This window comes from Lissotriton vulgaris, chromosome 6, assembly GCF_964263255.1.
Source record: "Lissotriton vulgaris chromosome 6, aLisVul1.2, whole genome shotgun sequence".
Taxonomy (NCBI): domain Eukaryota; kingdom Metazoa; phylum Chordata; class Amphibia; order Caudata; family Salamandridae; genus Lissotriton; species Lissotriton vulgaris.
Window position 1 is genome coordinate 1,067,357,223 of NC_141694.1, and position 72,089 is coordinate 1,067,429,311.

Below are 72,089 nucleotides of genomic sequence, written 5' to 3' on the forward strand. Positions count from 1 at the left end.
AACATGTGCAAGCAAAGAGAGGTGATGCTGCACATACGCCGATCCATGGCACTCCAAGGTGATTAAATCATGCTATGCAAGACAGAGACCTGAGATATAATTATAAATGAATTGTGAGCACACCACTGAAAAACGAAGTAAAAAATAATGTGATGTTGTTTTTTGAAAAAAAAACATAATCATAGGGTATAAATTGAAATAGTGGCATTGAATTTCCCATTTATAAAGATGAAAGGCTTCACATATGTGTTGTATAACTGAAAAACTACCAAGATGGTGATGGGTTGAATGTAATGTTTTTTGGTCCCTCGTTTGTTTCAATAACACTTTGGTTATGATGCCTCTTTAAAATGGCCGCTTCCGATGTGATTTAGTAACACGGGAGAAGGCAGAGCGCCGAAACGCGTTTGTTGCTGGTTTGAAAATAAACAATGTATTCAAACGCCCCTGCGACTGCGAAGTTTCTTTGGGACGGGAGTGACTAGAGCTACTATGTATATCAATATATATATATATATCAACCAAGATACACGCGCAGCTACCAGCAACGTGAGACCAGCCACACCATCGCACTTTTCAAAGGCTTTATCTTTGGCAAAAACAGCATGACGCGTTTCGAGGTACAGATCCTCTTAATCATATGCTTTAAGTCAATGGTGGGTTCGTTAGCTTATTTTGAACGTAGCTTGGGCATTGAAGAAGGACTAAGGTCCATTATTTTTAAAGAGGCAGTCCATTATTCGGTATATTTTGGCAAGTATATTCGTTTGGTTAAGGTTTGTAAGTACTTTCATAATTCTTTTAACTCGTTAAGTACACAGGTTTCAATAATGTCAAATTGTTCACTTTATTTTTTGCCGTTCCGTAATTTCATTTCATCGTTGGACTGCAAGTCCCACAGTGCCTCTTGTCGGTACTCCAACTTCTAATTTTAATCCAATGCAGCTCTTGGCAAACTTCCCAAATGTTACCCCAACACTGATGTCACTGACCATGTCATGAATGATGTAATAAGTGACATCATCAGCAGTGGATTGCGGGCGCGCGAGTTATAGTGAGTCCAAGTAACTATAACGTGGGATTTTCAATGGTTTTGTATGAGTAAAATGTTCAGCTAACTATAACTGGTGTGAAACCTAAGTTTTTTTCAGTGAATTTCAACTGTTTTTTTAATGCTAATTCCTAACTATAACGATTGTGAAACCTATGGTTTTTTCAGTGAATTTCAAAGGTTTTTTAAAAGCTAATTCCCTACTATATCGAGTTTGTAACCTACGATTTTTAAAGTGAATTTTTTTTTTTGAGTAGCTGTTTTTTATAACTCATTTTGTCTCGGAGCGCTCAGGGTGCGCGCACCGGTGAGCTTACCCGAGAGCGCAGCGAGGGCGCTATTCCCGCGTGCGAGAAAAAAAAAGTTTGTATGTAAAGTAAAAAATAATGCAAGACATTTAGTGGCATACTTATAAAAGTAGTATTTTTGATTTTAAATACCCGTGTTTTAACTTTAAATGTATTTCTGAAAAGCTAGCAAAACGTCTTTTAGGCGCGCCACGTAAGCGCTTCCGGAAGCGCCTACGGTCGTGCCGCGTAAGCGCCCCCGGAAGCGCCTACGTTCGTGCCGCATAAGCGCCCCCGGAAAAGACATAACATTCATTTCTCATTACATGTAACATCCTGGTCATGTGCATAAGATCACACTGAGTCAAGCCTGATTCACCCATCAGTGTGATCTTAGGAACATAACCAGGATGTTACATGTAATTTACCATGTCTTTAAAAAACATGTACTTCCATATTTTTAAAGACATCAACTAAGCATAGTATTTACCCAGATCCATTTAAAATCAAGCTTGACTCACAGTGTGATCTTAGGCACAGGACTAGGATGTTACATGCAATACACCATGTCTGTCTCTGCAAGCAGTATGTGTGTCTCTGCTCATATTATTTCACTGTCTCTACTGGCAAAAAACAGGCCACCTATATATAAGCAAGACATAACATTCCTTTTTCATTTCAACAGCACACCCTGGATCTTGATTGCACAGCTCAGACCCTATTTGTGAAGTAAGACGCCTAACAGACATACTGCCTTACATTCCCTACTAGTACATATGCTAAAACCTAACTGAATTTAAGAAAACATGTATTTCCATATTTTAAAAAAATACAAAGTAAGCAAATTATTCACCCAGATCCATTTAAAATCAAGCTTGACTCACAGTGTGATCTTAGGCACATAACCAGGATGTTACATATAATCTACCATGTCTGTCTCTGCAAACAGTATGTGCGTCTCTGCTCATATTATTTCTCTGTCTCTACTGGCAAAAAACAGGCCACCTATATATAAGCAAGACATAACATTCATTTCTCATTACATGTAACATCCTGGTCACGTGCCTAAGATCACACTGTGAGTGAAGCTTGATTCAGCCATCAGTGTGATCTTAGGCACATAAACAGGATGTAACATGTAATCTACTGATGTGTTTTATCTAGGACCCGATCAATATTGTGACCTCATGCCCCTATACGGCTATAATCAATACATATCCCTATAATGGCATAACAATCAGAGCCATATTTCAGTAACTCGCCTCTGCAGTCCATGACAGTCCATGACACAGCAGAAGCCACTTCCTTAGATTCCTAGATAGCACACCGAGTTCTTTCGACATACCAAACCCCCAGCAACCTGGGAAAGCCCCGCTTGCTTTCTTATGATTAGTAATAGAACTCCTGCAAGCACTGTAAGAACGACCAGTTCTTAGTGACATCTTTATTGACGTCTTATGTCCAAAAACTTACGTCAACTCAGCACCTTTCAGGTATAAATATACAAACGTTGCCTTAAGCAAACACACAGTGGTGGTGAATACTGGAGCAGAACAGCTGTCCCCTTGCAGAGAGCCCAGCAGATGCGAGAAGCCCACGGACGCTGCCCCTCCTCCTTGACGCGCTGAGAAAGACACTGTCTTTTCTCCTGCCGAGAAAATCCTACTCCAGCGTTTCCAGCCTACCCTTGCGGGTGACTGGGATATCGGGTCCTAAGAAGGAGATACCAGACCTCCTACATTCTATTTCAGGAGTACGGTGCTGACTAAACCCTTAGAGAGAATTCTTGAAACAAACTCTTGGCAAAACCAACTTAACTTAAATTGCTACCTACTTAATCCCTCCCATGTATTAGGCTTAGGTCAGGTACACCGGGGTAGGCGTAGTTAGAAGCACTAGTTGAGGTTGTTAGCCAATGTATATATGAATATATATATTTTACTCTTTTTAACTATTTTATGGCTAAGAAACCATATCAATGCTTTTACAGTATTATTTCGTAATACTCCTTTTACTGTACGCACTTGTCATAATAACTAGTCTTGCTATTGTGGCAATTCATTTCTCTTGCATGAGAAAGAAGACTGCTCAATAAATAATATCTTTTATTGAAAACGCCCGTCTCTCTATTCTCTGCACCCTGGTGAAAGTAAATCTGCACAACTGACTGAGTGAAATAGCTGTCTATTGTTTCACACGACTCTAGAGATTGACTCTTATTCTGAGGAGCAAAGTTGTCATGTTTATGCGGTTGTCGGAAGCTGAATCCCTTCTTGTATGAGCCAGAGAAGCTCATCACTTCCTATTCAGTCAAGAAAGTTTCCAGTGACCTCTGAGCTAGCTGGGGCAAACCTAAATTAAGTCTAACATAGTCAGTAGAGACCTAGAAGACCGCAGTCCTACGTCTACACTGCTGTTTATGTTATTCCAATGTGCAGGGCCTATAGGGAAAATAGGAACTACACTACATGGCGCCGAACTTTTGGTAAGGCGATAAAACTAACGCAAGACGTTAGAGTAACTCAGTCGTGATTTTTCACACAGACCCTTTCTCCCGTAAATACTCCAATAGACGTCTGGAGTGGGTGAAAGGTTAAAATCCGCCGGAACTTAGTAGGAAAAAAATCCTATGTAGAGTTTCTGGTTTAGTCAACGTTGAAGGATACAATGTTTCAAAATATTGCGCACCTAATCTTTGTTTCCTTGGAAACCTGCTCTGCAAACCTTCATTAATACAATGTATCGGTAGACAGAGGTATTCTATTCTTGGATAAACTTTCCCGCGGCAAACGCTACAACACACGAGTTCCACTATTACAAAATAGAGGAACCACCGGATGAATACGCTCCTTTCGAGGAGATTGAAATCCCATTAAAATACCAAGAGCACCTGCTCGGGTTTAAAGGCGCCCTAAAACATAATGATCACATCACCAGGCTCGGTCCACTAGGTAGACCAGGAGCAACGTGGCCGGTTCTAGCCAGCTACACACCACATCCAGACATTGAAAAAATGTCAAAAGAAGAACTTTTAGCACAGCTAAAATTATTAATTAAAATACACAGACAGTTAGTCCAATATGTAATGCGGACTGCAACAGTCCAAACAGCTGTTAATATTCCACAGCTGACCCCTCATCAGGGGAACACAAATAAAATTATACCACAAAACATACAATCATGTCTGGGAAAAACTCCCGCAAAACGGGAACAAATTCCTTTCTGGTTAGCACAAAAAATTACTCAAATAGAGGCAGTATTCCCGAATACTACCCCTATTGAGAAACACAGAATTCTGACTATCTGCCTTCCAATGGGGGTCGCACCACATGTGGAGGACTGTGACACTTGGGGTACAGTCTTTGCTTCCATTTACACAAAAACACATGGTGTTCCGTCCATGGCGGCAATTCCAGATGTGTTAAAACAAATTCAGAATGAATACGGTCCAGAACCTGCTTTAACTCTTGGTATGAAATTACTGAAAGACTTCAAGCAGGTCTCGGCTATATTACTAGCCAACATAAAAGGAGAAGCAGCATCTGTGGCGATCCGCCAGAAATTGAAAGAAACAGATATAACAGATCAACCAATTGAGCTTGCCAGAATCATAGAAAAATGCTATGAAGAATTAGGTAGAGATAGTTTGGGTGGGAAACCAGTAAAACCCCAACTACTTGAAAACACTGAAAAATGATTTATTATAAATAATCTAAATACTCCTAAAAAGAGCTGGGATGGAAATAAACAATCCACTCCCAAAGAAAAAGTTTTCCAGTCCAGACGAAGGTCTCCTCGGCGGAGGGAAAGAACTCCGACTCGAGAACACCTGTCTCCCCAGAGGGAGCACTCTGAGAAAAGATATAACCTTAGAAATAGGGATAACTTGAAAAAGTCCGATAGATATTAAAGTATTGATACACGTCCCTCTCGATCTTTTTCGCAGAAATCGGAAAGAAGAGGACGGTCAGACCCAAGGGAAGAGCACACCAAGTCCAAAGACAAGGAACCTGCTCAAAGTAAAAAATTACAATTCCCAAGGAAGAAGGTAGCCAGTATTAGAGTAATCGAACATGCCGAGAATACTGAGGACACAGCTGAAAAACGGAGAATGGGCACAGACAATGCTAGACAGTGCAGCAGAAATCAGCATAGCTCGCAAGATCCTGATGAGTCATCTGGAGACAGTGGACACGAATGAATACATTCAAGTAGAAACTGCAGACACCAGAGTTAGCGAACCTCATAAGATATACGAAATAACACTGCGTATAGAGGGAGATAAGACTAGAAAATAAGGGGTCTATTTTGGGATAACCTCTCAAAAGGCTATGACATCCTGTTAGCCGAAAAAGATTGGCCCCCAGAGTTTGTCAGGGAGTGCCCTCATGGCGAAGAAATGATTATGCCTGCCTTCTCGAATCACATTCCAATTCACACTAAATATATATATGCAAGGAAATGGGCAGTAGCCCAGGCACCAGCATTATATAAAAACCATGTAGGATGGGATGAGGACTCTCCTCCTCACAAAATCCAGTTAAAATGTCAACCAACTGCACAAAGGCAGTACCCAATTAAGCAAGAAGCAAAACGACAAGTCAGGGAGATTTTAGATCAACTTGAATACCAAGGGGTAATTGAAACATGCACCTCTCAAATGAACAATCCTTTGTTTCCTGTCTCCAAACCGGACGATTCGTGCCGTCTAGTCTTGGACTACAGACACCTTAACTCATGTTGCAAAACATTTGCAGTACAAAATTTGCATAGTGCTGCACTAATGAATAACATAGTTCGCAAAAAGTACAAAACGACATTAGACATATCTAATGGGTTCTTTTGCCAAAATATTGCACCAGAAAGCAGGTACTTGACCGCTTTCTCAATAATGGGGTCACAGAAAAATTTCTGTAGGCTCCCAAAGGGATTCAAGAACAGCCCAGGACTATTCTCAGCCAGAGTAACATAGTTACTACAAATGTATGATGATGAGGCATTATCTTATGTCGATGACATCTATCTCACAGATGACGACTTGGATACTCACTTGAAAAGAGTGAACACCATAATACTTGGGTTCGCAGCAGAGGGTTACAAATTCAACTTTAAAAAGTCAAGAATTGCCCATCTAACAGTCTTATTCTTAGGATACGAATTATCAAGTGAAGGAAAATGCCTAGCGGACAACTTCTTAGAGAAGTGCGCTGTACTCCAAGCACCTAAAACACTGAAGAACTTACAATCGATTCTAGGCTTCCTGAATTTCGGAAGAACTTACATTCTAAACTACGCAGAGAGGATTAAACGTCTCTACGAATTAATAAAACCTGATTTTAAACCAATCAACTGGACTCAAAAACACACAGAAATTTTGAGATCACTGCAAACAGACATGTTAGGTAAAACAAAATTAGAAACACGTGACAATACACGCAACCTTGTAATCCGGGTCATCCCTGGAAGATGCGGATTCACGTACCTAACCTCTAATGAGGGAGAAACGGTACCAATAGCTTACAAATCACATTTGTACACAAAAGCTGAAATAAAATTCAGTTCAACTGAAAAAATTCTAACTGTGGTTCAGACTGCTGTAGCAAAAGAAAGGGCCCTAGCACAAGGTAAACGAATAATAATCGTTACACCTATAGAAGCGGTAACTAAAGCGAGCATTCCAAATGCTAAAGCTCTGCATCCAAGATGGATCCAATGGGTTAATTCTCTTTCTGCATCAGACGTAGTGTATGAATTTGATCCTAACCTAAAGACACAGGAATTTTTACAATATGAATATGAATGTCCTCTGCCAATTGAAATCCTGCCTCTAGAACAATACGGAAGCATCATATATACAGACGGATCAGCACAACCCGCAGTTGGGGGTAAACAAGCTTACAGTGCTGCGTGCGCGATTGTTAAAGGTCGTTGGCACAAAGGAAAATTTAGACCACTGGTCACCAAGACGCAATCTCTAGGAGATTGTACAGCTCAGCGAGCTGAACTACTAGCATTTAAGATGGCGCTTGAAAATACCGATCGCGAATTCCCCACACTCATATTATTGCGTTCAATCTTATAATGAATACTTGCAGAATTGGGTTGAAAACGGGTTCAAAGATGCAAAAGGTGGCCTAATCAAGCATAAAATGCTTTGGGAACAAGTAGTTCTTTTACAGAAGGAACTACAAATTTAGTTATGACTCTGACTTTGCACATTGTAATACGCTATCACTATATAAACCATTTACAGCAATTATTGAATATAAAAAGGAACCAGTATACGTAGGTCTTACATTAACTCATGGGGCAAGACGGGCAATAATGATGCTTCGCCTGGGCATCCTGCCTTTACAGACTTTTACCTACAAATGGACTCCAGGAGGCACAACGACGTGCTCTTTGTGTCTGGGGGGAGATCAGACAATTGAACATTTATTGTTTGTATGTCCCAACTCAATAGTAGTATCGGCAAGATCCAGATACCTAAGACCGATTTACTGCAAATGTAGAATAGTTACTGTAAAAGAACTGCTCGTATTATGTAAGCATTCACCTAACGAATTTGTATGCTATAATCTTTTTAAATTTCTCAAAGTAACCTTGAACATGTTCTAACTTTATGAATTTTTAAATCAGATCGCTGAAGTGTATTTAACTTTTGTAAAATTATTTTAAAAATTTGTGGTCCTCGGTTGAGTACCAAAACAAATAAACATACTTTTGACTTTTGACTTTTTGACTTTTGGCATTGACAATGCTTGTTGTGGAATGTCTTCATTTGGTCTGTTTCCTTACAAAACTTTCTGACTCACGTGATACACACTCTGAGTCATCAACGTGATGGCGTTCACGTTGCAGGGAATTCATTGGCTGATGAAGCCGCGAAGGCAGCTGTGCAAACGGCTTCGGTAGCTGCTATCACCCGGTCAAAAACAAAAATAGACAGCGATATACTACAAGCTGTCGGTAAAAGATGATAGAAAAACACTCCCAAAAGGCTTTCCAGAAAAGTACTTATATTTAACAGATATGAATAATGTTCCTTTTGCTCGAATCCCTGGAGTAGGGTATAGAGTAATTCCAAACATGGAACACAGGTTAGGACTAATTACAACGGCACACGAAGGGCTTGCTTCTGCACACGCTGGCGTTTCCGCAACAATATCATTATTAAAACAGAGATATTGGTGGCCCCGCATGAGAATACAAACTAAGAAATATGTACTAGAATGCGAAATATGCCAAAAAATGAAAGTATCAACAGTGAAACGACCAGCGCAGACACCCCTTCTCATCTCAGATAAACCATTAGCATGTGTTTACCTGGACCACTGTGGTCTCCTACAAAGGGATGGCAACTATAAATATATCATGGTCGCAGTGGATTCCTGTACGAGATTCATATGGATGTGGCCCCAGCGCTCGGCTGACGCCAGAACTGTTATAAAAGATTTGCGAGTCTTTATCGGCACATACGCAATTGCCATGCTTCATTCTGACCAGGGTCCTGCTTTTAGCTCTCGAGATTATAAGGAGGCCATGACCAGCATGGGCATTGGATTGCGATTCTCTTGTCCCTTCCATCCTGAGGGAAATGGGGTAGTGGAAAGAAAAAACCGAGACATAAAGCAATCTATAACGGCAAAGGTATTAGGTTCGGGTGATGGGTGGGTCCAGCATTTAACAAGTGTCCAACGTAGTCTTAACAACTTGCCAAGAAATTCTCTAAAAGGTTTCAGCCCGTACGAACTATTGTTCGGAACTAGAATGTATGTTCAGGACTTAGATAGTCTTGCTTCAGTGGTAGAAGATAAGAAAAAAGACTTTGACATCAAAGATCGTTTGGCTGTTTTACAGGACTTAAATGAAACAAGAAAAGCCCTGAGCAACATAAAGTTAAAACAACAGCCAACCACCACTGAAGACACACCACCTGTCCCAGCAAGACCTGTCTGGATTTCAAAGATTGGGGATCTGGTCAGAGAGAAAATAGCGGTGAAGAAGGAATTTGGGCCTTCTTACAGAAAAGCAGTACCTGTCTTAGCAATCAACGGAACAAGATCAGTGGTACTACAGCCCCTTGCTGGTAAAAAGGAGAACAGAGTTGTATCCATCGACCTGGTAAAACCACAATCATGTGGCCTATAATCAATAGCAGGCCCAGTGGACTCCCAAGAAGTAACAGAATACCCAAATGTGCCAGTATCCAAGAGGTTCAAAGTGAAAGACTAATCACATTTGATAAACCTGCAGTGAATAAAAAAGGACTATGTAGAAATGCCATGGAACTTGTGCCTCTTGAAACACAAATTGAAACAGTTCGTCGTGAAACACCAGTCTACAATGATGTGGCATCAGAATGTGCTAATGAAAGCCAAATGGGAAAAACAATTCCAACAATCGACAGAACTGCATCTGGCTACTTCATCAATTTCGACAACTTTTCTGAAGATCAAAGCGACCCTGAAGTGATGCCAGAAACAAAGACTTTTAAAGAAAAAGCAACAGAACTCTTTCATCAACTCAAAGAAACCTATCTTATTTCTCCATGGTTAGAATTTTGGATTGGGCTAGGTGTATTTTTCCTCCTGCTTTGGCTCATCATGGTACTTTGTTTGGGAAAATTCATTGAGGGAAAATACAGTTCAATGGACACAGCAAGTCAGAACATCAACTTAGTTCTGAAGCCTCACAAATCATCTCACATCGAGAAAAGAGAACTATCATCAGTAAATGTCACAGCCATTCCAATACCCGGCGGGGTAGTTTGGGACAAGACAGACTATGAAATATATGGCCCGGTCGAGCTCTTGAAATATCCTCACCAATTTAAGGTTTCATTAAGTGACTTTGTAAAACCAAGTACATTCTCTGATGATTGGGATTTTGAAAGTATAAACAATATGATGTCGGATTTAGTGTTGTCAGCAAAATTTACAGAACATGATTATTTACAAGGTTCATCTAATTATGAACAGATGTACCGTTTTACACATTACGCAGACCACTATTTACATAAATCTGCTCAACCTAGAAATGTTTTTAAATATAACCAATGGGAACATTGTGCTACTCCACCTAAAAGCAGTTCAAAAACATTCTATGAGAAATTCCAATACTTCTCAGGGGTTAACACAAGTAATGCAGAAACATTTTATTACAAACTGATGGATAAAACAGGGACAAAAACCATGCTGACAAATACTAAATTGATATATTCAGAAGCATTTTATGAAAAAATGATTACATTTGGTTTTGATTTCTGGAAAAATAACATTGAAACAAAAACCATCTGGGGTACAAAAGATTGGCAGGTACAAGGCCTAGAAGCATTATTTCGAGCCTGCATGATCCCAGAACAAATAATGTTCTTGAATGACACAATTCAACAAACAACATGTCTTGGTCTAGCCAAGATTAAAGACCTTAACAAACAGTCTATTCCAAAGCCAATACCTGATAATGCAACCACAGATATTGAAGTAGACGTATCCAAAATTTTAAACGAAAACAGAACACATCCTGAATGGAAAAAGTGGTCAATCTGGCCTACAGACACGAATAACTGTCAAAATAGATTCCTTAACAAATTACAGGGGTTAAAAATTACCAGACCAGACCCTAGATACTCCCAGAGACAACATCCAGGGATAGTAACAACATACAGTGTAGGGAAACTATGCCTTGAATGGCTACAAACATCCACACTGGCACAAATTAAGCAACACTTGTCTTTACTTAAAGATGGTGCTGACTTGCGCGATTTCATTATGGGACCACGCAAACAGCGTCAAAAATGTTTCATAGCGGCCAGCATATATGCTGCATACAACGAGGCATGGAAAGAAACTCAAATTGAAACAGCCGAGAAAATACGAGAAATTGATTGTATTAATTTGGAAAAATCACTTTCTGTTGTGGACAATGGGTTAATGACTCTGTACTCCAGAATATATTCACTGGACAGTATTGTATCATCTGCAATTGATATTATAGAGCAGGACTTGCTAATGTTACAACATGGCCAGTCCCAATTACGTTCTATAGTACAGCTAGGCTGGACGTTGCAAAATCTCAGTTCGGGCTATGTGCCATGGCGTTTAATCAACACAACGTCATTATTTTCTATCTTTAACCTTACTGATAAACAAATCAGTTTGGTACAGAAAGGAGCAGACTATACAATCCTGAGCATTGAAAAACTTGAGAGATTACCATTGACAATGTCAGAAAGATCTGTCATTGAATGGATAATACACGGGATTATCACAATTCCGATAACAACTTTCCAGTTTAAAAATTGCCTTGAGTATATACCAGCAGGCCAGTATGAAAAGTTGGGTAAAGGATACATTAAGTCATCATGGAAATTACCTTATACACATACATGTTATAGTGACAACAACAGAAATGTATTTCTTAGTGGTGATAAGTGTAATCAATCACTAAGCGGTATACTTTTGTGCGAAGATATTAACTTGCATGGGGCCTGTGAGGGTACTTCAAATAACCTTTCATGCCACCAGCATGGCACACCTGCAACACAGATCGAGCCATTCTTTAGGCAACTTTCTAACAGGAGTTACGTTCTAATACCGGATCACAGCTGTTGTGGCTTGGTGCCAGGGAAAGCATATCTCTTAAGCGTTAGCTCCATGGTCACTTGCTGTATGCAAGCATTGTATCCAAATGGCCCTGGAGACTCAGTGGCTCCGATTTGGCCTCCTTTAAATATCTCTTCTATACGAATTGATACTTTAAGCAGAATGAAGTCTGTGCTTTTGCAGACAGCAGTGCCCATCACGTCATCAAAAGAGACGTATGATCTCCAAGTTGCAAGGACGACTGCAGAGATACATACACTTTTATCAACAAATTGCCCGGTGCATTTCACAGAAATGCTCAGCCAAATCCTAAAAATGTCAAATGCCAGTGGTATCTCAAATGTATTTAAGACAATTTTTTCGGGACTGTTAACACCATTTGAAGCAGTCCTGGGCATCTTTCCCAATTTTGTCCATTCGATCTTTGGCGGCCTACCACTACTTTTGGGACTCGTAGCAGGTATTTTATTTTTGACCCTCCTGCTCCGATATGGCAAACCAAAACGCAGACATGACTCCGGCAAGGATGGAAGAAACGATCCTAGCAATACGCTACCGGGACCGCATAACTAAAGTCCTTGGGATAGCCCGGCTACGAGATCTGAATATGACCTGGTTTCTTTCATTCAGACCTATATGGCAGACGTGCATCTTACCTGTGCTTCGATGTATGCTATGCGGAGAGGAATGCGTGTTAGACACCTGTCTTGCACTACCATCAGCAATACCAATGGACGTCGATACTTTGCTAAGTCCAGTAATGGCTCAAGCATCGTGTTGTCCCCAGCGGTTACCAATCCAGTTCGTTGAGACTCCTGCGCTACGACTAGGTGGTGGCAGTGAAGCTAGAAATGAAAGCAACATCACCCAGGTACGACCGTCTGTGAGCATTGCTGATCCTGAGATCGATGATAGAAATCATTCTCACAACTGCCAAGTTACAGCATTATCGAACTTGGTTGAACTGTCACCTGAATATGTAGACCAATTCTTTGCGAGCCTGTCTGAAATGATGTTCTCCCCTGAACAGAAACAATAACCTTTGGAAAACAATCCGGCACACAGCATTCCCATGAACTCTGAATTCGGCCTTCAGCTTTGATAAACAAAAGCTACTGAAAAGCGTTTTGAACTATTTTTCTTTCCCCCGCTCACCATGAAATTATTTTTCCAAAATGTCCAAAATATTTACCTTTTTTCTGGCACACGTACTTTGCTTAAAGTAGAACTATTCATAAAGAACAGAGCTTCTATTTTTAGTAGATCTAGAGACGTAATAATACCTCAGCCTCTAGCATATTTTACAGCAATTGTATTTATATGTGATGAAATAGTCTCGCCCTTCTTTTCTGTATTTAGAGACATTTCATGTGTAATTCTTGCAAAATCGTTCAACTGAATACATATGCAATATTTTTTGAATGATTACTATGCTTGATAACATACAGTACCTATTCAGTTTCATGTATTTCATATACACCATTTCAAATGCAAAGTGTATTTTGGGGTGGGTTGGAATACACGTGCTTCTTATTGCTTTAGTTTTTCGTAATTTGATGGACATAAATTCGTGGAGTGGGTGATGTGTTTTATCTAGGACCCCGATCAATATTGTGACCTCATGCCCCTATACGGCTATAATCAATACATATCCCTATAATAGCATAACAATCAGAGCAATATTTCAGTAACTCACCTCTAAAGTCCATGACACAGTAGAAGCCACTTCCTTAGATTCCTAGATAGCACACCGAGTTCTTTCGACATACCAAACCCCCAGCAACCTGGGAAAGCCCCGCTTGCTTTGTTATGATTAGTAATAGAACTCCTGCGAGCACTGTAAGAACGACCAGTTCTTAGTGACATCTTTATTGACGTCTTATGTCCAAAAACTTACGTCAAACTCGGCACCCTTCAGGTATAAATATACCCACGTTGCCTTAAGCAAACACACGGTGGTGGTGAATACTGGAGCAGAACAGCTGTCCCCTTGCAGAGAGCCCAGCAGATGCGAGAAGCCCACAGACGCTGCCCCTCCTCCTTGACGCGCTGAGAAAGACACTGTCTTTTCTCCTGCCGAGAAAATCCAGCTCCGGCGTTTCCAGCCTACCCTTGCGGGTGACTGGGATATCGGGTCTTAAGAAGGAGATACCAGACCTCCTACATTCTATACCAGAGGTACGGTGCTGACTAAACCCTTAGAGAGAATTCTTGAAACAAACTCTTGGCAAAACCAACTTAACCTAAATTGCTACCTACTTACTCCCTCCCATGTATTAGGCTTAGGTCAGGTACACCGGGGTAGGCGTAGTTAGAAGCACCAGTTGAGGTCGTTAGCCAATGTATATATGAATGTATATATTTTACTCATTTTAACTATCTTATGGCTAAGAAACCATATCAATGCTTTTACAGTATTATTTTGTAATACTCCTTTTACTGTACGCACTTTTCATAATAACAAGTCTTGCTATTGTGGCAATTCATTTCTCTTGCATGAGAAAGAAGACTGCTCAATAAATAATATCTTTTATTGAAAACGCCCGTCTCTCTATTCTCTGCACCCTGGTGAAAGTAAATCTGCACAACTGACTGAGTGAAATAGCTGTCTATTGTTTCACACGACTCTAGAGATTGACTCTTATTCTGAGGAGCAAAGTTGTCATGTTTATGCGGTTGTCGGAAGCTGAATCCCTTCTTGTCTGAGCCAGGGAAGCTGATCACTTCCTATTCAGTCAAGAAAGTTTCCAGTGACCTCTGAGCTAGCTGGCGCAAACCTAAATTAAGTCTAACATAGTCAGTAGAGACCTAGAAGACCGCAGTCCTACGTCTACACTGCTGTTTATGTTATTCCAATGCGCAGGACCTATAGGGAAAATAGGAACTACACTACACTACCATGTCTTTAAAAAACATGTACTTCCATATTTTTAAAGACATCAACTAAGCATATTATTCACCCAGATCCATTTAAAATCAAACTTGACTCACAGTGTGATCTTAGGCACATGACCAGGATGATACATATAATCTACCATGTGTGTCTCTGCTCATATTATTTCACTGTCTTTAGTGGCAAAAACAGGCCACCTATATATAAACAAGACATAACATTAATTTCTCATTACATGTAACATTCTGGTCATGTGCCCAAGATCACACTGTGAGTGAAGCTTGATTCACCCATCAGTGTGATCTTAAGCACATGACCAGGATGTTACATGTAATCTACCATGTGTTTAAAAAACATCTACTTCCATATTTTTAAAGACATCAACTAAGCATATTTATTCACCCAGATCCATTTAAAATCAAGCTTGACTCACAGTGTGATCTTAGGCACATGACCAGGATGTTACATATAATCTACCATGTCTGTCTCTGCGAGCAGTATGTGTGTCAAGTTCAAGTTCAAGTTTTAATTTTTATGATTTGGAACTCGTGAGAGGTCCACATAAAAAGTACAGCTACAAAACAGTACAAGTATTTAAAATCATGCAGTAGTGACAAGGTAAAAAAGTAACAGACCAGAAATTAATATAAGTTCAAAAAACATTTTAAAAAGTTAAATATACTAGAACAAAACATTTCATTAGGGGGGCTTAGAATCGCTTCAGTAAATGCATGAACAGATAAGATACCTAGTTTCAAACAAATTGGTCTTATCCACTTACGCCGCAAATGTAACAGAGCTGGGCAAATAAACAGAACATGAGAGAGGTCTTGAATCGAATGGTTACACAAGGTACATATGTTGGAAGAACCATACCATTTGGATAGAAGATCATTCAAGGGTAACATATCTTGTCTTAACAAGTACCAAAAGCGCCTAATGCCGTGTGGAAGATTCCAAGATGCATAACATTGCATGGTTTTAAAAACATAGGAATTAATCACCGGCATACTACTTTTCCTTGATACAGTAGAGTCTCTATCCAGCATAAAACTTAACCTCCATGATGCTGTTTTTAATAATGCCTTTAATTGACATGAAGAGAGTGAAAACAAAGAAGATTCTTCCAGTCGCAACAAAGAGACCGCCTTTCTAAAGTTTTTTACGATTGGAGAAAGTTCTTTTAAAGGGCCCAATAATTCTTTTTGAATGAAATGTCTTAGCGTGGAGGGTTCGCATTTAGGTAAGTAGAAGACCCATCTGACTATCCCAGCTAGTCCTTGGACCCAGCTACTTCTTAAGCCGAACTCAAGCCTAAGAGAGGCCACAGAACAAGTGGAATTAGCGGAGGATAATTGTCGCAAGAGTCTACCTTCAATAATATGGAGAAAACCCCAGTTACTCACATCAATGAGTTCAGTTCCGTACAGTAATGAGGCGGGGATTTTTGCTCGGAAAGCTTCTAACAGGAAGGGAAAATGACGTTTTCCTGTGGCTTTATAAAGAGCGTTTAGACCCTTGCCCTGTATCAGAGCTTTACGCTTATTTTTCTCAATATGGGCCTTATCACTCATATTACCGCAAATTATTTTCCCCAAAAATAGGTAAGAATTTACGATTTCCAGCTTTTGGCCACCTAATGTCCATATGAAACTCCCATGAGCAGGTTTTCTCCTCCCCGATATGCACATAACTTTACTTTTAGAGATGTTTATCTGAAGAAAGTGCGTCTCTGCGCAAGTATGTAATGCCTGTAGACGCTTGTTCAATACTTTGGGTGTCAAATCTAACAATAAAATGTCATCGGCATACATTAAACACACAATAGCATTATCCCCCAATACAGGAGCAATTCCGCCACTCGAAATTACAGCTTGAGGAAGATCATGCACATAAAGCGAGAACAATAATGGTGCCAGCAAACAGCCCTGTTTAAGTCCATTGGCCGAGGAAATAGGATCTGACAAACCTCTTTCTCCTCCCAACAATATTCTGCACCAGGTATCCGTATGGAGATCCCGAATTAAATCTAACAGTAAGGGGGGGATACCTAAAAATAATAGTTTCCTCCACAGCAGATGCCGGTCAACCTTATCAAAGGCCGTGGAAAAATCTATAAAGGCAGCATATACCTTTCCACCACGCACTCTGATGTATTTGTCCATAATCACTTGTAAAGCTGTTAGATTATCCATAGTTCCATGTCCTTTACGGAAACCCGTTTGCTCAAAGGGGAGAATATTGTTCTGGTCTACCCATTCAGATAATAATTTCAAAAGGCATTTGGCAAAGACCTTGCCGACGGCATCCAGGAGGGCAATCTGGCGGTAATTTTGAGGCAGAAGTCGATCACCCTTCTTGAAAAGGGGAACCAAAATACTCCCTTTCCAAGATGGGAGAACAGCCCTATTAAAAAAGCAACGAGCAAATACAGGGAATAAGATTTTACTCCACTTTGTACTACTCTGCTTTAAGACAGAAATAGGCAACTCACTGGGCCCATGGCCCCTGATGTACGCATTTCACGGATGGCCAACTCAATGGATTTTTCCGAGGGAGGTTCCACATGAGCTAAATGCACCACGTTGAAACTTCCCTGGAGTGGATAATCCCCATTGCCTGCGTACAGATTTTTAATATGCTCAACCCAGACTCGTTCCTCTATGGGAATTGGAGAGGGACTCAACCTCACCCCACAACCCTTACCAATTAAAGACCAAAATGTTCTTACTCGGCCATGAAAGGCTGCCTCTCTCAATTGCATCCAGATTTGGTCTTCCCTCTCCTTACACATTCTAAGCTTTAGCCTTTTCCTTCTCCTTTTTAATAGAGCTATTCTGCGAGATCTTTCGGGTATGTGTTTTAAATATTGCTCTCTTACCAATTTATTTATATCTTTATTTAATAAACGGATAGAACTGGGAAGGGGGGCTGGGAGCCTAGTTCTTTTAGGGTGACTTGCTGTAGAGGTCACATTCAGCAATAAATCTAAGAAGTGATCAATTTCAGAACCATCCCAATTTGGTAGATCAGCTATTGCCGCATCAAGGATACTATCCAGCCCCCTAAGGGACTTTTTATCCCAAAAACATCTCCCCGATGAACCACCAAAGCTTACCAAATCCCTGCTTAGTGACCATCGGTCAGACATAGGGGGGCAGATCTTTAATGCAATAGCCAGAAGAGAATGGTCACTTAATGGGGTTTTCGAGATCTCAAGGTCATTTAGTAACATAAAGGAGGAATTATCCACCAATACATAATCCAAAATAGATTCTCCCTGGTATGAGTCGTGTGTATATTTCGCCGGAGAATCGGAAGGAAGTCTTCCATTCGCCACGATTCCATCCATCTCAAATAACTCTTCCAGAAGTATTTTCCCTCTTTTGTTAGTTTTAATGTTGGCAGGAAACACGGCTTGGGGGATGTGCAGAGATTCTTCCCTATATTTATTCCTAAATAGGGATAAACTTAAGTTGGAGATTTTGCAATTAAAATCCCCTACCAAGATTATATTAGAGGACGGCATTTCCTCTCTGGCTTTTTTGGCATAGGAGAAAACTTTCTTTAGAATAGGATTAAAACATACATCAGGAGGGATATACACATTAATCAGAACAATCGGGCTGGGAAATTCAGTATTACCCAGGCTGAATAATGTTACAGCCTGAAATAAGTTGCTAGGATCCAGAAAATGAGAAAAGGACCATTTGATCCGATTTAAAAGACAGCAAGCAATACCCCCTCTTGCGTGTCCTCTAGGGGAGGGAGGGGCTTTCCCCTCCAAGATAATATAATCACTACCCACAACAAGATTCTCGGTGCTCCATGTCTCTTGTAGACAAATCACAGCAGCTTCAGAGGACAAGAGGAACGCGATTTTATCAGAATTATTCTTTAGTCCTGCAGCGTTCCAAGACAGAATTTTAAAATTACTGCTAAACGTCAGGTTGCATTTCCTGACTAACTGTGTGTTTCCTCGTGAGAACGCCTGGAAGCCAATTCCAACGGGAACACTCATCCTCATTCTTGCTGCGTATTGTAGAAGGAAGGGAAGTAATTTCGGATACGCAGCATATATTTTTTGAAAAGAATATTTTTAAGTCATTATAGGCCTCAAATCGTTCTTTCCTACCCAAGGCAGATGGAAAGAGCGGAGCAGAATAGCATGCTCCCTTAGGGGATTTAGAAGGTCTATCTGACAAAAAATTTCCCCAAAATGGTGTAACATCTATACCCCTACTCTGAAAAATCTCAGAATGCTGGAGGATTAAATTAACAATGAGTTTGGAATGGAACTTAGCCCTCGTTAAGAAACCTCCCTCTATTTCCAATATGAAGATTAGATCCATGTCTGATGATTGAATTAATTCCAATTTTCCGGATTCCTGAAAACATTTAAGAAGGGCGGTTCTATTCAAGATACAATCTGCTTCAAACAATGGAAGGAAATTGAGTATAAAAGTATTTACATTTTCCTCTTTTCTAGAATCAGAACAATTGTTTATAACCTCTACACCTACCGCCTTACCAGGAAAGGATTTGGCCAAAGGGTTGAGGACAGACACACTTGAGACCGGGAGGTTATTAGACAATACCCCCAGATGTCTCGACTTACATTCCCCCTTTTCAACTTGTAGTTCTCCCGTTATGCTGTTACAAACAACAGAGTCTAACTTAGATACAGGTAAAGAAGAGTCTAATATTGGAGGTATTGTCATTGGTACCAGAGGGGGGAGAAGGGAGGGAACATGATGGGCCTCTTCTGTGGGCGATATATCTTGTTGGGATTCAAAAAGGAATTTCCTCCGCCTATTTTTTTCAATCCTGCGGATTAACTTCCTTTTATTTCTTCCCTTCTTATTTAATTTCCCAACTTTTGATCTAGCATCTACTTCCAAGCCCGCCTTATCTTCCTTACCACTCTGGTGATTGAAGATTGCAAAACACTCTTTCACTGGTTTCACATTCCTATCAGGGGACAGTACAACAATGGGACTATCAGACTCCACCACATTCATGTCAGGGGACAGTACAACTATAGGACTATCAAGCATCACCGCACAATTGGAAGTAAAATTGGTTGTGCAGGAAGTTATCCTTTCCACCACTGTAGACATTGGCGGAACATCAGTAACAGCATCTGTACATTCGGATAGGATTTTATCATTTAGCCCTTCCCCCTCCATAGAGCTTGTAACTATATTAAGGGGAGAAACCTTCTCTGCGCAATTATCCAATAATACTTTTAGGATTTTTGTGACCGTTTCTAAGACACAATCCGACCCCCCAACAAACTTTTCAAGTAAAGACAATATAGAAGAGAGTAGGCGTTCCAATGAGATCAGGGAATCAGAAACTGGTTTAACAGAATTTGCAAGGTTCAACATATCTGGGTCTATTATGTTAAGATCAGGGCTCATTGATACACTATTGGAAATAGATTTATTGGAGGGCGTGCTGCTATACAATTGAAGTCCAGAGGGGACAAAAGCTGTCGGAGTTTTTACCAAATTAGAATTTCTACAGGACTCATCAGCAACATACCGCTCACAAAGCTCCATATCTATTTCAAAATATAATGATTTATTGCTGCACTCTCTTTCAGGAGTAGAATATCTTAAGGAGGATTTACGACAAGACCTTTTAGAGCAATCTTTGGAAGGATGCTCCTTAGAATTAGAGGGTAGATTATGGATTAACAAATTCTCACTTTTGAAATTGTTCTCACGGGTGTAAATGAGATTTGATGGACAGGAATCGCTCACTTGTGCGACCTTAGTCTGACCAGTAACCTCTTCTTTTTTGTTTTCCCCCAAGGTTTTTTCAGGAGAAACAAAGTCCTTTGGAGCAAGTAGGGCTGGCGTACCTTTACTAATGTCTACCTTATCTATGGATTTGGGTGACGCCATTGTAATTTTGTTCGAACCACGTTCCCAGAGGCTGAACAGTTGACAATTCCCCTTTAACTGTGTAGTAGGACCTACCTTATTTCTAAGTGGGTTGGATTTAGTTTTAGAGCATGCTCTACCCACCAGGACTCTCCCAGACCTTAACTTTTTAGCAGTCATCCTGGTACAATTATCGAAGTGCTATAGAATATAGTACAGACCAGATACAACTATTAACAAAACCTATATTATTATAGGAAGCTATAAGTCCTGTTAGTAAGTAAGCTCAGCTCCAGCCTTCTTCAGCCTTTGAGGGCCTCAGAGGGCCCGCCCTTTGCCCGGGCTTTGTCCCGCGCGCGTCCCGCTGCGCGTGACGGTGGCACTATTTTTATCCTCCCAGGCGGGGGGGCGTTGCCGCTGCGGGAAGAGGCTGCAGGTGTGTTGGTTCGCCTCGCAGTCCCGCAGCGGTGTGGGCGGTGTGGGCGGGGTCCGGGGTCAAGCAGCTGCCGTGGAGCGGGAGCCGCGACCGGGAGACAGCAAGGCAGAGTCCTTCCAAGTTCCACAGATCAGAGCGCCCAGTCAGGTCAGTAACACAAAGCCCCAGCGAAGAGAAGCACTAGCGCAGCGTGTGCTGCGAGATTAAATTCTGAAGCCAGGCGGGGGGGCGTTGCCGCTGCGGGAAGAGGCTGCAGGTGTGTTGGTTCGCCTCGCAGTCCCGCAGCGGTGTGGGCGGTGTGGGCGAGGTCCGGGTCAAGCAGCTGCCGTGGAGCGGGAGCCGTGACCGGGAGACAGCAAGGCAGAGTCCTTCCAAGTTCCGCAGATCAGAGCGCCCAGTCAGGTCAGTAACACAAAGCCCCAGCGAAGAGAAGCACTAGAGCAGCGTGTGCTGCGAGATTAAATTCTGAAGCCAGGCGGGGGCGTTGCCGCTGCGGGAAGAGGCTGCAGGTGTGTTGGTTCGCCTCGCAGTCCCGCAGCGGTTTGGGCGGTGTGGGCGGGGTCCGGGGTCAAGCAGCTGCCGTGGAGCGGGAGCCGCGACCGGGAGACAGCAAGGCAGAGTCCTTCCAAGTTCCGCAGATCAGAGCGCCCAGTCAGGTCAGTAACACAAAGCCCCAGCGAAGAGAAGCACTAGCGCAGCGTGTGCTGCGAGATTAAATTCTGAAGCCAGGCGGGGGGGCGTTGCCGCTGCGGGAAGAGGCTGCAGGTGTGTTGGTTCGCCTCGCAGTCCCGCAGCGGTGTGGGCGGTGTGGGCGGGGTCCGGGGTCAAGCAGCTGCCGTGGAGCGGGAGCCGCGACCGGGAGACAGCAAGGCAGAGTCCTTCCAAGTTCCGCAGATCAGAGCGCCCAGTCAGGTCAGTAACACAAAGCCCCAGCGAAGAGAAGTATGTGTGTCTCTGCTCATCTTATTTCACTGTCTCTAGTGGCAAAAAAAGGCCACCTATATTTAAGCAAGACATAACATTCCTTTTTCATTTCAACAGCACACCCTGGATCTTGATTGCACAGCTCAGACCCTATTTGTAAAGTAAGACCCCTAACAGACATGCTGCCTTACATTCCCTACAAGTACATATGCTAAAACCTAACTGAATTTAAGAAAACATGTATTTCCATATTTAAAAAAACAACAAAGTAAGCAAATTATTCACCCAGATTCATTTAAAATCAAGCTTGACTCACAGTGTGATCTTAGGCACATAACCAGGATGTTACATATAATCTACCATGTCTGTCTCTGCAAGCAGTATGTGTGTCTCTGCTCATATTATTTCACTGTCTCTACTGGCAAAAAACAGGCCACCTATATATAAGCTAGACATAACATTCATTTCTCATTACATGTAAAATCCTGGTCATGTGCCTAAGATCACACTGTGAGTGAAGCTTGATTCAGCCATCAGTGTGATCTTAGGCACATAACCAGGATGTAACATGTAATCTACCATGTCTTTGAAAAACATGTACTTAAATATTTTTAAAGACATCAACTAAGCATATTATTCACCCAGATCCATTTAAAATCAAGCTTGACTCACAGTGTGATCTTAGGCACATGACCAGGATGTTACATATATTCTACCATGTCTGTCTCTGCAAGCAGTATGTGTGTCTCTGCTCATATTATTTCACTGTCTTTAGTGGCAAAAAACAGGCCACCTATATATAAACAAGACATAACATGCATTTCTCATTACATGTAACATTCTGGTCATGTGCCTAAGATCACACTGTGAGTGAAGCTTGATTCACCCATCAGTGCGATCTTAAGCACATGACCAGGATGTTACATGTAATCTACCATGTGTTTAAAAAACATCTACTTCCATATTTTTAAAGACATCAACTAAGCATATTTATTCACCCAGATCCATTTAAAATCAAGCTTGACTCACAGTGTGATCTTAGGCACATGACCAGGATGTTACATGTAATCTACCAAGTCTGTCTTTACATGCAGTATGTGAGTCTCTGCTCATACTATTTCACTGTCTCTACTGACAAAAAACAGACCACATATATATAAGCAAGACATAACATTCCTTTCTCATTTCAACAGCACACCCTGGATCTTGATTGCACAGCTCAGACCCTATTTGAGAAGTAAGACCCCTAACAGACATGCTGCCTTACATTCCCTACTAGTACATATGCTAAAACCTAACTGAATTTAAGAAAATATGTATTTCCATATTTTAAAAAACACATCAACTAAGCAAATTATTCACCCAGATCCATTTAAAATCAAGCTTGACTCACAGTGTGATCTTAGGCACATGACTAGAATGTTACATATAATCTACCATGTCTGTCTCTACAAGCAGTATGTGTGTCTCTGCTCATATTATTTCACTGTCTCTACTGGCAAAAAACAAGCCACCTATATATAAGCAAGACATAACATTCATTTCTCATTACATGTAACATCCTGGTCATGTGCATAAGATCACACTGTGGGTCAAGCTTCATTCACCCATCAGTGTGATCTTAGGCACATAACCAGGATGTTACATGTAATCTACCATGTCTTTAAAAAACATGTACTTCCATATTTTTAAAGACATCAACTAAGCATATTATTCACCCAGATCCATTTAAAATCAAGCTTGACTCACAGTGTTTTCTTAGGCACAGGACTAGGATGTTACATGTAATACACCATGTCTGTCTCTGCAAGCAGTATGTGTGTCTCTGCTCATATTATTTCACTGTCTCTACTGGCAAAAAACAGGCCACCTATATATAAGCAAGACATAACGTTTCTTTTTCATTTCAACAGCACACCCTGGATCTTGATTGCACCGCTCAGACCCTATTTGTGAAGTAAGACGCCTAACAGACATACTGCCTTACATTCCCTACTAGTACATATGCTAAAACCTAACTGAATTTAAGAAAACATGTATTTCCATATTTAAAAAAAATACAAAGTAAGCAAATTATTCACCCAGATTCATTTAAAATCAAGCTTGACTCACAGTGTGATCTTAGGCACAGAACCAGGATGTTACATATAATCTACCATGTCTGTCTCTGCAAGCAGTATGTGTGTCTCTGCTCATATTTTTTCACTGTCTCTACTGGCACAAAACAGGCCACCTATATATAAGCAAGACATAACATTCATTTCTCATTACATGTAACATCCTGGTCATGTGCCTAAGATCACACTGTGAGTGAAGCTTGATTCAGCCATCAGTGTGATCTTAGGCACATAACCAGGATGTAACATGTAATCTACCATGTCTTTAAAAAACATGTACTTCCATATTTTCAAAGACATCAACTAAGCATATTATTCACCCAGATCCATTTAAAATCAAGCTTGACTCACAGTGTGATCTTAGGCACATGACCAGGATGTTACATATAATCTACCATGTCTGTCTCTGCAAGCAGTATGTGTGTCTCTGCTCATATTATTTCACTGTCTTTAGTGGCAAAAAACAGGCCACCTATATATAAACAAGACATAACATTCATTTCTCATTACATGTAACATTCTGGTCATGTGCCTAAGATCACACTGTGAGTGAAGCTTGATTCACCCATCAGTGTGATCTTAAGCACATGACCAGGATGTTACATGTAATCTACCATGTGTTTAAAAAACATCTACTTCCATATTTTTAAAGACATCAACTAAGCATATTTATTCACCCAGATCCATTTAAAATCAAGCTTGACTCACAGTGTGATCTTAGGCACATGACCAGGATGTTACATGTAATCTACCAAGTCTGTCTTTACATGTTGTATGTGAGTTTCTGCTCATACTATTACACTGTCTCTACTGACAAAAAACAGACCACATATATATAAGCAAGACATAACATTCCTTTTTCATTTCAACAGCACACCCTGGATCTTGATTGCACAGCTCAGACCCTATTTGAGAAGTAAGACGCCTAACAGACATGCTACTTTAGATTCCCTACTACTACATATGCTAAAGCCTAACTGAGTTTAAGAAAACATGTACTTCCATATTTTTAAACACATCAAATAAGCAAATTATTCACCCAGATCCATTTAAAATCAAGCTTGATTCACAGTGTGATCTTAGGCACATGACCAGGATGTTACATTTTGACCACATTTTAAAAGCCAGACATTTTACTAGAAAACATTTTCCATAGTAAATTATTTTTAACACAGAGCACAGCCCATTTGAATAACCTCTACAAAACAAGGCAGAAACCTAACTCATTTCCAAAATACATTTCAAATATGCCCTATTACATTTTTTAACTGCATTACAAAAAAACACGACACACAATGCAGGAATAAAGAAGCACAATATGCTTCTTAATCTTCCCCATACTACATACAGCAGTCTATCTTTATTAAAAGAATCATTACTCACCTTTAAAAATGCTTTGGAAGATGTAGAACAGTGGCAGTCACACACACCAGATTTTCTTGAGCAGAATCTCTGAATAACGCTTCTGTCATTGCAGCCTCAGAATAATGGCACAGATTACATCTGATTTCAAACCCATATTCTTGTACATAACCAATGAAAATTTTTCCAACACAAATTCAAAACCAAACTGCACATTTTAATTGGTTGTACATTTCAACACTTTGAAACTCACATAATATTCACCCATCTCCCCAATGCTCATTCACCCTATTACCATGGTAACTCCCACCTTACCCAGCACAGTTGAAAAGTTCAACATACTATGTTGCAAAAGAATCCAGCAAGGGTGTTTGACCTCTCAATGTACTAGCTAATCATGTGCAATGTTTCTTTCAATTACTTTTTCACAACCAATAAAATGATTTCTTTAAAAAAAACATGCACCCTAATTTTTAGTGGTGAATTTAAAGAAAGCACCAACTGTTTCTTGTTTTTCAAGTGCACTGAATCTCAACCACTTTTATTCATAATTCCTACTTTCAAACTGCCATTTCATTTCCACAACTCATCTGAATAGAAGCACATCTACCTTCAAGATGCCAAAAGTCTGGTTTGTGGGTCATAGTTTTGTCTACTGGAGTGAAAAATTTGCAAGTAACAGAGGTATTTACAACCTTGATTTACCAAATGTGGACATTGAGTGGATTGGACAGAGAGGATTAAGAAGTCACCAATTGATACCATTGATAAAATCCTTTATGCATCTACCACAGCCTGACCTCATATTGTGCACTGTGGTGGCAAGGACCTGGGCACTTTGACTGGGGTAGGTCTGGAAATGCTTTTAAAGGACATCTTTGGGCAATTGATGTCACTTTTTCCAAAAACTGCCTTGGTATTTTCTAATATATGCCAAAGGCAAAAATGGAACTGGTCCAACCAATTTTGTCCACAGATTGAGAAAGCAAGGAAACATGTGAATACATCTGTTTCTGCTTTCCTCAGAGACTATGGTATGGGTTCCATTTACCACAACAACTTGCGTTACAACATGCAAGGCATCTATAGGAGAGATGGTGTCCATTTTACAGATGAGGGGAATAGAGTCTTCCTTTTGAATTTGAGACTCTGCATTGGTACCTACTTGTAGGTACAAAAAACACCCACATAACACAACAGCTCTTTTCAGAGCTACCCTACCTCTAAGCACTCTAAATTATTTTTTAAGTATAATTTTTTACACTGTTTTCCCCGTGGTGCGCTAAGGGTGCGCGCACCGGAGAGCGCACATGGGAACGCACCCAGCGCTCACCCCGGGAAAATTAAAAAAAAATAGTTTTTTGGCACTTCAGGGTCCTTCTAGTCCCCCCTCTGAAAACCTAGGGGGTCAGGGGTGTGTACCCTGCCCCCTTTTAATCATTTCCCCCTTATAATTTTTATCTCTTGTGTCTCGATTCTACCGAGACACAAGATGGCAGACTCACCCGACTGTTTTGAATGTTGACAGACATCCGACAGCCAATCAGCTTTTCGCTCGCGCACTCCCGTAGCGCGCCGGGTGCGCTCCCCGGTACGCATACCGGAGAGCGTTTGGAGCGCGCCTATAGATATATATGTGTTTTTGAAGTTGCTTTTCATAAAAACCACTGGAGCAATTTTAAACAAATATGGAAAAGGCCCTACTACGTACCAGTCCCTACCATTTTGCCAAGTTTGGTGTAATTCCATTCAGCAGTACGGGCTGTAGCCGTGTCTAAATGTCCTATGGAAAACTGCATGGAGAAAACACATTTGAAACTATTGAAAATTAGAACCAATCAAAATATTACTTACGTTTTGAATTTGTATGTGATGAAGTATGATTGGTTATGTACATATCTTAAATGAGAGGAAAACACAGCCATTTTGTGATACTCCTGTCTGAGGTACTTTTGAGAAGAATTTTGGGTGCTCAATTTCTGGACTTGGAATTACACAGTTTTAACTCTTCTCCTACTTACAAAAAGGTGAGTTGTTAACATGTAAGAGGAACTGTGCTGTACACTTTAAGATAATTTGGAAAATGTTTTCTGTTAGCTATTTACAGTCATTCTGTTATAATTATAGATTAAGATAGACTTACAGCCTGATTCATCAAGCTGATTTGCGCTCGCAAAGGGCCAGATTCTGAGAATCTGGCCCTTTGCGAGTGCGATTTTTGCATTTGGGATTCATCATCCCAAATGCAAAAATCGGTAATAGCGATTTCGCTATTTAGCGATAAATTACATTTAAGGAATCTCTATTTGAGATTCCTTAAATTCAATTCATCATCCATTTTGAAATAGCGAATTCGCAATTTCGGTCCGCTATTTACCGCGAGGTCAAACCTCGTGGTAAATAGCGAAAACTTAGAAAAATGCTTTTAAATGCATTTTTCTGAGTTGCATGTTACACACACACATGTCCTTTGGACATGTGTGTGCGCAACACCTGTTGAAATGTGCATTTAAGGGGTGCTACAGGGTATCCTTTGGACATCCCTGGCACCCTTCAAATCGCTATCTTATTTGCGATTAGCAAATTGCTAATCGCAAATAAGGAATACTCCCCAATCATTCCTATGGGCCTTTTGGCCCATAGGAATGAATGGGGAGTTATTCCATATTTGCGATTAGCAATTTGCTAATCGCAAATAAGGAATCGGTAGGAATCGCATTTAATTTTGCGATTCCTACATGAATCCCGTTTTGCGAGTCTGTAATAGCGATTCCTTATGAATCGCTATTTCAGACTCGCAAAACGGGTCTTTCATGAATCTGGCCGCTAATCACATGCAGTGCTTTATATTTCTAGTTCCTGCCTCATACTATACACTACCAATTAATTTAAAAAAACGAAATACTTGATTAAGCTACTTTTATAATATGTATTTATAAAAACGATAAATGAAAGTGATTACTTTTTTCTGCAATTTACAGCAAGAAATTTGAAATTAAAATGGATCAGAATGAGGAGACCAAGGAAATTTCTTTTGAAATTACAACAACATATCTTGAAATTGAAAATGTCATGGATATTGAAAGCACCCTTTTATCACAAGGAGGAAATGACATAAATGATTTTTTGGATGAATCTCTAGACCAAGAATTAATTGAATGTTTGGATACAATAGAATTCCAACAAACATCAATGAACACGTTTCATGAGGAGATTAATTATATGATTGTAGAGGAAATTCCAGATGAGGACATGCTACAACTTCTATTAAATTATGAAAATTATTAACAATAAATTATTAATTACAAAATAAAAATTAGTTGACATATTATTCATTTTTATTTCTAATTCAGGAGGTAGAAGCGAAGTGATTGCAGTATAATGTGATATTTATAGTATAGAGTGCAACATTTTTATGTTACATAGTAACTTTACACATATTTACTTCCTTTCTCCCACTGTATTTTTACCAATGTATATTTGACATCTCTTCGTCATCTCCTGCCTCCTTTCTCTCACTGTCTGTCTCTGATACACCCTATCGCTGCCATTTTGTGTAGTTACAGAAGAGAGTGAAATATAATAGTTCAAAACGTGAAAAGGGAGCAGGGTAGAGTGCCCCTCACCCCCTACACCTTCTCAGGGGGTCCCAAAAGGATCTGTTTCTACTTTCCTGAGAGACTATGGTATGAGTTCCATATACCACAATAACTTGCATTACAACATGCAAGATATCTACAGAGGAGACGGTATACATTTCTCAGATGAGGAGAACAGAGTCTTTCTCTTAAATTTTAGACTCTGCATCGGTACCTACTTGTAGGTACTTAAATCACCCACATAACACAACAGCTCTTTTTCGAGCTACCCTACCTCTAAGCAATCCAAATTCTTATTTAAAACGATTTCTTTCACTGTTTTACCCTGTGGTGCGCTCAGGGTGCGCGTACCGGTGAGCGTACATGGGAATGCACCGAGCGCTTACCCCGCGAAAATTGCAAAAAAAAAAAGTTTTTTTGCCCTTCAGGGTCCTTATAGGCTCCCCTCAGAAAACCTAGGGGGTCAGGGGGTGTGTACCCTGCCCCCTTTTAATCATTTCCACCTTATAATTTTTACCTCATGTGTCTCGATTCTACCAAGACACAAGATGGCGGACTCTCCGGACTGTTTAGAATGTTGACAGACATCCGACAGCCAATCAGCTTTCCTTTTGGGCACTCCCGTGTCACGCCGGGTGCGCTCCCCGGTACGCATACCGGTGAGCGCTTGGAGCGCGCCTTTAGATATATATGTGTTTTTGAAGTTAATTTACAAAAAAACCACTGGAGCAAATTTCACCAAATATAGCAAAGGCACATCTGCGTACCAGTCCCTACAATTTTGCAAAGTTTGGCGTAATTCCATTCAGCGGTTCGAGCTGTAGCCGTGTCAGAACGTCCTATGGAAAATTGCATTGGGAAAACACGTTTTGGGACCCCCTTTTATCTCAGCCCCCACTTCACGAATCCCCCCGAAACTTTCAGGGAAGGAGCGGAGCGGAGCTTGCCAAAATGTTGGAAAATTACACGCAAATTCCTCAACCGGCGCCAAAGTTATTCCCAATAGAATGTTGCAGATTTCCTATGGTAGCTAGGTCCTAATTATACCTACCTACTGGCGACTGCCAGTAGGTAATATATATATATATATTCACTGAAAAAACCATAGGTTTCACACCAGTTATAGTTAGCTGGAAATTTTACTGACATAAAACCATTGAAATTCCACGTTATAGTTAGTTGGACTCACTATAACTTGCGCGTGTAATCCACTGCTGATGACGTCACATATTACATCACTCATGACATGGTCAGTGACATCACTCATGAGATCACTGATGACACCATCCAGTGAATGTGTGCCTTTCTGAAAAATAAATATGTTTTATATATGTATATGTAAAGGTCAATGGAAGAATAAATGTTTAAATAAGTGTCTTAATGGATGTTTTTTTTAAAAAAATTGATTGGTTAACTGGCTTATTAAGTGTATTTTAGTGAATACATATATTAGCGAATATTGTTTAAATATTTAAATGTTTGTATCAGTGTTTCACTTTGTGTATAAGTGGCTGCATGGGTTGGTGAGTACCTACATGTGTGTGTGTATGGGTTATTAGATGTTTTTTTAGTATCAGTATGAGTGTCTGTATGGTTTGGTGGGGGTATTACTTAGCACATAGATGCATCAATGACTGACTCACTGTTTATATGTGTTTGGAAGACGGCATATGTGCAGGACTGTATGGATGGATGAGTGTGTATATGTGTGTGTTAGTGAGTGAATGACTGTCTCACTAGTGTCTTTATCAGTAACTACATATGTTTTAATCTAGTATATGTGAGTTTTGATGTATATAAGTGAGTATATGTGAGAGTGAGAGATTGTAAGAGTTCCTGTTTAAATAAGTATGTGTTTCGATAAGTGATTGTTTAAGAGAGTATGTGTAAGTTTCCTTAGAAGTAAGGTGGTGGTGTGTGTATAGCTGTATATGCAAAGAAATGGATGTTCAATAGTTTATTTGCATGTGTGTGTGTGAGGACCTTGGGAAGACTGTCGATGTGTTACAGGATGTATAGGTGTATCACTACATATGATGAGTGAGTATATGTATGAGTGACTACATAGAACTGTTGGTGAATTAGTGGATGTGTATATAAATGGTGGAATTACTGAATTGGTTGTTGTAACTGGTATGGGTATCTCCTTTTTTTTGAAAATGTATGTTTCTATTTTTGAATATGTGTTTCAAGGGTTACAGTGAAAGGATGTCTGTCACTCTGTCACAAGGATGGTGTCATCAGTGATGTCATGAGTGATGTCACTGACCATGTCATGAGTGATGTAATATGTGACGTCATCAGCAGTGCCTTACACGCGCAAGTTATAGTGAGTCCAACTAACTATAACATGGAATTTCAATGGTTTTATGTCAGTAAAATTTCCAGCTAACTATAACTGGTGTGAAACCTATGGTTTTTTCAGTGAATTTAATAGGTTTTTTAAATGCTAATTCCTAACTATAACTGGTGTGAAACCTATGGTTTTTTCAGTGAATTTCATAGGTTTTTTAAATGCTAATTCCTAACTATAACGGATGTGAAACCTATGGTTTTTTTCAGTGAATTTCATAGGTTTTTTAAATGCTAATTCCTAACTATATATAAGGCCCCAAACCTATATTTTTTCTTTGAATTTCAAAATTTTGTTAATAGCAAATGTCTATAGCTATAAAATGTAATATTTTTGAAAAAGAATGAATCCTATATTTTATTTGTATTTAAAACAATTTTTTTAATGTATATTTATTTATTTATTTTTTTACCCTGGAGCGCTCCCGGGGCGCGCCCCGGTGCGCGCCCCGGAAAGCATAGTCTTTTGAAGCACCCCAGGGCGCGCTCCGGAGAGCGTCCCGTTAGCGCTATTGCCGCGAACGAAAACATCATCGTGACGTATCGCGTAGCCGCGTCCATGTGATACGCACGGCGTAAGGGCACCCGGAAGCAGTCGAGCGAATACGATCGCACAACGTAAACATGTGACGCGCTTACGCGACGCGCCCGGAGGCGCGCCGCGTAAGCGCGTAGGTCATGTGACCTGAAAATAACACTTTTTATTGGTGCAGAACAGTTCTGGTTTCATAATGATGAAATCCCTGGTCTTGTGACCTGAAAATAACACTTCTCATTGGTTCAGGCCTTTTTTTGTTTCCAAATGATGAAAGACCCCACCTTTTTTCCTTATTCTGACTTTGTCCTTTAACTTAGGCAGACCTGTTTTGCAATCTTTCAGGTATATTTTGTACTTTGAAATGGCTTCAATAGCAGCAGCAGCTGGAGCATCTGCACCACCACCACCACCACAACCACCAAGAGGACCACCACAAGATTACATTGGTGGTCAACAAGAGGAGGAGGAGGAGGAGGAGGAGGAGGAGGAGGAGGAGGAGGAGGAGGGGAGGAGAAGATGGCTGCAAGAACACAATACCCCATACCAGCTAAAACCACACATTGTATGGGAGTTTTTTTCGATCCCAGAGGGCAAGAAAAAAGTAAATGCGGCCAAGGTGACTGGCCGAATCTGTGGCGTGGAACTTTCCCCTTATTAGGAAACCCTAATAAGAAATACTCTTTCGGAAACAACACCATGATTCGCCACATGCAGCGCAGGCATCCAATCAACTATTCTACTGCAGAGATGAGGGAACTGGCCAGTAACCTTCCCCAATCTTCAAGCTCCACCTCCCAAAGAAATCAACCCACTCCAACGGGACCAGAGGCAAGGGAGACGATCCCTTGCATTCAGCCACGGTTTGGGGATTTTCGTATAACATGTATACATTGTGGTAAGACCATCTCCTATGGTGAACTGAGCATAAAGCTCATCGTCCTTGCTGGGGACAACCACAAATGCCCCAAAAAACCCAAATTTTTTCTTATTTTTTTTTCTGCTCCAGTTGAGCCATTTTCAATTCCCTGTTTTTTCATTCATCCCCATAAAAATACCAAAAAAATATAAAATAGTTCATAAAAGCCAAAAAAAGTAAAAAATGTTCCAAAAACACAGAAAAAATATAAAACAACAAAAAGAAGAAAAAACAGTTCTTTTTAGAACTACCTCCAATTTATAAAAAAAGGCTACATTTTTTAATACCTCTGTCATTCTTCTTTCCCCATGGGCCGCTCCTCGGTCCGCTCCCCGGTGCGCGTACCGGGCACTCCCCCCGCGCAAATCAAAAAAATATATATATATTTTGCACCGCGGGCCCTTTTATAGCCCCCACATCAAACCTAGGGGGTCAGGGGGGGTCTACCCTGCCCCCTTATGATCATTTCCCCCTTTTTTTTCCACCTCTTATGTCTCTATCCTACCGAGACACAAGATGGCGGCCGGTCCGGACTGTTTCGAATGTTTACAGACACCCGAGAGCCAATCAGCTTTCCGTGCGCACCTCGTGTGTCGCGCCCGCTGTGCTCCCCGGTGCGCGTACCGGGGCGCGGCCATAGATATATATATTTTTTTGAACCTAAATTACTCAAAATCCACTGGAGCACATATCTTGAGACATAGCAAAGGCACATCGGGCTACCAGTCCCTACAATTTTGCCAAGTTTGGTGGAAATCCATTTAGCCGTTCGGGCTAAATGTGAGTTCGACCGCCCTATGGAAATTAACATGGGGAAAACACGTTTTGGGACCCCCCTTTTGTCTCGGCTCCCGCTTGACGAATCCCCCCCAAACTTTCAAGGAAGGACCGGAGCTCCGCGAGGCAAATTTGAGGAAATTACAGGCAGATTCGTCAACCGGCGCCAAAGTTATTCCAAATAGAATTTTGGGATTTTGCATTGAAAAAAATCCTAAATTTAACTACCTACTGGCGACCGCCAGTAGGTAATATATGTATATATATATATATATATATATATATATATATATATATATATATATATATATATATATATATATATATTCACTGAAAAAACCATAGGTTTTAGGCCATATATAGTTAGGGGTTAGCATTTACAAAACCTTAATTTACTCGCACAAAAAACCATAGAAATTCGCATATATAGTTAGATGCAATAACTATATATCGCGCACCCGCAATCCACTGCTGATGATGTCACATATTACATCATTAATGACATGGTCAGTGACATCGGCCGTAACCGGTCGGTAAATGGCCTGAAACGACCACCTACATCTGGCCCTAAGTGTGCATGCATTTGATTTCAAACAAAGTTTTAAAACATTTTATGTAAAACAATAATACACCTAGTGCCAGATGTAGGTAAATCACATTTACCGATTTTGAAATACTGAATATTACCGAATTTTACCGATTCTGTATTTCTCAAATCGGTAAATGGGATGTAAGTACCAACATCTGATTTATTACCGATTCCTTAAAAATTCGGTATTTACCGATTCGGTAAATACCGAATCGATATTTGCTATTGAATCCTATGGGCCTTGAAGCCCATAGGATTCAATTCAAATACCGATTCAGTATTTACCGAATCGGTAAATACTGAATTTGTCAAGGGTGCAGGGGGTATCACTTTGACACCATCTAGCACCCCCAAAACGGGCATGTGTGCAATGTGGCACACAGACATGCCCTAAGGACACGTCTGTCTGTCACATGGCATATGTGTACATGCACAGATGTGCATGTACACAGGAATCGGTATTTTACTATGGATTTGTATTCCATGGTAAAATACCGATTCTGAAAGCCATGTGCCACTGGAAAATTGGCTACCCACATTTCAATCTTGCATTTTCGGTAAAATTACCGAATCAATAAAATTACCGATTCGATAAAATTACCGAAAAATCAACATTTAAGGGCAAATTAATTAATTTTACACATGGGGGCGTATTTACAAGGGCCTTACACTACAAGGAAAATGACTTCAAATGACCAGACACACATGGGGACGTATTTACAAGGCCCTTGAACCCGGGGGAAGTGACTTGAAATTGCTAAGCACACATAGGAGAGTATCTACAATGCCCGTGCAACACTTATGCATCATTTTTTACATGTACACCGTAACATTAACAACACAATTACATCATACATCTGTTCCGCAAAAGCGACACATTGCAGGAGTCACATCATTTTACCATCAAAAACAATTTCACCTTTTGGTGACTCTTCCATTCTGAACATTGTCCCACAATCCGTTTGACCTGAAACGATTACACAAATAAAACATTTGTGACTTTTAAATTTCCGGAGAAGTATAATTCACCAATACCTTAAGAAACATGGAAGTGGTGAAAAAAGCCAAGCTTGACGTTACGGCAGCCACGAGGTAGCTAGGCTCCGCCACCCACTCACTGCTCCAAGCATGTCTGTCCCACCGCCCGCCACGCCCATTAACGGTAACATGAAATAGATACAAATCAGCAGATACCTACCCCCATTCCGGAAACTCCCAAAGTGCAACAGGGCCACGGTTACGCCCATCCGGAAGATGAGGCCTCGACACGTGCAGGGCAGCCGTGGGGTGGATGGCCCAAAATGTACTGGTCTCCCGATTCCCTTCTTCTGCCACCTTTCAGGCCACGGGGGGGGGATGTCTTGCCTCTGCCTCCGAGCCCCCCCACTCTTATCGCCTGGTCCGGACATCACGAATATCAACGCCAGGTGTCGGCGTGGGGTGCGCTGGGAGGGAGAGGCGGCGCGAACGAGCCTCTCCCACCCCCACAGGTGGGGGCCCCTCAGCTGCACCCCCAACGCTCCACTCACCCAACAAAAGGGTCGTCGCATAAGGTGGACCAGGAGAGGAGCCGAGGCCGACGGCATCTTCTTCTTTTTTCAATAATGGCTGGGACCACACTGGGGGGGGATGTCTTGCACATGCCACCGACCCCCCCCCCCCTCTCCCCTTGTATCTCCTGGTCTGGCCCCGGCTTGATATGAGCTCCCCGTTCGGTCCTGAAACGGCGCCCTGCAGGCCACGGGGGGGGATGTCTTGCCTCTGTCTCCGACCCCCCCCTCTTATCACCTGGTCCGGACATCACGGATATCAACGCCAGGTGTCGGCGTGGGGTGCGCTGGGAGGGAGAGGCGGCGCGAACGAGCCTCTCCCACCCCCACAGGTGGGGGCCCCTCAGCTGCACCCCCAACGCTCCACTCACCCAACAAAAGGGTTCCTCCACTCTTGCGATGCAGCGGCGCTGCACTCACCCGACAAAAGGTCTCGTCCACTATTGCGAGGCAATGATGCTCCGCTCACCCAGCGGGGGTCTCGTCCACTGTTGCGGTGCAACGACGCTTCTAGTTTCCTGCATCCAGAAACGTTCTCCTCAACTTTGAAGATTCTATAAGAGCCACGGGGGCCCCCGATGGGGAATGACTGCCATGATCACCCACGGAACGACCACGACGTAGCCGCGGAACGTCGGCGCGCTCATGCCGGCGCCGGCCTCAGTCTTGAAATCACCAAAATCCTGCAAGACTACCAACTTGATCAGTTCCGGTGGGACACCAGTATGACCCGGTAGGAGAGATTGTTTCCTCCCACCCCACTTTCACTGATGGTTCATTTCACCAGTCCCCTCTGCTACCCTTCAACGAAAACTTTTGGACTGCCAAAACAGGTCCCGGTCCAACCACGAGTTGGTGGAGACATTTTGACTATACTTAAACCTTCCTGACCTCACCCAAAATGGCGCCGGTACAAATGAAACTCTCAACTCCTTGTTGTGCCCCGATTGCTCAGCCTTGATATCATGAGATATGTATGCAGTTTTTAGCACATGAATTGATATGGGATAAGACTGATTATATGTTCGGACAATGAATTCATCCAGGATGGGTATTGATTATACTTTCGAACAATGAATTGACATGGGACGGGTACTGATTACACTTTCGAACAATGAATTGATATTAACTTCTAATGCATCATTGATTACTGTATTTATTATTGAAGGTTCGAATTGTCGACACTTTTGGTACTTGCTCACAATGAATTATCGATATGATTTTGTTGCACTTGACACACTTTTTACTATGAAATCAACGACCACTTACTCTGTTATGTTTTCCACAAATAAATACCCCCCCCCCCATTTTCAGTTCCAGCCTGCTCCGTGGCCGGCCCACGGGGTTATAAACCCGTATTTGGGCACCAACATTTTTATTAAAGGTTTTTGAAAAAGCAAACGTAGTTGTAACGCGTAGATTGGTAAGTTTCGAAGAAATGGCCACTGTTTCCGAGTTTTAAAAAAAAAAAAAAAAAGCAGGTGAAATGAAGCAGCTCAATTAGTTAAGGGTTAAAAAGTATAGTACGCAGAAACATTGAAAATATGAATGGTCCAGGTTTGTTGTGTGTTTTTCATTTTTCTACAGCATAAAGCAATCGATAAAGATCCTGGTATTTAGCCTCTACTTTATATGCTACCTGTATCAGGGAAGTTGTTTTAAATGCCCCTAAGCCACCCCGAACGAATGTAACCTGGCCCCCCTAGTACGAACGAAAACGACCCCGTACCACTGTAGGTTATCTCTCTTCCTCAAAAATGACAAAAATTACTTTCTAGAACGTTTTGGACATTGATGATTTTCATATGATCTATTTATTAAAGTAATACTCATCTCTCCGCATGAAATTAATTTTCCACATGCTACACAAGTCAATCTCATCTGCCTAAAGTTCTTTTACAGATTTGGGACCGTTTCCCTTGCCTCTGACTCACTTATTGCTAAGTCATTGGTGGATGTTTTTGCCGGTCGGGGATTATCCACCAAATCTCGAAGTTGTGCTTTAGAATAATTAAGAGAGTGCCACCTCTCCATGTGCCGATGCATGGTATGATTACCATAGCTATATTTTTTTCGGTCCCTCTCGAGAGTTTTTTTTTTTACAGATGAGGCAGGTAACGAACCTGGCATTAACTTTCTTTTCATGAGAAGGAAAAGAAAAAAATTGCCAAATAAAATTCACTTTCACATGGGACGTTCTTGGCATTTCTTTCAGAAACTTTTACATCACTGTGTCATTTCTTTGTCTATCCTGGTTAAAGCAATGTCATGTAAATAGTTGTTTAAAATGTTTTTTTTAACGTGTTTACTTTGTTGGAGCGTTGTATATATTTATAAGTTATTAAAGTGTTATAATCCTACAACTTTGTTGGAGTGCTATATATTTTTAATGTGACACATAATTGTGAAGACTTTGATGTACAAAAAGGCATCCCTGGAATCTTCCGCTTCAGGCTCGGACCCACACACCCTCACAGTGAGAATCCCCTCCCCAAGCACAATACAGGATGGTTATCAGATAGTAGGAACGCGTGTGGTGTGACGGATCTCATCGGGTGGGGGCCTTGATCTACTGTAACTCCTTTGAAGAGGGGTGATTCTTTACAGCTGGGGCCATAAACTACATCTGCAGGGCTAGGTGATAGCCTGGGACCGGCCTGGACAATCGGACACAGAGGAAGAGGAGTGTCAGAGGGTGCGGTAGTGAATAGGGTGAAAGGGAGGTGTCGGGCGGGCACAGAGTGTGATTCTCAGGGAAGAGCAGCGCAAATGGGGGGAGGTTTATGGCCCATGCATGAGAGAGAGAGCGGGGGTGACCAGTGCGTGGGGGAGATGCTTGCAAGGGTGGGGAGCCATGCTGAGGATCGGCGGCGTTCAGAGAGTGGGTCTGGTCAAGGCATCTAAAATGGCTGCCGTGCACGACAAAAGTGTGGCATTGCAAAAAAGGCAAGATGGCGCAGACAATGTTTATCAATAAGGATTAATTTATAACAATTATTTTTAACAAAATATTTACTCGCAGTGACAAAATGGCGGTCAACAGCTCCTGATTTCCATCGAATCGAACGTTAACAGAAGTCAAGCGGCAAAAAAAAAAAAATGCTCACGCACAGCCGCTGGAAGACATGTATCAACATATATGAGCCTCCTCAGCCACCCTCAGAAAACATAAGGGGTCAGGATACGTCTCCCATACCCCCTTATACCTAGTAATTTAATTAAATCGAAACACAAAATGGCGAATTCACGTTTCGCTACCAGTTTGCGACCCGGTTCGCGAACCGAGAAGCGCTTCTACCGCGAAAAATCAAATTTTTAATATTTGCCCCACGGGACCCTTTAATAACCCCAACATCATTCCTAGGGGGTCAAGAAGGATATACCTTGCCCCCTTTCATTAAATTCCCCCTTCGTTTTTCTCCTCCTCTTGTCTCTCGATCCTACCGAGAGACAAGATGGCGGCCGCAACGGACTGTTTAGAATGTTGACAGACACCGGAGAGCCAATCAGCTTCGCTACGCAAAGCTCCGTTACGCGAAAAGTACGCGATCTGGTGCGCTATCTAGGACGCTGTCACAGATATATCTGTTTTTTTAAACGTTAATTTCTCAAAATCCACTGGAGCACATATATTGAGACCCAGCAAAGGCACATCGGGCTAACAGTCCCTATAATTTTGCCAAGTTTCGTGTAAATCCATTCAGCCGTTCGAGCTAAAAGTGAGGCCAAAGGCCCTATGGAAAAATGAATGGGAAAAACGCGTTTTGGGACCCCCCTTTTTTCTCGGCCCCCCCCTTGACGGAACCCCCCCAAATTTTCAGGGGCTGCTCAGAAACAAAATGTGCCATTTTCCTGAAAATTTCAGACGATTCCGTCCACAAACGCCAAAGTTATTAGACATAGAATTTTCAAAAGTTCCATAGAGAAAAAATCCTAACTATATATACCTACTGGCGACCGCCAGTAGGTAATATATATATATACTGCTATGTCCAACAAAGCAGGTCAGCCCACAAGGTTGAAGTAAAGCCACACAAAGTTTAATAGGCACATTCGAAATTTGCATCCATTTCACCGCTTGCCAGCAGATACACCACACAACTGCAGTCTTTCAAAATGATCGTCTGCCTGACGCGTTTCAGGATCGTCTCATCCTTTCTTCAGAGGCATAGTTGAGAAGAGTAAGAAGCAGCTTTTCTCCGCGCACCAGAATAGATATTCCCAACACCTGCCACAGTGGGCGTGGCTATTTCTTTGCTCCAATCCTCTCAGATGATCATATCAATGATCCAGAACTGTTTGAAGAACAATTTTTTCATCTTTGATGATATCATGTACAAGCAGCCACAGGGCACGGCAATGGGAACCTGCTTAGCCCCCAGCTTTGCGAATTTATTCATGGGCTGGTGGGAGGAGCAGGTTGTTAATGAAATGGCAGAATTCAACAACGTGGCCTTGTGGCTGCGGTTCATTGATGATATCTTTTTTATTTACTGTGGGGATGTAGTGTCAGTGAAGAAATTCATTGACAAACTCAATCGGAACACGTTTAATTTACAGTTCACTGAACTGGTGTTTTCTTAAGATTAACTGAGGAGGTGTATTTAAAGATGGCCATTCTCAGTGTTTGACGAGCGTGATCAAGCCGTAATGGCGAAATGCGTCGTTTTTCTACTTGCCAAATAAATACTTTGCAAGAAGCCCTGGGTGTCCAAGTTTGTCCTAGATTGAAGGTTCTTTTTGGAGAAAAGATTTAGGACTGCCGGCAGCCTAACTTTGGACCTCCCACAACAGCCCAGGATCTCTTGAGCAGAACTTGTGGATGCTGTATATATATATATATATATATATATATATATATATATATATATATATATATATATATATATATATATATATATATATATATATATATATATATATATATATATATATATATATTTTTTTTTTTTTTTACCACCAAGGAATTATACTCGCACTCCTCCAGGAAATGAGTTCAGCAGGTTTTATTTTGCCATTACAGCAAACAGCACTTCAGCCTACGCATTTCGATCTCACGATCTTGCTCACGGTTACAAACATTTGTCCTTCTTTACTTTCAACATTTTTTGTGATTTCTTTTTTTCAATAATCTTTCCATCTGGAAAAATAACTGTTTTAATGTGTTTTCTCCTGTTACATTTGGCGTTTCTGTGTTGCCTTTGACGGTTTCATTTGGAGTAGTCTTTTGAAACATAGCTTCAGCTCTCTGGGCACGTTTGAGGGCTCTCTCCTCCATAATTAAATCTTGATTGCACTATTTTTTGCCACGTGACTGTGTATTCTCCTTTGGAGATAAATAGAATGTTGAAGTGAGCGCTGTAAAAAACGTGGTTGATGTTCCACAGTTAAGCCTGCTTTTCCTGGATAGTAAATTGTTCAGTGGGCATGTAAGTGCAGGATATCGTTTTCACTGTCGCTTGGGTTGCCACTACTCGCTGCGACTAATGTAAAGTACCTTCAGTACTTTTACACATTTATGCATATGCGCTCTCACCTCGTTGTCAGGTTGGCGCTGTGTTGTATGTGCCACCGTCGTCGTGAAGGGTCTCTAAACACTTTTTCTGGTCAGCGTTTCTCTCCTTAAGCCCGGGACCTTTACTCCATCGAAGTCTGCACAATCCGTTTTCACACGTTCGCGTTTGCGGAACCACTGCAGTTTCGATCCCAGTCGGCAGAAAGACCAGAAGTTAGTCGGGTGCACCTCCGTATTTCCAATTTGCTCACCAAGGCAATCCCGGTACAGAAGGCACGCTATCGCACAGCTGGTGCGAGTTGCAGGGACGGGCTTCCCCTGACAATTAATTTACCACCAAGGAAACAAATAACAAATACGTGAAAGTTGACTCCATTAGGTAAAAGGGAATATACAGTAAAATGCCCTCAAACTAAAGAGTGGGTCCATATATGTGATAATATAAATGATGGTATAAGATATGCAAATTAATGAACTTCCACTCGACTCACTAAGAGACTAATTCAAACTGTGGAGAACTACGCGTTTAAATACAACGTAATATGTTGTTGTCAAATTAAATCGGATTATGGAAAGTGCATATCCTTGGAAATCAAGCCAGAGACTATACAATGCCAAATTATGCCAAATTATGCACATGAAAATGTCACGAGAAAATAACTGATACTGTGTATTAGTCAAGTAGTAATTTTGAATGTAATTACATAACTACCAGACCCATAATGCACCATAACAATGCAGACATGACTAACTGGTATAAAATGTTGAAAGTAAAGAAGGACAAATGTTTGTAACCGTGAGCAAGATCGTGAGATCGAAACGCGTTGGTTGAAGTGCTGTTTGCTTTAATGGCAAAATAAAACCTGCTGAACTCATTTCCTGGAGGAGTGCGAGTTTAATTCCTTGGTGGTAAATTAATTGTCAGGGGAAGCCCGTCCCTGCAACTCGCACCAGCTGTGCGATAGCGTGCCTTCTGTACCGGGATTGCCTTGGTGAGCAAAATATATATATATATATATATATATATATATATATATATATATATATATATATATATATATATATATATATATATATATATATATATATATATATATATATATATATATATATATATATATATATCCATCAAAACAAGGTTGCCCCCATGGAAGTGCCATATCAGGTAAGTCAATTTCTATTCATTTATTCATGAATGCTGAAGTCTTGGTAGTTGCACTTGTTGTATTACTCAAATGAGTCCCTCTAAAAAGTACGTTGGTAGCAATTTTTGAAATAAAAAATCACAGTGGGAGAATGTTGTTTCTGTTCAAATTGGCTGCATACTTTCCCATTCACTACAGGACTACCTTCCGTGCATCGCAAACCCCCGCTGGTGTCACCACGGATACGTGGCACTAGCAACGGGGCTTATTCCTATACATTCATATATATACCTTTTCAGCAAAACAATTTTCTTGTCATCTGACATTCAATAAAATGTAACATCCTCCAATATAGACATAGTGGGCAGTAATAGGTTCGTGTATACATTGTTATTAGTAGAATAGTACCACACTGTTTATTCGTACTCTATATTGTACTATCAGGAACCTAATGCTCAATAATCCTCCAGACATACAGATATCAGTACTTCTATACCGATCACTTTGTAACACAGTATACAATTCTGGCCTGTATACTGCTAAAACGTATAAGCCAATAAACCATACAAAACATTATGCCCAAGTAGGCAGGGTCACTCATATCCAACAATTTATGAAAAATTATCATCAACATTTTTGCTGCATGGTCGCCATAGAATGGCAAGACCACATCTCCTGTATAACTACAGGTATAACTCTGGTATAACTACCTACTGGTGACCGCCAGTGGGTAATATAAAATGTACCTTCTGGCAGTCGTCAATTCGTAGTTATAGTTATTTTTTGACTTGCCCATATCAATCAATCAATCAATCAAACAAATTGTATTTGTTTTCACATATGAAATCATAAAAGTACTCCCAAAAAACATACATGATGATAAAAAAGATAAAATATATATTTGCGAATATATTTGCGAACATTGGTTACATACATTTATATTTATTTTAACTTTATGAAATGTGTTTATATTTTTTTTGTTTTTAAAATATTTATATTTTTTGTAAATATTTGTATTTATATTTGGCAAATCACAACCATTCTGATCACCAGCATGGTGGCCTACCAGCACAGGTCCCTGCCCCACACCAAAATCTACAGTGAGAAATCTTAAGATCCTAATAGATGATAAGCTATCCATGAAGGACCATGTTAATCAGACCTTGGCCACATGCTATGATACTATGAGAATACTATGAAAGATCTTCCAATGGATTCCATTGGAAGCCTGGAAAACACTGGTGCAGGGTCTTATAATTAGCCAATTAGATTATAGCAATGCACTCAACGCCTCCATTAATGAAGACCTATATACCAGCCTCCAGGTAATGCAGAACATTGCCGCCATACTATTTTGGAATCTTCTATCTCGATCCCCTTCGGTACCCACCCTGAGATCACTGCACTGGCTTCCAACGAGGAAGCGTACCTGCTTCAAACTTATGTGCAGTACACATAAGGCCCTGCACGGAGCAGGCCAAGCTATTTATCCAAGAAACTCAGGTGGTACTCACCAAATAGAAACCTTAGGTCTGAAGGAAAGCATCTTCTCACACCTCTGAAAGTTCGCACCCCCTGAAATGGTGGTAGATCTTTCTCTCACCTGCCCCCTCAACAATGGAATAAGCTCCCAACACATATTCGTACCATCTCAGACCATATACAGTTTAAAAAGCAGGTAAAAATCTAGCTATTCTGAATCCAGTTTTACCATGACGTAGGAACCCCTCATCTATGGCCCGCGACAGCGCCATGAGACCCCTTGGGTGGTATTTGTTCTCTACAAATGGTTATAACATAACATGACATGCAACACTCCAAGCCCCCCGCCCCCATCACCCACGAAGCTATGCCCCTTTGAGCATTGTAACCCTAAGGATTTTCAATGACATTGAGTCCAGGAGCAGTGTGCTGCCCAGGACAAATCGCTTCAATACCTTGCCTGGGGTAGGGAGTGCTATACAAATGCAATTACAATACAATAGAATACACCAGTTACACCATGTGTAACCATCCACCTCTTTATTTATATGCAATACTATCACCCAATCAAGAGTGCCTAGAAGCAATTAAGTGAGGCTGTCCACTCTTTTTATGGCCCTGATTCATAGCAGTAAAGTTACACCTTTGCACAAGTTTACGATTGTATGCTATTCGCAAAGGTATTTTAGAAGTAGTATATTTACCACTGCAGACTCTCTCCTCACATAAACAGAGGGAAATGTCCTATATTTTTAATGCGCCGAGACCCAGCAGTCATAAGAATACTGCTCGTAAAATACCTTTGTGAATAGCAAACAATCGTAAAAGTGCAAGTTTACCTTTGGTAATTCGGTCTGATGTATATAAAAGTCTATTAACTTTGCCACCGTCTTAATTGATACTGTGCCAAACGTTAACACAATGAGTGTTATGATCATGGAAATTGAATTATAGGAAGAAATCTTTTAATTTTGTTGTTATTAAAATCACAGCTCGTGCTTGAGGAGTTTGAAGCATGGCTCATTGGAAAATCGGGTGCATTTTCTGTTTATTTAATTGATCACCTCTTTGCAATTGGTTTACACCACTAGCCTTTTCCTAGAGATCAGACATGCAGCGCACTATATATGCCGTCAGTTACACTATAAAACATTTCTCTGTCATTATAGCGGATCTTCTTCTAGGCCTTAAGATTCCTTATAATTGTTTTTTTTAAGTCCTAAGGCAGGAAACGGCTAGGTTGCACAGAAAGCACACCAGACTGTCCTGTGAATAAACTCACGGCCCTGATGGCTTGTGACTGTGGCATTAGACTACAATTGTTGAATTCTTGCAGGTTGGCAGGTGCCAGTGTGTGGCGTGTCACTTTACCCAGCTCAGGGTAGGGCATGTTGTTCGCTGAAGTTGGCACGGCTCCTCCAGAGGCTTAGTTTTGTTTTCCGTCTGCATTAAGGTTATTGCAGCGGGCTTTGTGGATTAGCTGATAATTTATTGGTCTTTAACAAATTGGGCCACTGGAAAGAGTTCAGCCCAGGGTCTGGTTTCAGCCTAGGCAAGCCCAGGCATTCAGAGGAAATCCCAGTCTGCTGTGAGGTCACTCAGCACAACCGCGACAAAACCAACCACCCCCGCAAGTTGATCGATGTCTTACGGGTTTCCGGGAAACCACTTCTCCATGGTATGCTGGCACTGAAGGCACAAGGTTCTTTCCCTGTGAAGAAACAGAAGCCGGACAATTATAGGCACAGAGCATGCAATAAGGTAAACATTATATGAAGGTGACGTATTAGAAGTTACATACCTTATGCCACACATTCTAATCTGTGCGAGTTCTAAAGGGGTGTAGAATAGTTGGTACCCAACTAACTAACTAAGAAAAATACTCGTATTTCTCCAAATCAGTTTCTAGGAAAAGTTGTTGACTTTTTCACGGTTTCTTCAAAAAGGGAGCCCAATCACACGAGATGGAGAAACAGGCGTGAATAGAACTGTTAATTGTCTCCTGTGACGCTTGAATGACTTAGAGCGAAAGTCTCGTGCACAGTGTACTGCACCCAGAGAATATCAAATGAAGGGTGTAGGTGGGGTTACTTGCCTCTGCTGCATCAAGGAAATGACTAACAAAAGCTCGGTGGGATCCTATTAGAGTATGGAGCTGTATCCGGCAAAAATCCAATGTTCCTGACACTGTGTTAAATGTAAACTGTGGAACAGGACATGATGACAGACAAAGGAGGTTGCCCATATCCTGGTCTGCCCAAAATTCCCTCAATCTATACGTAGCATTATCTTTACTATCTCTTGCTTTGTGGTAAGGCTGCCTTGTTTCAATCCTGATCATTCGAAATAAAAAAAGAACTTCCAGTTCCTGTAGGACGTTGTTCCATGTTTTTGTGCACTTTGTGTAAAACTGTTTCTTCTAGAAACCCTCGCCAACTACCAGCCTAGTTCCAATCCTCATCCCTTTAGCGAAATCATGGAATGGAAAATAACAAGGCAGCTCTACGGGCATGTGTATGTTGACCTTCTCTCCACTCACCACTTTGGGTTTCAACTGGGTAAGGACACTGAAGCCGCACTTGCCAACTTGCTCCCCTTTCCCTACACAAGAGCAAGAAAACCATCCTGATTCTTCTTGGCCTGTCAGCGGCCTATAAAACTGTCCGCCACACAACACTTTTGGAGAGACTTGAACATGGGCAGGTATTTCCGGACCCGCTCTTAAATGACTGCGCTCTTAAATGGGCGCAGTCATTGAGCACCTGGCACAGCCAAAACACCGGAATTAGCTCAATGGAATTGCCCTTAAGCCCACTGAGATGCAGTAGTGTAGCAAGGATGACGTGGACCCAGGTGCAAGCGAGTAAAATGCCCCATTTGACTGCTGCTGGTGTAGTAATTTACAGCAATTATCAGGGTTCATTGGGCCCTTCAGGGCTGTGGGCCCCGCTGCCTCTGCTGTACCAATGGTAGCTGGTGATATAGAACATTACTCAAATATCTATTTCTTATCTTTCCTTCAGCATCTATGTGCGCTCCTTGGCAGACCTTGAGTTGTATGGGGTGACTTTCCAAATGCACGTCAACAATCCTCACATTGATGCTTAAATCCTTGCCCAGGTAGCACACAAGAACATGACTCTGATAATACAAACAACATCTCTTCTTGTGCCTCAACTCAGGATTTCACTGGATGAAGAAGAACTTTCTGTGTATGAATGGCTCTACGAAAGAGATCCTTGTGATCTTGTATCTTCAGCTTGATGTGCTCCTCCTTGCCTGGCATACCAACTCCCACTTCAATCTTATCAAAGCGAGCAACCAGGGAATCATCTCAAACACTCATTTCATCATTGCCCCTAAAGTAATGCTGAGGAAGAGGGTGTGAATATGAAGCTCTCACTTTTCTGGAAGGCTCTTTCACTGCTTGACACTAAACACAGAAACTAATGGATCAGAACCCACGACCTGACGTGCCTCAACCTCTGTAATATTTCTTCTGACCTATTGAAGAAATGTATTGTCAGTCTTCAAACACTTCACAATGAAACAGCAATAATGTCAGAAGGTCAAATCAAACCCACCCTCAAAGTTCCTCATTGGTTCCCAGTAAACGCCAGGATTAATACGTGCAGAAATTGACACATCATTAAATCCCCACACAGATCTACGCTCATTGTCTTTCCATTGACCATCTGACCAACCTCTATGGAAGATCTCTTGCTCTGTAAGGACTGAACCTCTGGAGACTCCTGCACCAACCCATGACCTTTTCAGAAATGACCTCAAATGATTCTATTTGATTCAAATGTCAAGCAACAGGGGCTGTGCTGAAAAATAGTGGACATGGTTAATCAACCACCATATTGGATGCTAATGTCCCCTTCCAACAATCAAGCAGCTCCTCATTCTTGCACTCTGAAATGCAAAATATTGTACCAAACAAAACTCTTAATACAATTAATAATGTTCCTGAGTGTCTTGCCCTCTATCCCTGCAATCTAATCTTACTCATTTGTCTTCCTCTTTGCAGTTGCATACATTCAACTTTTGTTCTAGAAATATTTTATTCTGAAAAATCGAGTTCCTCACATACAGAGATAATTTAATTTTACAAATGTAAATGTCTCTATCAAATCATTTTTGTTTCTTTAGTAGAAGATGCCCATATGAAAGTGAGGGAACAGATTCGAACAAGAGGACGCTATATGCAGGTTAGGTCCAGAGATTGCAATAAACCTTTAAGAGGGGATTGCTAGTTCAGTGAAACAAATTCTGTACCAGACACAACTCAGCCCCAGGTGACACTCCTCTAGAGAGTAAGATGAAGAATATAAGCTCCCTCACCAGTTCGAGCCAATCTTCCATGTTCAATCAATCAGTTTTTTTTAAAGCACGCTACTCACTCGTTAGGTTCTCAAGGCGCTAGGGGAGGGGGAGTGTGCAGCTCCAGATCAGTTGAAGAGCCAGGTCTTAAAGCTCTTCATGAAGGTGTGCAGAGTGGGGGAGCATCTGATGTTGACTGGGAGCTCGTTCCAGGTCTTTGCTGCAACGTAGGAGAAGGCTTTTCTGCCTGCTCTGGTTCTGCTGATGCGTGGGGTCTCTGCCAGGGCGAGGTCGGCGGAGCGGAGGTTCCTTTTGGGTACGTGGGAGGAAACCCTTTTGTTGAGGTATTTGGGTCCGATGTTGTGGAGGGATTTGTAGGTGTGAGTGAGTAGCTTGAAGGTTACCCTCTTCTTGATGGGGAGCCAGTGGATGTCTTGTAGGTGCTGGGTCATGTGCTCATGTCGTAGGGTTCCAAGGACGAGTCTGGCTGCGGTGTTCTGGATGGTTCAGAGCTTGTGTAGCAGGGTTTTGTTGATTCCAGCATAGAGGGTGTTACCGTAGTCCAGTCTGCTGGTTATGAGTGTGTGGGTGATGGTCTTTCTGCATTCGGGGGGGGGGGGATTCACTTGAAGGTCTTGCAGAGGATGCGGAGGGAGTTGAAGCAGGTGGAGGCAACGGTGTTGATCTGTGCGGGTCATAATGAGGGAGGAGTCTAGAATGATGCAGAGGTTTGGGGCCTGGTCTGATGGAGTGAGTATTTAACAACAAGGGGTGGTGATGGACAGAGTTTCTGAATTAAGCAGAATACTCTCACCCAGTCAAGAGATCAGGGCTAGATCCAACACCGTTTTTTAGCTCACTGCACCATCCCAGTTCAGAACCTGGCTATATGCAAATTAGTCTGTTCCTGTCCCAGTGCATGATGGGAACAGGGCAAACCAAACTACCAAGCCAATTCTTACACTGGGAAGGAAACAAGCTTCCGGGGACCGGTTTCTGGCATTTCAGCTGTCGTCGGCCCGGCTTGCTTGAATCCTGATGGTGCAATGAGCAAGGGACTCACATCTGAGTATACCCTTCCACGCTTAGGGTGGACAAAATATTTAACAACAAGGGGTGGTGATGGACAGAGTTTCTGAATTAAGCAGAATACTCTCACCCAGTCAAGAGATCAGGGCTAGATCCAACACCGTTTTTTAGCTCACTGCACCATCCCAGTTCAGAACCTGGCTATATGCAAATTAGTCTGTTCCTGTCCCAGTGCATGATGGGAACAGGGCAAACTAAACTACCAAGCCAATTCTTACACTGGGAAGGAAACAAGCTTCCGGGGACCGGTTTCTGGCATTTCAGCCGTCGTCGGCCCGGCTTGCTTGAATCCTGATGGTGCAATGAGCAAGGGACTCACATCTGAGTCTACCCTTCCACGCTTAGGGTGGACAAAATATTTAACAACAAGGGGTGGTGATGGACCGAGTTTCTGAATTAAGCAGAATACTCTCACCCAGTCAAGAGATCAGGGCTAGATCCAACACCGTTTTTTAGCTCACTGCACCATCCCAGTTCAGAACCTGGCTATAAGCAAATTAGTCTGTTCCTGTCCCAGTGCATGATGGGAACAGGGCAAACCAAACTACCAAGCCAATTCTTACACTGGGAAGGAAACAAGCTTCCGGGGACCGGTTTCTGGCATTTCAGCCGTCGTCGGCCCGGCTTGCTTGAATCCTGATGGTGCAATGAGCAAGGGACTCACATCTGAGTATACCCTTCCACGCTTAGGGTGGACAAAATATTTAACAACAAGGGGTGGTGATGGACAGAGTTTCTGAATTAAGCAGAATACTCTCACCCAGTCAAGAGATCAGGGCTAGATCCAACACCGTTTTTTAACTCACTGCACCATCCCAGTTCAGAACCTGGCTATATGCAAATTAGTCTGTTCCTGTCCCAGTGCATGATGGGAACAGGGCAAACCAAACTACCAAGCCAATTCTTACACTGGGAAGGAAACAAGCTTCCGGGGACCGGTTTCTGGCATTTCAGCCGTCATCGGCCCGGCTTGCTTGAATCCTGATGGTGCAATGAGCAAGGGACTCACATCTGAGTATACCCTTCCACGCTTAGGGTGGAAAAAATATTTAACAACAAGGGGTGGTGATGGACAGAGTTTCTGAATTAAGCAGAATACTCTCACCCAGTCAAGAGATCAGGGCTAGATCCAACACCGTTTTTTAGCTCACTGCACCATCCCAGTTCAGAACCTGGCTATATGCAAATTAGTCTGTTCCTGTCCCAGTGCATGATGGGAACAGGGCAAACCAAACTACCAAGCCAATTCTTACACTGGGAAGGAAACAAGCTTCCGGGGACCGGTTTCTGGCTTTTTAGCTGTCGTCGGCCCGGCTTGCTTGAATCCTGATGGTGCAATGAAGACGGCTGAAATGCCAGAAACCGGTCCCCGGTAGCTTGTCTCCTTTCTGGTGAAGAATTGGCTTGGTAGTTTAGTCTGCCCTGTTCCCATGATGCACTGGGCCAGGGACAGACTGATTTGCATATAGCCAGGTTCTGAGCTGGGATGGTGCAGTGAGATAAATAACGGTGATAGATCAAGCCCTGATCTTTGGACTGGGTAAGAGTGGTCTGCTTAATTCAGACACTCTGTTCATCACCACCCCCTTTTCTGAATTGATTTTGGCCACTATAGGTGTGGCAGGGTATACTCAGACATGAGTCCCTTTCTCACTGCACCATCAGGATTCAAGCAAGCCGGGCCGAAGACGGCTGAAATGCCAGAAACCGGTCCCCGGTAGCTTGTCTCCTTTCTGGTGAAGAATTGGCTTGGTAGTTTAGTCTGCCCTGTTCCCATGATGCACTGGGCCAGGGACAGACTGATTTGCATATAGCCAGGTTCTGAGCTGGGATGGTGCAGTGAGATAAATAACGGTGATGGATCAAGCCCTGATCTTTGGACTGGGTAAGAGTGGTCTGCTTAATTCAGACACTCTGTTCATCACCACCCCCTTTTCTGAATTGATTTTGGCCACTATAGGTGTGGCAGGGTATACTCAGACATGAGTCCCTTTCTCACTGCACCATCAGGATTCAAGCAAGCCGGGCCGAAGACGGCTGAAATGCCAGAAACCGGTCCACGGTAGCTTGTCTCCTTTCTGGTGAAGAATTGGCTTGGTAGTTTAGTCTGCCCTGTTCCCATGATGCACTGGGCCAGGGACAGACTGATTTGCATATAGCCAGGTTCTGAGCTGGGATGGTGCAGTGAGATAAATAACGGTGATGGATCAAGCCCTGATCTTTGGACTGGGTAAGAGTGGTCTGCTTAATTCAGACACTCTGTTCATCACCACCCCCTTTTCTGAATTGATTTTGGCCACTATAGGTGTGGCAGGGTATACTCAGACATGAGTCCCTTTCTCACTGCACCATCAGGATTCAAGCAAGCCGGGCCGAAGACGGCTGAAATGCCAGAAACCGGTCCCCGGTAGCTTGTCTCCTTTCTGGTGAAGAATTGGCTTGGTAGTTTAGTCTGCCCTGTTCCCATGATGCACTGGGCCAGGGACAGACTAAGTTGCATATAGCCAGGTTCTGAGCTGGGATGGTGCAGTGAGATAAATAACTGTGATGGATCAAGCCCTGATCTTTGGACTGGGTAAGAGTGGTCTGCTTAATTCAGACACTCTGTTCATCACCACCCCCTTTTCTGAACTGATGGAGTGAGGGCATTTCTGAGGGTGGAGGGCCACCAGGTGTTGTCCTAGGCGGTGGAGGAGGGTCCCAGGACGAGGACCTCTGTCTTCTCTACAGTGAACTTAAGGCAGCTGTTGTTCATCCAGGCTGCGACGTCTTTCATTCCTTCCTGGAAGCTGAGTCTGGTGTCTTCGGGGTTCTACATGAGGGAGAGGATGAGCTGGGTGTCGTCGGCATAGGATACTATGCTGAGCCCATGTTGGCTAATAATAGCAGCGAGGGGGGGCATGTAAATGTTAAAGAGCGCGGGGCTCAGCGAGGATCCTTGGGGTACTCCACAATTGATCTCTGTGGGTTCTGAGAGGAAGGGTGAGAGTCTGTTCCTTTGGGTTCTGCCAGCAAGAAAAGAGCAGATACAGTTGAATGCAGTTCCCTGTATGCCGGCGTCATGGAATCTGGCTGCGAGAGTGCGGTGGGAGAAGGTGTCGAAGGCTGCGGAGAGGTCTAGTAGGATGAGGGCCGCTGTGTGGCCCTGGTCAAGTAGCTGGTCATGTCATCTGTGGCTGCGAGGAGGGCGGCCTCAGAGCTATGGTTGCTGCAGAATCTGGACTGGGAGGAGTCGAGGATGGCGTTCTCTTCGATGAAGGTGGTCAGCTTGGCATTGACGTATCTCTCTGTGACTTTGGCTGTGAAGGGAAGGAGAGAGATGGTCCGGCAGTTTTTCAGGTCCATCGGGTCAGCTAAGGGTTACTTGAGGAGGGGCTAGACCTCTTCCTGCTTCCAGTCGTCGGGGAAGATGACAGATTCGAAGGAGGTGTTAATGGTCTGGCATAGTTTGGGTGCTATGGCGGCGGCTCTGTGGTAGATGTGTGGTGGGCAGGGGTCAGTGGGGGTGTTCTTTATGGTCACAGCTGTGTCTTTGGTGGTAGCAGGTTTCCAGGTGGTGATGATGGGCTGGTTGTCGGTTGTGGAGAGGAAGGTGGTGTCTGGAGTCTGTTCGCTGAAGTGCTAAGGCATTGAGGTGCATATTTTGTATGATTCCTATTTGCTGATGTTTAGAAATTACAAACACCTATGCTTCTTGGCACAGTTATTAAGACTTGTACATTCTAAGTATCTGTTTTCACAGGCTAACCATCACCATCGTGTCTCACATATAATAGGGGTCCCATTGCCATGTGGGATATTATAATCTCACTCAAAATCAGTTTCACAACTCAATCAAGCATATTATTGGCATGCATCCACTCTGTACAGTCATCCATTTTAAACACATTATAAAGTTTCCAATCCAAACCTGCAGTCCATAAAAGGTAACAAACAGAAAATCCCCAGCCACTTCTAACATGAATATGTCAATCCCTGCAGGCAACATTTGTAATAGTCAGCTGATGCAGGAGTCAGGCAGAGCAAAGCAGAGCCAATCTGCATGTCACTCACACCTCAGACCCCACCCAACCTCCCATTCCCGGAAGCAAAAAGTTAACCATCAAAAAAAAAGAACTCAAAACAAGTGCAGGTCAACCGGAAACCACCTTCCCAGGCAAGGGGGTGCCAAGGAAATTGATATTGCATCCAGTGAGTTCCTGGGATCTACTGCTTTTCTAAATTTCACCCATCCCGAGAAGTTAGTATGGTAATAGAGCCATCAATTTCTTTTAATGATGGTGCCTGTGTGCACAGTGAGTTTCAATTGAAGTTGAGTCCATCTAGACATTTCTTTTAATGTTCAACTCTCATAGTACCATCAGAGTTTATTAGCATTCTTTCTTAGGTTAGTGTTAGGTTCTGCCACTATCCTATTTATATTGTTGTTCTCTGCCTGTCGACTCTTCTATTGAATTCTCAGTTTCATGTGATGCTGCTTTTCTCGCTTGTCATTCCAAAACCAGGGAAACCAAAGTATTTAATGTATGATTTTAATCACTTTTAATTTCACAGGGAAGTACAGCATGTAGTTTAACCTGTTGTCATGCAGTCTACATTTATCTACTTCCAATGTCTTCCCGTGGCACTGGACTGGTTGCATTTAATCAGGGTAAATGTAGGAAGGTGGATAACTGACTATGGTTACCCCAGATTTTTTGCCTTGTGTTTAGCTGGTTTTCGACTTAGTTGGCCTGGCTCCCTGCTAATCAGGGCCCCAGACTATCTGCTCTCTCTGTAAAATGGATTCCATGTACCCTAGATGCATAACTAAATTGGCTTGGGTCACCTTATCAGCCCCTGCACAGTGCACTATAGGTGCCCAGGGCATAGGTGCATCCAAGGCCTACCAGGGGCTGCAGCATATCTTTTGCCACGCCTGGCTGGCTATCCAAAATTGACACAACTGGCTGATCACTCAGCTGGGGCAGATTGGTGTAATCACCTCTTGCTTAGATATAGTATACCTATATCTAAACCTATCTGGACACATATATACCTATAAGTCACTCCTATGGCAGGCCTTAAAAATCCTGGAGGCAGAGTGCTTGGTTTTATGTGAGATGGTGCTCTAGCATGAGCTGAGCCTGTCTGCAGCTGTCGGGACCAATTCTCTAAGCTGTTCGGGGATAATGCCATACCATATACTATTAAGTGCATTATAATCCTCGCGGTTATATGTTAACTTTGGTTTGGCTTTATCAAAACATGTCGTGTAAGGTGTCATACGATTTGGAATACAATCCCCTCGACAGTCCTGTTGACGGGGATAGCATTCCACCCCTCTAGAGGGAGACAACATGTTACTTTGCTAAAACGGGGTTGATTTTAAAAAGAGCCTCAGCATCACAAAATGGACGCTTCTGCCACAGACACAAGTCTGACCTCCTGCTGCTGACCAAAACTCAGCCGAGGAGACCTGGACAAAGGCTTTCCTGTCGCAGGGAGCTGTCACACCACCCCAGACAGGAGATAGTGGATTGTAGCAGGGAGGTTTGAAAGAAACCAGACACTGCCTGGGGCGCACAAGACTTCCCCTTGCATAATCCGGTCAAACCGGTTCTGGGGCACACCAGCCCCAGTCCCAGCGCGACCTGGACAAAGGGAAAGGGGTGTAACCACCCCCTTCCTGGGTCCCACCCATAGGAGGGGACCTAGCAGGTAATCCAGCCCCCTAGATTGGTATAAGAATGGGAGCAGTGCCAAAGCCCTCAGATTATCCTGACTGCAACTTATGAAACGAAACTCTGGACCCTTCGACATCCTACTCGACGTAGAAGACTAAAGAATCTCCCTTGTGGTCAAGGAGTGACCACCCTGTGCAAACAGGCACCATCCAGCACCTCGACGTTTGCTTTGTTGCGGTTCCTGCCGGGACTCGAGCAACAGAGTTCAACAAGACCAAGCGAGCCTGCCTTCTAATAGCCCGATCCACAGTCCCTGCAGAGCTGAGACCCGTGGAGGCGACCTGAAGCCTGGGGCCCACCATCTTAGAAAGACCACGAGATGCTGACCGTGCAACCCACGAGTGATCCTTGAAGCTGTGCATTGGAGTCTGAGAAGCCCCAGCCCTGAGCCTCTCTTGCACCAAATCTCACCCCTCTACACTCACTGAGTGCTGCGTGGGGCCCTTCTGAATCTTTTGGATCAACGCATTGGCCCGATCATTTGCCCGTTGGCTTGTGGTCCCTGTGCCAACGAACCTTGAAAACCAACTTGTGAATCTGGTTTCTCCAGACTTGCACTCGCTCCCCTGAAAAGGAGCGCTTGCTCTGACCCTCCTGGTCCGAGTGTAATGCCATCTTTGAATCCTGCGTGGGTTGGTCTTGCCAAGTGTTGTTGACTTTGATCCGGAAGCCGACACCGCTGACAGCGAGAGCCTGCATTGAAGAGCTTGTGATCCACTCCTGGACATCCTCAGTGCCCCAGAGTCCACGTGGCAGCGGAGAGAAGTGACCTGTCAGCGACCTGAAAGCGCCCGACATCGCCTGGTTCCATCTGGTTCCGGCCTGGTCACTGCTGAGTGACCCAGACTCTGTCCCCTCTGCTTTCAGATCATCTTTTACTTCGATCCACCCTTGAATCACACGGACACTTCTCAACTCGACGCCTGCAGCATCTTCAGCTCCAAGCACCATCAACCAGCATGACAAAACCCGACACTACTTCACACCTGTGCACCCGCTTCCTGTGGGTGAGGTAACTCATCAACGCCAGTGTTCCCACACTGGTACACACCTCTAGTGTATGTGTCTAAAGTTTCATCTTTCTAGGTTAAGCGGAAGTCTCCTTAAACTATAACTCTATAACTTTTACGCACCATTGACTTTGCATTGGTGCATGCCTGTGCTTTAAGCGCTGCACCCAAATCCCGCGGGCTTTTCCCGACTTCAGCATTGCTAGTCCCTACTGCTCCCAGCGATTCCCTAGGCCCTAGGCCTAACCACTGTTCGATTGGTATCTCTTATACCACTTTCTTAATATATGGTTTGAGTGGCCACCCGCCCTCATCCATAATTGTGCAACTTTCATATGTTTAACTGTGCTTTTGTTTTAACGCTTGTGCCTCTGCACTCATAAAGAGTACAGAGGATTATTTTAGAAATAAATAAATATATTTTTATATATAACTTGTGTGGTGTCCTTTCATTTGGTATTACAGGATTGTGATTGGTAAAACAGCTCGCTTAACACGACCTCTTGAGTTTAGCCTTTAAGGCTGCTTAGTCCATGCTACCACTAGGATAGCTTGTCTATAAGGTTGACTTACAACCAGACACCATAAGGGATTGTTTGGACTGATACAAGGTGGTTCCAGAATTGGAAACATCACATATCAGGCCAACTTCTCACATTGGTGTGCAGCGGTGCGATTTGAGCTTGCTGTTGTTTTACCATTGCAATCTTTTTATCAAAATGAAAGATCACATCAAGTACCTTAGGTACATATAAACAAAAGCTTAGCATATTTAAGTTCTACTGAACTTAGTAGTTGTAGATAAAAGGGATTAGCACACCCTGCCTACAACTCACTAGCAAGGTACAGTAGGAAAACACTTAGTGTAGGTAAGTGCACCACTTGTACCTCACTAGCAGTCATGTCTGGCACAGGAGGAGCTTCAGGCTCTGCACCTGTGACAGTTGACCTTACCAAGGCAACTTCCAGCTATGACAAACTTAGCCATAAAGACTTGAGTGCCTTATGCATTGCAAGAGGGCTAAAAATGGGTTACAACCCCACCATTCCTTCCCTGATAGCCATCCTGGAAAAGGATGACTCAGATAAGGCGAGTACAGTTCCCTTAGATGCAGGAGATAGAGTGAACCCCCCTGAGAATGAGGACACCCCAGAGGTGGAAGAGGAGGAAGAAGAGGAGGAAGAAGAAGAATCAGAAGTAGATGAGTCAGGTCAGAATCAGAGGGGTAACCAGGTCGTAGTTGGCAGGCTTAACCAGACCAACTAAGACCTACATGGGAATGGAGAGGGCCAGCACCTCCCCAGATCCTATAACATCATTCCCTTGGGTAATAGGAGAATGAGATCACCTTCCAGGGACTCTCACATTTCTAGTACCTCCAGGGAATCTCAAAGGGGAATGACTTCCCCCCAGAGGAAAGAGCATAGGGCCAGGATGAGGGCTGTCCAACTCCAGATAGAGAGGGAAGAGATAGCCTTGGCTCAAGCTAAACTTGCTTTAGCAAGAGAACAAAAGTTGTGTGGATTAGACTCCACTGGTGGCAGCAATATTCCTAAAGAGAAAGACAGGGCCTAAGACAATAGAAACCTGACAAAGATTGTGCTCCCCTACAAGGAAGGGGATGACATCCACAAGTGGATAACTGCTCTTGAGAAAGCCTGCATGGCACAGCAGGTTCCTGAAGAACAGTGGGCAGAAATCTTATGGTACTCCTTTTCCGAGAAAGGGAGAGATAAGCTCCTCACTGTCAGACATGAGGATGCTAAAAACTACAAAGTCCTGAAGAGTGCTCTAATAGATGGGTTTGGCTTAACCACTGAACAATACAGGTTAAGGTTCAGAGATACCCAGAAGACACAGACACAGGACTGAACTGATTTTGTAGATTGTGCTACTAAGGCTCTGGAGGGTTGGCTACATGGCAGCAAAGTACATGACTTCACAGGATTGTATAATTTGATTATGAGGGAGCAGATCCTAAGTAATTGTCAGAACCAGCTCTTACACCAGCACCTGGTGGACTCAGATTTGACCTCTCCCCACGAATTGGGAAAGAGGGCAGATAAATGGGTCAGAACCAGGATTAGGTCTAAGAATCAGGGCAATGACCAGAAGAAGGAGTCTACCAAGCCTCAAGATAAGGGTGGGGATAAAAATAAAGAAAAGACTTCCCCAGGGCCCCAAAACTCCAAGGATGGGGGTGGGTCCCAAGACACTTCATCTGTTCAGAAAAAGCCATTCTGCCATGTCTGTAAACAGACTGGCCATTGGAAATCAGACAGCTGTTGTCCAAAGAATGGCAATAAAGAAAACATACCTCCAAAACCAGCTCCAACACCTCCTGTTACTGTCAGCAGTAATCCCCCAGGAAGTGGGAGCAACCCCAGGAATCTGGGTGGATTTACTTTTGGAGCACAGGTGGACTCTGGCTTACCCAGGTCCCCAACCACTTCTGTCTGTGAAAATGGAATGGGGTTTGCCAACTTCACTGATTGCCCAAATACTTTGAGCAAGTACAGACAGGAGCCCCTCATCAATGGTTTGAAAGTTGAGGCCTTTAGAGACACAGGGGCTAGCATCACCATGGTGGCTGACTGTATAGTCCCCTCTAAGCAACTTTTACCTGGTGCCACATACCAGGTGACAAACATTGATGGAATACAAACCAATCATCCCATGGCAGTAGTAAGTCTCTGCTGGGGAGGTGTCACTGGCCCAAAGAGAGTGGCATTGCCACCAAACTTGCCTGTAGACTGTCTACTAGGAAATGATTTGGAAATCTCAGCCTGGGCTGAGGTTAAACAGAAAATCCATTCTAGAATGGTAAATGCCAAAGGAAAGGTTAGTTGGACTGTAATGGCTACAGCCCCAATTCAAGATGTCCTTCCTGAAAAGGTTGGTAGGACTGTGCAGGAATCAGCCCCATCTTTAGCTGACTCCCTTCCTGAACAGAATAGCAGAGCTGTTATGATAACAGCCCATACCCAAACTAAGTCTCCTCCTGAAAAGGTTGGTGGGGCTGTGATGGCCACAGTCCAAACTCAAACTGATACCTGTGTTGTGAAGCCTGAAATGATGGATCACTCCACACAAACAGAGAGCATGGAGGAGGAAGATAAATCTCCCCCTCACCAGACATTAGGACAGGATCAGCCTCCCCAGGGAACTGATCTTACCCCTGATGAAGGAACTGTCCCAGAGGTTGTTAGGCCTGGCCTGACAGAGCCTCTGATGGCAGTGGACCCTTCTCAGGTGGGACCCAGTCTGGAGCAGGTAACCTGCCCCTCTCTCCAAAGGGCCCCCTGTCAAATAAAGCACCCCCATCAACAAATTAGGGGCACCGAAACTAGTAGCCCTAGTAAGGTGAAAACTTTAAAAACTCCTGAGGGAGCCCCCTTAAAAGTAGTTAGGGACCTCCCACAGATGGATTCTGTTGGGCACAGCCAAACCTGGGACCCAAAGGGCCCAAACCTGACCTGTCCCTCTAGTAAGCCAAAACAAGGGACCCAGCCTCCAGCTTTAGGTAGCCAGAGGTTGACCCTGAGAGCACAGTGCAACTCAGTTGAAGAAAGAAAGGCACACATGGTGGAAAATAATTGGAGGAAGCTGAGCCCTAAATTAGTGGAGCCTCACTTCAATACTCCATATCAAAACCAGCCTTTTACTTTGCATAAACACACCCAAGGTGGTGATTCCCTATGGTGGACACCCTCTAATACCCCAAGGGTGAGAGACTGCTTAGTGGACCATGAGCCAGGGGGTACCCATGCTAGTGCAGGTACTTCCTTATATGGCCACTCAGGCAATATAGGCTTACCTGGTCAAGGATAGCCTTATCTCCTTTCGTTTGGGGGGTTGTGTAGGAAGGTGGATACCTGACTATGGTTACCCCAGATTTTTTGCCTTGTGTTTAGCTGGTTTTCGACTTAGTTGCTCTCTCTGTAAAATGGATTCCATGTACCCTAGGTGCATAACTAAATTGGCTTGGGTCACCTTATCAGCCCATGTACAGTGCACTATAGGTGCCCAGGGCATAGGTGCATCCAAGGCCTACCAGGGGCTGCAGCATATCTTTTGCCACCCCTGGCTGGCTATCCAAAATTGACACAACTGGCTGATCACTCAGCTGGGGCAGGTTGGTGTAATCACCTCTTGCTTAGATACAGTATACCTATATCTAAACCTATCTGGACACATATATACCTATAAGTCACTCCTATGGCAGGCCTTAACAATCCTGGAGGCAGAGTGCTTGGTTTTATTTGAGATGGTGCTCTAGCATGAGCTGAGCCTGTCTGCAGCTGTCGGGACCAATTCCCTAAGCTGTTCCGGGATAATGCCATACCATATACTATTAAGTGCATTATAATCCTCGCGGTTATATGTTAACTTTGGTTTGGCTTTATCAAAACATGTCGTGTAAGGTGTCATACGATTTGGAATACTATCCCCTCGACAGTTCTGTTGACGGGGATAGCATTCCACCCCTCTAGAGGGAGACGACATGTTACTTTGCTAAAACGCGGTTGATTTTAAAAAGAGCCTCAGCATCACAAAATGGACGCTTCTGCCACAGACACAAGTCTGACCTCCTGCTGCTGACCGAAACTCAGCCGAGGAGGCCTGGACAAAGGCTTTCCTGTCGCGGGGAGGTGTCACACCACCCCAGACAGGAGATAGTGGATTGTAGCAGGGAGGTTTGAAAGAAACCAGACACTGCCTGGGGCGCACAAGGCTTCCCCTTGCATAATCCGGTCAAACCGGTTCTGGGGCACACCAGCCCCAGTCCCAGCGTGACCTGGACAAAGGGAAAGGGGTGTAACCACCCCCTTCCTGGGTCCCACCCATAGGAGGGGACCTAGCAGGTAATCCAGCCCCCTGGATTGGTATAAGAATGGGAGCAGTGCCAAAGCACTCAGATTATCCTGACTGAAACTTATGAAACGAAACTCTGGACCCTTCGACATCCTACTCGACGTAGAAGACTGAAGAATCACCCTTGTGGTCAAGGTGTGACCACCCTGTGCAAACAGGCACCATCCAGCACCTCAACATTTGCTTTGTTGCAGTTCCCGCCGGAACTCGAGCGACAGAGTTCGACAAGACCAAGCGAGCCTGCCTTCTAACAGCCCGATCCACAGTCCCTGCAAAGCTGAGACCAGTGGAAGCGACCTGAAGCGTGGGGCCCGCCATCTTGGAAAGACCAGGAGACGCTGACCGTGCAGCCCACGAGTGATCCTCAAAGCTGTGCATTGGGGTCTGAGAAGCTCACCCCTCTACACTCACTGAGTGCTGCGTGGGCCCCTTCTGCATCTTTTGGCTCAACGCGTTGGCCCGGTCATTTGCCCGTTGGCTTGTGGCCCCTGTGCTGACGAACCTTGAAAACCAACTTGTGAATCTGGTTGCTCCAGACTTGCACTCGCTCCCCTGAAAAGGAGCGCTCGCTCTGGCCCTCCTGGTCCGAGTGTAACGCCATCTTCGAATCCTGTGTGGGTTGCCCTTGCCAAGTGTTGTTGACTCCGATCTGGAAGCCAACACCGCCGACAGCGAGAGCCTGCGTGGGACAGCTCGTGATCCACTCCTGGACATCCTCGGTGCCCCAGAGTCTGCTTTCAGATCATCTTTAACTTGGATCCACCCTTGGATCACACCGGACACTTCTCGACTCGACACCTGCAGCATCTTCAGCTCCAAGCACCATCAACCAGCGTGAAAAAACCCGACACTACTTCGCATCTGTGCACGCGCTTCCTGTGGGTGAGGTAACTCATCAATGCCGGTGTTCCCACACTGGTACACACCTCTAGTGTATGTGTCTAAAGTTTCATCTTGCTAGGTTAAGCGGAAGTCTCCTTAAACTATAACTCTATAACTTTTACGCACCATTGACTTTGCATTGGTGCATGCCTGTGCTTTAAGCGCTGTACCCGAATCCCGCGGGCTTTTCCCGACTTCAGCATTGCTAGTCCCGACTGCTCCCTATGATTCCCTAGGCCCTAGGCCTAACCACTGTTCGATTGGTATCTCTTATACAACTTTCTTAATATATGGTTTGAGTGGCCACCCGCCCTCATCCATAATTGTGCAACTTTCATATGTTTAACTGTGCTTTTGTTTTAACGCTTGTGCCTCTGCACTCATAAAGAGTACAGAGGATTATTTTAGAAATAAATACATATATTTTTATATATAACTTGTGTGGTGTCCATTTGGTATTACAGGATTGTGATTGGTAAAACAGCTCGCTTAACACGACCTCTTGAGTTTAGCCTTTAAGGCTGCTTAGTCCATGCTACCACTAGGATAGCTTGTCTGTAAGGTTGACTTACAACCAGACACCATAAGGGATTGTTTGGACTGATACAAGGTGGTTCCAGAATTGGAAACATCACATATCAGGCCAACTTCTCACAGTAAAGCTGGATCTTCAGTCACCTTGAACTATGTGAACAGCTGTGTTACTTTTTGCCCACTGCAAAAAAGCAACATTATCGTGAGAGTTAAACAATCGGGCCTTGATGCTGCACGTGGGCGCCCCAGGCTTCACCACTAGTGCCAGTCACCAGCAGATTCTTTCTTTTAAAAAAATGTTTGGAAAGAACATAAGGATTTAGAGGCTTTAATATCCCTTGTTTTAGGAAGAGGTCAACTGTCAGTCCCTCTGCTGTCTCAGAAAATTCCCAGAAAGTGCAAATTGTTGCAGCACATTATACCTTCTCCGTCTTTGACCCTTACATCTAATTTCCACATCGTTGCCTGAAGTTGGATCATAGTGGCACACATTTCAGACATTATTTAGTATTACCTCTACAGCATCTTCTCTTCTGTAGCCTTTCTCCTGTATGCGACCTTTGCGAGGTCCGCCGTAATCAAAGCAATGTTAACGAAACGCATGAGCGCGCGCTGCAAGATGGCCACCGTTTAGGAAGCTCCACCACATCGGACCCATCTTTGGGCTGAAAAACACCAAAATCTTGTCCAAAAAATGGCGAAAATGAGGTCGCTCAGGTAATTCAGCTCATATCTGTATGGTGAGTTGTTTTTTGACAATTTTTACGACAGTGTGCAGCTTTTTTCCATCATCTGCTTCTGCTCCCAGCTCGGCTTCCGGGAACAGCCAGGTCAGTCTGTCAGAGGGGCGGAGCATCTCTTCAAGAAAGGGCCTAGCTTGGGCCTAGCCACTCCCATAGCCTATTATAGCTGCTGCACCAGCTTTAATAGGGTTTTCTTCCTGCTGCCTCAGTACTTTGCACCCTTTGTTTATTTCTTTGCTAGAAATTGTGACTTTGTCATTTCAATAAAATGGAAAATAAGAATTCTAATCCATCCAAAAGAAGGCAGCAAGTTTCACCTCCACCTATTAAATCAAAGGCGTTTGAGTCATCTGAACCTTCATTATCACTAATTTTAGAGGAAATTCAAGCTCTCCGTATGAATACTGACTCTATTGCTTCAGAAATAAAAAATGTTCGAAAAGAAATGGCGAGTTTATCAATGAAAATTTCTGATAATACCATTAAAATACAGGATAATAAGTATAAGCTTGACTCCTTCAACCCACTTGTTGCAAAAATATCGCCAATGGCTACTCAACTTTTGGACATGGAAAATCGTAACAGGCAGTATAACCTACGCATTTTTTATCTGCCAGAAGAGGTGGAGGGAAATAACTGCAGGCTGTATTTAGAAAATTTGATTCCAGGCCTTCTGCAAATTAAATTTCCAGAAAAGTTTGAGATTGACAAGGCCCACAGGACTCCTTCTCATCACAATCTTAAATATAATAAACCTCGTCAGATAATTTTCAAAGTTCTTCGACATCACCATCTGGTTTTGATTCGAAAAGCTATGCGGGAGATTCCATCCTTGATGGTTAATGGGAATAACATTTTGATTCATCAGGATTTTGCAAAAGAAACCGTTTCAACTCATAAAGAGTTTTCTGCTCTCCGTCCTCAACTGAGAAGCCTTGGGTTCAAATATGGTCTTTTTGACCCTTCTACTATGCGTATCTGGAAAGACAATGCCTCAAAATCTTTTTACCGTCCTGATGATTTACGTCATTTTTTGGACTAACAGTCACATCATTCTATGGATACTCATGACTCTAATACTTGAATCCAACTAAATTCTTCTGTCCTGACAAGATAATTACGCATGCTTCTTTTGGGCTCCAACGGCTCCTGTCCTACTTGTAGAACATATGTGCGTTTCATTCTTGATATTAATGTACCTTGTTTGTCATTTTGTCCCTGCTTTCGTTTCTTCCTATCCCTTCTTTAAATCTAGAGTTACTGTTTTTCTTCTATTCTATATTTATTTCTTCTCCGCCTCTTCTTGCTTTTTTACATTCATTCCCTTTTCTATTTCTTCTTTATGGCTAACGTTCATAATATTAAAGTTGTTTCTTTAAATGTTGAAGGTTTACGTCATCCAGTTCAACGTACAAAAATTGTAGATTATTTAGGTAATTGTAAGGCAGATATTTGTTTTGTTCAAGAGACTCATATTGATGATAAAATATTAAATTATATGAAAAAAAGTGGGTAGATACTATTGTTTTGTCGCCTTCTAATGGTAAGAAAAATGGAGTAGCTATTTTCTTTGCAAAGAAATTACATTGCCAAGTTCTAAGTAAAACCTCAGATACTGATGGTAGATACATAATAGTTAAAATTAAATTCCATGACTCAGTCTTATGCTTACTCAATATTTATGGCCCTACTGCAGATGACCCCGCTTTTTGGTCTAATATTACCACAGAAGTTTTAAAGTTGGGCAAAGTTCCTTTGCTTGTTGGAGGGGATTTTAATGTAATTGCTGATCCGTTATTAGATAGATTATCTAGTACTAAATTTTGCCCTCCTAAAGTTTTTCATGCTTTCAAATCATTTATGCGTACCACCAAATTAGCAGACATTTGGAACTTGTATTTCCCTACTGACAAATGCTTTACATTTTTTTCTAATCCCCATAATTCACATTCCAGGATTGATTATTTTTTAATTTCTCCTTCACTTATTCTGTCTGCGACTAATCCTATGATTGGCAATATCGATATCTCTGACCATGCCTTGATTTCTTTTGTGTTAAATTTAACCTCCACATTTACAAAACAAACTAGATGGCAAATGAATACTGGAATTGTTTTTAATGATAATAATAACCAAAAATCTTAAAGGCCATTAATGATTACTTTCTGCTTAACCCTGAAGACTCCACTTCTATGGTCAAAAGATGGGATGCCTTTAAAGCTTATATTAGGGTTGAAACTATTTCTATTATGGCCTATGAGAATAAAACTTTCAATGCGCATATTAGTCACCTAGAAAAACAAATAGCGAAATTTGAAAGACTTTTTATTACATCTAGAGACCCTCTATACAGAGTTAAGCTGCAAAAGCTCCGATATGAATTTAACTCGATCCTCAGTAAAAGAGCTGGCATCCAACTCTCCAAATCTCATGCTAAATTTCGCTTTAATGGCAATCATTCTGGGAAACTCCTATCAAATTATTTGTATATAAAAAAAGATAAGACACAGATTACCTCAATTCATGGCCCTAATGGCAAAATTGCTCTATCCCATAATGATATTGTTAAAGAATTATTGGATTTCTTTTTTACTCTATATAATAAGCCAGATTTTCAAGATGCCTCATTAATTGATTCTTGCTTAGATACTTGTGACCTGCCTAAAATTTCACAATCAGATTGGCTTGGACTAGATTCTACCATTACTACTGATGAAATTTTAAATGCCATTAAATCTCTTAAAAAAAAAGAGGTCCCCTGGCCCTGATGGTATACCAGCTGAATTTTATAAAGACTTCCAATCCCAAATTTTACCTTATCTTTTTCAACTTTTTACTTTTTTGGGTTCTTCAGGAACTATCTCAGGTTCTTTTACTGATGCTTTAATTATTGTACTTCCCAAACCTTATAAAGATCCTACCCTTGTGTCAAATTATCGTCCCATGTCCTTAATTAATCAAGACTGTAAATTATATGCTAAAATACTTGCCTCTAGACTAGCCCCTATACTTGACTCGATTATTCATCCAGATCAGTCAAGTTTTCTGAAGAACAGATATTCTGCAAACAATACGAGAACCTTATTGCATGTAATTGAACAGAGTTCCACTTTAATTGCCCCATCAGGAATTATGGCTTTAAATGCTGAAAAAGCCTTTGATAAAATCCATTGGCAATTTTTATTCCGAACCTTGCTATCATTTAATTTTGGTCTCTCAACCCAACTGAAACGGTGTAGGGTCTCTAAATGTGCTACTAAGGGGTAAATTCCATAATCGTTATTTGTTTTAAACTATCCTCTAAGTATTATGAATACATACTTGACCTCCCCAAGGTACACCGTCAAAAACCTCAATGACACGACTTAAAAAACTAATTTTGAAGGGAGTACGTGAAGTCTGAGATATTACTGTATCTCTTGCCTACTCTTATTTGGCAAATGTCTATGATTTTTACACCAGTTGAACTCAACTAATTCACAACTTGAGTATTGTTGTCTCTTTTATTTTAACTAGTTTGTACAATCCAATCAGCTTTTATAAAATACAATCATGAATTTGAAAAACAATATAAACAATTTTTGACCAATTCAAAATCAAAATAACAGTCTTTGACAAATTCACAGTCAAGTTAACGGCCTTGACAAATTCACAGTCAAGTTAACAGCCGACGCGTTTCGTCCCATTCAGGGACATCATCAGGGCTGTGAACAAAAAAAAAAGAAAAAAACATATATATAAACACATAATGAAGCTGAATACATTCACATTCCATTCCCCCCCCCAAAAAAAACTGTTCATATATACATTGATTGTCAATAGACACCACCCTATCCAATCGAGACAGTTGAAAAAAAATGTTGACATATAATTTAAGCTACAATGTATCATCACCATATACAAATCACAAAATCTATTGCAAAAACTCCTTCTGACATGGAGAACTTTCATCATTTGCTAAAATAGCATACAGACCGCTCCTCCTTCTCCCTCATCTGTATTGTAAACCATTGAAGACCAACCCCAGGGCGGAAATACTTCATATACTAAAAAAGGCTCACCTTTGATAAATCTCCAAGATATTTGATCATGAAATCTTCATATCAAAATAATCCAAAATCTTCCTATATAATGTCACTCTCCTTTAGTCCCTATATAAACAAAACATAATTCTAAATTTGCATCGGTTTTAACTATGTATATCTTTGCTGACCAACTTAGAAAGCCATATTGAAATGAGTGCTCTATCAAATATCCTAGCTCCTTATCTTACCAAGATCGTAGTCTTATGCAATTTCGTTGGTCCTTCCTTTAAACAGCGTGATTCTATTCTATAGCCCCAAATTTATCTAAAATAAAACAAAAAAGAGCTAAGTCTATTTCCAATGTTAAGTCCTAACTTCTTACACCTTGCATTCCATTCGTCAATCTCATCGAGTCTTACCAGAAATCTTTATTTTATGCTGTTCTCCAATGATACCTTGTCTTTCTTTATATCCAAATAGCGATAATTTATCTTAGTTTTCTGTATATGCTGACCTACAATAAAGTGATGATGTTTCAAATTTAATGACCATAGAAAATATTTTATAGTAGTTTCTTCCATATCCCCGAAACTTGTTCCTCTTTTGTCATCACATCTTACCATGGATGTTAGTTTCAAGCGGTATCATCAATCATCCATTTGCAATCTCTGTGTCCAGAGCTCAATTTCTAGTCCACTCTTGATAGTCTTACTTAATTTTCTATTTCACTAGGAAAAAAACAACAAAGGAAAAAAACGAATATATCTACAATCCATCTGTACCAAAGTCTTACTTTATCCTCCACCCTGGCCTGACCCCCTATCATCTAAATCAAAATCTGAAGCACCTTACCTAATTCAAAGTTCAACATCGCATCATCGTCTCTGTAGTCCTCCCTCCCGGCCCGATAAATCCGGAATGCGTCAGAACCAGCATTAACAATTCTTTTCTATCAAGGAATAGCCAATCCCTATTCCTTTTACAAAAACCCCGCGGTTTGCCAATTCAAAGCACATAGTTCCCTTTATGGTCCGTTCACCCTCTCCATTTACCCTTCGAATCACTGCTCCTTTCCCATTGTGATAATGAATCTCAACTCAGGCAGCTTCCATTCAGGTCCGCCCGTGTTGCTTCTTTTGGGTCCTCATTACATCACTTCCTGTGTTGTGATCATCGTCTCGCCATAGCCTTTCCGCGCTTCCACAAACAGTCTATTGGCCCGAAGTTCGTGTTAGTCTACTCCGCATTGGTCCAAGTTCTTTGAGCTAAAAATCAAGAAGCTCTTGGTTATTGGTTCAACATCCCAATTTCCAGTGTTAACAAGGTTCCCTGTCTGGTCCGTACCCCTCGTTCGTGACGTGAACAAAGGAAAAACATTTTGTGTAAGTAAACTGGTTTTCGTCACCCTCATTTAAAAACACACTTCAGTCTGGAATCAAAACCCCTTCTATTTTTTGCGTATGTATACACGATTTCACCACTCATAACTTAGCAATTATATCAGAGTACAATGCTTAACACCATACTGTATACTCTATTTTTTAAATCACTTTTCTTAAATACAATACATATCAGACCTCGCCCAATGTACATTGATCGACACAATGTCCCATCTTCCTAATAAAGCAATGCATATCAATGAGTTCTGCCGAATACTAGTCCACAAATTCTCTATCACTTCTTACTTGAATATTCCGAATCCTTGTAATCTGCTATCCATTGAGATCCAAAGGCTTGAATGGCAGTCCTTCTAAATGGATGGGCCGCCCTCAATGTCAGCTCTCTCCTCCGTATCATCTTGTAAAAAATTATATCCTCTGCGAGAAAAACCAAGGTGAGAACATGCTATAGCTCCAAGATAATTTAATAATCAGTACCTCCATGTCGGAATTACACAATAGAAAGATATCTAAATACAAGGCAAAATACAAAAACAAAAAAACACAACTATATCACATCATGTTAAGAAATAGTGTAATTCAGAATCAATGTTCAATCCTTCCCTGACCGTCCTACACCTACAGATCCATCTAGCCTTTGCTTGTCTAATTCTTAATTCCCAATCACCTCCTCTGAAATTCTGTTCCACTTTTTGGATTCCATGAAATCTGAAATTTTTATTTTCACTATGGTGTTTCTCTATATGTACAGAAAGAGGCGATCTAATGTCTTGATTAATTACCGCTCTTCTGTGTTCTTGGATTCTTATTTTTAGATTCCGTTTGGTGGTACCTATATACACCATCCCACAGTTACAGACTATGGTGTAAATAACGCCAGTACTTTTGCAGTTAATGAAGTCATTTATCCAGTATCTTTTGCTACTGTTGTATTGAAATTCTTTAGTTTTATTCATGCCTATTTCGCATACACTGCAAGATCCGCAAGTGTAAAAACCTTTCGGGGGTGATGGTAACCAGTTTAATGAAACTGGTTTCATCGGTCTAACATAGTTCCTAGTGACCCTCTCTTTAATCGTCTTACCCCTTTTAAATGTCAATACAGGCTTGTCTCCCACCAAACTAGTCAATCCTGGTACTCCCTTTAAGAGGCTCCAGTTTTTGCCAAGAGCTCTTCTTATCGTGTCTTTTTGACAACAATAAGTTGTCACAAATGTAAGTTTCCTTTCTGTTTCTGATCTATTTTTCTGTGTCAGAGCTAAACTCTGACACAGAAAAATAGATCAGGATTGACCAGTTTGGTGGGAGACAAGCCTGTATTGACATTTAAAAGGGGTAAGATGAAAACTATGAATAAAAAAAGCATGAATAAAACTAAAGAATTTGAAGACAAGACAAGGATGCCCCCTTTCTCCACTTTTATTTCTAATTGGAATTGAACCTTGTCTTACTCATATAAGAAAATGTGATAATATTAAAGGCATCACGGCTAAGAATGTTACTCTCAAAACCTTAGCTTATGCTGATGATGTGTTATTATTTATTAGTGATCCCGTATCCTCAATCCCTTCCTTATTAGAAATTATCACAAAATATTCCATGGTTTCAGGATACAAACCTAATATTAATAAAACTGAATTTTTCCCTTTAAATGTTTTTTGTACTCCTGATATGTTGCCTATGACTGATATTATTTGGCAAAAAATTAAGTTGAAATATCTTGGTATTTTGTTCTCGTCCTCCATCAAAACCACATTAACATTGAATAGTAACTTTCTCCTAACTTACATTAAAGATAAGACATCTAAATGGTATTCTCTTCATCTTTGTTGGTAGGGTAGAATGGAGTCCATTAAAATGACTATTGCTCCTAAAAAATGTTATACCCTTGCTATGATTCTTACTTAGTTTCCTTTAAAATTTTATAAAGATGTTGATAGATTGTTATCCAAATTTCTCTGGAATAATAAATCACCTCGAATTGGTTCTATAAAACTTAAAATACCTAAATGTAACGCTGGTTTCGGGTTGCTTGGCTTTTTTCTATATCATAAAGCATTTATATTGAAACAAAGTTCTATATGGCTTATTTCTTCCTCTATAATTAAACCTCCAATTTGGTTTCATATAGAGCAATCTCTTGTTACCCCTTTTCCATTACCATCCTTGTTAAGAATGTCTAATGAATCTACAGTCCTCCACTGTTCAGTTATTATTAAATCCTCAAAACTAATTTTTAATGACTTCAATTCAAATTTTTTATTTCCTATAGAACATTCAATAGATTTATCATTATGGCATAGTAATGTTATTAAATTGAATAAAAATGTGAATTTCTGGAATTCGTGGATTAAAGCCGGTATCTTTTATCTTAATGATATATATTGTAATAATGCATTCATTCCATTCGAAACTTTATAATTGAAATTTAGGTTACCTAAATCTGAGTTTATTAAATTTGAGTTTCTATGTAATTCAATTTTAGACTCTTGCCCTCATGGTATCACATCTAATGTTGAAACAAATTTTGTAATTTATATTCAAGCTGTCTCTACATCTTCACATTCTGTTTCTATTTTATACAAAAAATGTGCTACCTCGTTAGGCACTAATTTAAATATAATTTCATCATTTTGGAATAATGAACTTTCCCTCTCTTTTTCTAATGACACTTAGAAAATGATATGGCCTAATAGTATTTCTGGATGGCTACCTGTATCGCTTTATCTGACCAATTCCTACATCTTACTTAATTGTTTATGGACACCAGTACGCCTATTCCGTGCTAAATTGCTACAATCTGATATATGTTGGCATTGTAAATTACATTCCGGATCACTGCAACATATGCTTTTTGACTGCCCTCTACTTTCTACATTTTGGGCTGATGTGTGGGATATTATACAAAAGATATTACATATTCCAGATGTTATTTCTTATAAATTATTAATATGTAAATCGATTGGTCTTGTACATATCCTAACTGATTTAGAAGAACATGTATTCAATTTTTTAATGTCAGCTGCTTTAAAATCTATTACTTTTTGTTGGAAAGATATTTCTGAATTATCTGTTCATGCTTGGTGGCTTGGGTAATTTTTACAAGAAGAGCAGTGAAATTATCCATGAATGGGATTAATCATAATTCTCACTTCTATCAATCATTTTCTTTTTGTTACATATTGATAATTATTTATTATGTTAAATGTATTTTTATGCCTGTTATCTAAATGACCATCTTCATATTGCATTAGTTATATGTTATTAGTAACTCTACTTTATATACATGATTTAGTATACACTCATATTTCCCTTTACCCTTTTCCCTCTCCTGTTTGTTATTCTCCTTTTACCGCTTATTGAGTATTGAAATTGAGTACCTATTATAACTTACTGATGTTTTATGTTTCTTAATATTTTGCTTAGGTATCATTGCTCATGTATACG